The sequence below is a fragment of the Gossypium hirsutum genome, chromosome A01 (genome assembly GCF_007990345.1).
Source record: "Gossypium hirsutum isolate 1008001.06 chromosome A01, Gossypium_hirsutum_v2.1, whole genome shotgun sequence".
In the NCBI taxonomy this organism is placed as follows: domain Eukaryota; kingdom Viridiplantae; phylum Streptophyta; class Magnoliopsida; order Malvales; family Malvaceae; genus Gossypium; species Gossypium hirsutum.
The window spans coordinates 96,003,444-96,075,532 of NC_053424.1; the positions used below are offsets into that span (position 1 = coordinate 96,003,444).

At 34.0% G+C, this 72,089-nt stretch overlaps 4 protein-coding genes across 15 annotated transcripts; 3 read left to right on the forward strand and 1 right to left on the reverse strand.

Moving 5' to 3' along the window:
* Nucleotides 1–21,511: 21,511 nt before the first annotated feature.
* On the reverse strand, nt 21,512–31,498 carry LOC107916604 (serine-rich adhesin for platelets). 7 transcript variants are annotated; one of them, XM_016845902.2, is made up of 21 exons: nt 28,843–31,498; nt 28,684–28,743; nt 28,378–28,593; nt 28,150–28,296; nt 27,885–28,049; nt 27,467–27,565; nt 27,330–27,368; nt 27,104–27,214; nt 26,930–26,968; nt 26,566–26,772; nt 26,424–26,462; nt 26,198–26,308; nt 26,025–26,063; nt 25,806–25,868; nt 25,662–25,721; nt 25,525–25,563; nt 25,299–25,409; nt 25,125–25,163; nt 24,774–24,968; nt 22,336–24,674; nt 21,512–22,233 (listed from the first exon to the last, which is right to left on the reverse strand). In XM_016845902.2, the coding sequence occupies exons 1-21, from the start codon at nt 31,439–31,441 to the stop codon at nt 21,715–21,717; spliced, it is 7,236 nt and encodes a 2,411-aa protein (XP_016701391.2). In that variant the 5' UTR covers nt 31,442–31,498; the 3' UTR covers nt 21,512–21,714. The 7 variants fall into 7 exon arrangements, with proteins under 7 accessions (XP_016701391.2, XP_016701392.2, XP_040966086.1 ...); XM_016845903.2 differs by having other exon boundaries at nt 22,336–24,392; nt 24,525–24,968; nt 28,843–31,497; XM_041110152.1 differs by having other exon boundaries at nt 22,336–24,935.
* Nucleotides 31,499–53,696: 22,198 nt separating this feature from the next.
* Nucleotides 53,697–56,273, forward strand: LOC121203627 (A-kinase anchor protein 9). The gene is made up of 4 exons (XM_041110274.1): nt 53,697–53,959; nt 54,056–54,146; nt 54,254–54,514; nt 54,591–56,273. Exons 2-4 carry the CDS (start codon nt 54,069–54,071, stop codon nt 56,271–56,273), a joined length of 2,022 nt encoding a protein of 673 aa, XP_040966208.1. The 5' UTR covers nt 53,697–53,959; nt 54,056–54,068.
* A 416-nt stretch (nt 56,274–56,689) lies between these two features.
* On the forward strand, nt 56,690–62,088 carry LOC107916603 (golgin subfamily A member 4). Of its 6 annotated transcripts, none has more exons than XM_016845897.2 (7): nt 56,690–57,592; nt 57,716–59,225; nt 59,315–59,689; nt 59,780–60,361; nt 61,232–61,379; nt 61,485–61,565; nt 61,705–62,088. In XM_016845897.2, the coding sequence occupies exons 1-2, from the start codon at nt 56,690–56,692 to the stop codon at nt 58,484–58,486; spliced, it is 1,674 nt and encodes a 557-aa protein (XP_016701386.2). In that variant the 3' UTR covers nt 58,487–59,225; nt 59,315–59,689; nt 59,780–60,361; nt 61,232–61,379; nt 61,485–61,565; nt 61,705–62,088. The 6 variants fall into 6 exon arrangements, with proteins under 6 accessions (XP_016701386.2, XP_016701388.2, XP_016701385.2 ...); XM_016845899.2 differs by having other exon boundaries at nt 61,721–62,088; XM_016845896.2 differs by having other exon boundaries at nt 61,232–61,565.
* Nucleotides 58,538–59,937, forward strand: LOC121216056 (cingulin). Its single transcript, XM_041091288.1, has 3 exons — nt 58,538–59,141; nt 59,315–59,689; nt 59,780–59,937. Exons 1-3 carry the CDS (start codon nt 58,538–58,540, stop codon nt 59,935–59,937), a joined length of 1,137 nt encoding a protein of 378 aa, XP_040947222.1.
* Nucleotides 62,089–72,089: the final 10,001 nt, after the last annotated feature.

The window sequence follows — 72,089 nt, forward strand, 5'->3', positions numbered from 1 at the left end:
ACCTGATCCTACTAACCATATTTTTGGGATGTGGCAACTCTCCCCTCCTTGAAAGAAATTTCGTCCTCAAAATTTTCCTGTTGACACGCCAATCACTTAGCCACAAAATCCTTTATACCTCTTTTCTAACTGACCACCACTTTATCACTGTGCAACTCTGATTCCAATATAGTTCCAGAAAATAATTCTCCTTAAGCCACCAATAGACTTTTCTTAAAGTTCTTATTCACTACCACAGACTGTCCCGAAGGACTAACTACAATAACGTCACTAAAAATTTCCTCTACCCCAAATTCCTTCAACGACATTAGATGCATCTCAGTCCTCTTGATGCCTAGCTGCATAAACCAATACCAATTGTCTAGCCTCAGTTCTGATCGTAGCCCTCGGGGGTAGCTATCCAGTTCTATGATTTTGAGTCTAAGTAAAAGCTCACATAAGACTAGGAGGACGACGTGGACAATCCTTGATACAGTGATCAATGGACCCGCATCTCAAACACGCACCAGATGTTTTCCAAGACTCGCCTGTACTTTTTATAATACCTACAAACCAGAATTCTTGACAATCCAATAGAATTTCCTATACCTACTATTGCAATATTCTACTTAGGTCTACCCTTTTTGATCCGCTTCAAAGATCGCGGATTCCAACCAATAAGACCAGAACCCATCTTATTCTATACTTTATTCTTTTCCTTTTCCTCGCACTTCAAGCACTTAATCTCTTCCATTATCTTGGTCTTCTTGACCATAGTCTCAAAAACCCTTTCTACAACTTTCAACATTGCTTGGGACATTGCATCATCCCTAGTCTTTTAATTTCTGCCTTCAGCGGTAGGCACATTCACAATGTCACTTGTCTCAAGGTTAGGCATATGCCCTTGAGAAGCAAATGACTCAGCCTGAGCAGCTCGGCATTGCGCTCTTCAAGTTCGCATACCTCGGGTACTCATATTGTTATCTTGAGTCTAAAGTTTTATGTATTTATCTACAATTCAAAAATAAAGTTCCCGTTATTTATCCTGAGTATTTTAAGTCTAATAGTTTCAACTATGGTTAAAAATTTATAGTTTGTCTATAGTTTATTAGTAAAAGTACTTATCTAGGATTAGCTTCTGAGTCTCAAATTTTTATTTTTGAAAAACAACTTTATAAAATAGAATCTGTTTGTGGCATGGTTCCCAAAATACCCCTTAAAAATATGCATGTAGATTTTAGTAGAAGCCACAGTCTGAGTTTTGAACTTGAGCTCTGATACCACTAAATGTAACCTCCCGAATTGGGCTTAAACATTATGGGCGAATTCTGAAGGCTACATTGGCCACCAAAATGGCACAAAAAGATTTACAATTTTAAATCATACTTTAAAACCATTTGTCTTTTTATTCAAGACTAATGAACTTAGTTATTTGTCTTTGTTTTAAGAAAACATGTTAATTTCAAAAATCAAGCATCCTTAGAATTTTTTTTGAAAATATTAATTATTTCATAAAACTAAGTTATATTTTTATTAAAAAATCATTTTCAATTTTGTAGCGGAAAATAGTGATAATATCATAATTTCGTTAAAAAACTAATTTTTCATACACAAACATTTAAATCTCAAATAAGCAGTTTAAAACTTAAATTCATGCAAATCAAAATAAAAATCCCCAAAATAAATCCTCATGCCATAGTCCATATAAAAATTAATATAGTCCCAAAGTAATTATTAAAATTAAGTTTAAAGTACTTAAAAAGTGAAAACATCTGAGAATATCCTTCGATAGCTGTGTCCAAATCCTAGCCTCAAAGGTTATCTGTAAAAACATTAAATTAAGGTGGTTAGCTAAAAAGCTCAGTGTGAGTCTTAACTAAAAAATACAGTAATAAACAATAACAATTAACAGTCAAGCCAGTTAACAATAGAGAAATTTTTAAATAGTACAGAATCACAATTTTAATATGCATGAGCATGTCAATGCAATATTTTCAGTAAGGTTCCTACCCAACTCCGCTACACACCATAATAAAAGTTCCTCAGAACTCATCCAGCCAATAACACACTAGTTTGGGGACAAGCCACCAGTATTGTAGATAAATTGCTAATATTGCAGACAAACTGCCAGTAATGTAGACAAGCCACCAAAATTTTAGACAAGATGCTAGTACTTTCTTATTTTATAATCGGCCCAACCCCAATGCAGTATAACATGTTATTAACAATATCAGAACAGTACAATAGGCAAGATTAAAACATACAATCAATAGCAGAAACAATAGGCATGTTTTAATTATGTGACCAATAAAAAATAGTGGCACGAATTATCATGCATTCAATAAAACAGTACAGTGAGTGTGTTTAGTGATGCTTTCAGTATAATCAGTATCAGAAACCACATTTTTAACATGTGACTAAAATTTGAGTAATTGTGTACATGATTTATGATATAATTAGTCTCAATAACAAATCAATAACATGCTTTAATATTGCATAATATTCAAAACATCACTGAGTCAAATAATACTATACATACATATATGGCATCCCGTATTTTTCAAATCAGAGGCATTTAATTGAAATTGATCCTAATAAAGGATTTATCAATCACCAAGAATACATAGTACTCATTTAGCCAATGTTTCGGAGCATATTTAAGCGATAATTATTATTAATCACAATCATATAATATTTATATACAATCATACACAACTTTAGTAGGTTAAAACCTACACTTGGAATAAAGGTCTCGATACACTAGATCTAATCCTCCGCCCTTCAATGTTACAAATCTAATCAGGTCTCACTTGAATTGATCAAAGAATGAATGTACCAACACCAAAATACCAATGTTAGTTTCAATTTTATAGCCCAAAGTAATCATCTTATATATTCAAATGAATAATAACTTATTCTAACACCCTTTCAACAGAAATTCAATACTCCTCTTGTTCTAATGCAAAATAATTCAAGTGATTCAGACTTAGACCTTCAATGAAAACACAACTTTAGTGAGATGAACAAGAAAGATTCAGCCATAACAATTAAAGAGAAGAGTTGAGATTCGATTGGGCGATCATTACTTACACATTGTTATTGAGATTGGAAAACTACGGTTTAATGATAATTTTAGGCAGACAGAGAATTATTATCTATGGAGAAGCATGGGAGTATAAAAAGATAAATATGAAGAATCAATCAATATTACAATCATAGGAAAATAATAGAGGAGAAAAGGGGCGAAAAAGAGGTGGTGACAGCGGCGGTAACAACAACGGTTGCAGTGGTCCGGTGATGGTGCGGCGGTGGAAAGGAAAGGGAGAGGGAGGAAGAATGAAGGTGAATGGCACAAAGGAGGAGATATGGTGGAAAAGTGAAAAAGAAGAAGAGAGGAGAAGTTAGAGAAAAAAGGGGCGATAGAAGTGGTGGTTTTGGAGAGAAAATATGACAAAAGAAAAAAAATGAATTTTGATGGCTTTCTTTTTGTAAAAGGGATGTCATAACTAGTTAAAGGGGAAGATAAGGAATGTGAGGGAAATAAGAGGAAGAAAAGGTGTTGAATAAAGAATATAACACCCTAATTTTGGGCCTAGTCGAAACAGTAGTTTCGGGACCACAAATCCGACGATGAAAATTTTATTTTTTATTATATTTTTATGGTCTACGATTTCACGGAATAATTTCATGAAAATTTCGTTCGAAAATTTTGACGTTCGGGCACTTAATTTAGTCAGAAGGACTAAATCGTAAAAAGTGCAAAAGTTGAGTTCTAAATACTAGAGGTGTCCAATTGTTATGAAATTTTAAATTGAGGGCCCCTAAATGAAAATTAGACCATTGGTTAATTTCTGGACAAAAATAGACTTGAAATGGGAGTAATAAAATATTTCTAAGTTAGGGGTATTTTGGTAAACTAATAATTAAAAGAATTAAAAAGGGAAATAAGCCAAATTAGCTATCATATTCTTCATTCAACCGTTTCTACCAGCAGCAGCCATGTTTAAGGTTTGTTCAAACTCCCAAGCTCGATTGTAAGTGCTCCCTAGCCCCGTTTTTAAAGTTCTTTACATTTTTTAAATCTCGGTAACTTGGTTAAGCTTATTCTAGCAATAATTTAACCTAGGGTTTATATTTGGAAAAATACCCATAGATGAAATGTGTTTATTTTGATGTTTTATGATAGAATATGAAGCTTGAAATTGTGTTAAACAACTTTTACTAAGCAATTTTACGTGAAAACGAGTAAAATGACATAATCGGTAAAAAACCTAATGTTCATAAGCACATGTTAGAGTGTAAATTTGATGTTGCTATAGAAGGGAAAAATGATCAGCATGTCATAAAATATAACGAAATATGATGAAATTTAATTTATGAGCCTAGGGACAAAAATGTAATTTTGACAAAGTTTAGGGGAAAAATTGTAATTTTTCCAAAATATGATTTTGGGTTAATTTGAATAATGTGAGTCCTAATTAGCTATATTTGAAATGATAGAGCAAGGAAAATTTGAAATTCGGGCTAAAATCGGAAAATATCAAGTTGTGAATAAAATGATAAAAATGGCCATTTCCGCATACGAGGTAAGTTCATATGATTTTTAATAATGCAATGTGTAATTTAATGTAATTTCCTTGATATTAAGTGAGATGTAACTTCATGTGTAAATGTAGTAACATAATTGTCATTTTAAGTAATTTAATGTTATTTATATGATATGATTATTATTATGAAATATTATGCTTTGTGGTTATTATTGAGTAATATGCAAATTATGTGAGCTACTTGATAAATATGAAATGCTACCAAGTATCGGTTCCAACATTTCGTAGAAGACGACAAAGATGTGTGATCGAGGAAAATCTCGTTTGAACCTTAGGAATAGATTAAGATACAAGTAACTTGTCACTAGGATATTTGAGTTCCGAACTCGTTGAGTTGAGTCCAAGTTCACTTATGGATGCACACACCCGAGCTCGTTTAGTTGAGTCCGAGTTCACTTATGGGTGGGTTACATGGTAGCTTGGCTACACATATATTCCGCAGGCTATTGAGTTTGTCTAGCTGTAGGCATGGCACTTATGTGCATGCATTTCGTGTATCCAATTATATTTCGAGTGTTCAACGAGTAATTTGGCGAAGTATTCGTTGATGATCCCAATGAGATAAGCCATTGGTGAGTATGTCTTTGATTTATGTTACAAGTTGTACAAGTATGTATACTAAACTTATGTGTGATGCCTTGACATGTGATGATCTATGATGTATATAGTATTTGGTGAATATTATGAAAATGGCATGATTTGGAATAAGTCCTTCATACTTGATGACATTGAGATTATGGATTTATGCTTATGAAGCATAATTATGTGTTCTTACCATTATGAATGAAATGATATTGTATGGATTTGGTGAATAATAGTAATGAATGAGTAAATTTAGCATTGGCAGTTTTGGGTTACTGCAGTGGTGCAACTTTTGAAATTCACCATAAATTGTGGAAATTGAATTAGGGGCTGAATAAAATATAAGTTTAAAGCCCAATGAGTCTAGTTTCACATAGAAGAAATGGTATATGCAATCGAAATTTATATTATGATATATTTAAATTGTTGTGAGACAGAGTCTGAATGACTTCGTGATCCCCTATTTCGATTTGAGAAAATAATTAAAAATTGTATAAAAATAACTATGGGTTGTAATTTATATTATTAAAATCCTTTATGAGTCTATTATCTATTAAGATAGATGAGAGAATTATCCGAATTATGTACTATGAGAAAAATAATTTTTAGTTAAGAGAGGTCAGAACTGTTGGACAGCAAACCAGGGAAACTTTAATGAATAAACTGTACTAATTGGCTAAACCAAAAATTCTGGAAATTTTATGGGAAAAAATTATATTAGTCTAGTTTCAAGGAAAATTAACAAAACTTAATTTGGAGTCTCGTATCTCCAGATATAAATGAATTAGTAACTGTAACTTGGTAAAACAGCTTAACTTGAACAAGAGTAAATTGTACAATTATGATGTTTTACCTTTAAAAAAAATATGGGTAATTGCTTATTAACTTCATATGGACTTACTAAGCGTAAAGCTTACCCCTCCTCTCTACTTTTTCAGTTTTGGCAGGTCAGCTCGGGGTTGGAGATCGTCGGAGGCAAAATCACACTATTAAGCTATCATTTTTGGGAGAATTAATTCAAATATTAGAAATATCAAGTGAGTGACATGTATAGGAAGTTGGTTTGTGATATGTATTATTATTATGACTTTGACCATACGTATGGGTTTGCATTGAGTAATCGTATATGATCATGAGATGTGGTCCTTATCCATTATGGTTTGTAAGTTTAATTAATCATGCCATGTCGTATGTTTTGATGTGATGATATAGTTAGCTTTGTTTGTTATGCATGATTGGTAATACATCAGGTTAGTTAAATGCAGGCTAGTGGATCATGAATTAAATGGAAATGAGTAATGTTGCCTTGAATATGGATGTTTAATGGACAAATTGGTAACTACATTATCATGATATAAAATGAGAATAAGATTTAGCATGTCTAGTTCTAGTTAATGTAAGAATGTATATTATATACAGGATGGTAAGCAAATATGTTTAAAGTGAATGACATGTTATTTCATGATTATGGATGTGTAAGTGCTCATTTATGCCACGTTATATGTCTTTAAATATGAGTCTATGCATGTGTTCGAAAAGTTTTGAATTAAATAAAATTTTATGGCCCGATTTTCGTCTATGTGTATGGTTAAGTCTGGTAATGCCTCGTACCCTATTTCGGCCTTGGATATGGGTAAGGGGTGTTACAAAGAAGGTGCCAAAATTAAAGACAAAATGCAAGGATGGGGACTCGAAATTGGGTCAAAAAGGAAGCTATGCTTATTCTTAACCACTAGGCTAGCACACAATCTTGTTTAAACTTTTACAACATTTATTTTTAAAACAGGACGTGACACTTATTAGAGTTTCAAGAAAAAATAAAAATGAAACGAGGGAAGGGTTCGAACTTGAGTTTTAAGGACAATTTTACTAACACTTAACCATCAGACCAGTAACTCCTTTATTTTACAAACACACAAAGATAATCTTAAAACTGGGGTATGACCACTCTCGAATTAGAAACCTGATTTTTAGGATGTGACAGAGGACAATATAAAAAGGGTATTAATGTAATTCATGAATAATTTTATTAAACTAATATGTTTGAAAACTAGAAGTGTACATAGACAAAAATACTACACTTAAGGCACCAAATCCAACACTATGCCCAAAGGTGTCTTCTGACCTAGTCTTCTAACACACACACTCTTACTAATCCTTATAGCAAGCCAATTGTGCCCTCATTAATCACTAAGTTTACTAAGGCATTCAACATACACATAATGATATATCACATAATTTGAACTGCTTGAGCGTTCAATAGTTCTTATTTTTCAATTTCATTTCAAGTCACATACATATTTATTAGGATTTTCAAGCAACTAGTGTTTACAAAAATATTTTTCACTTGCATATTATCAACATTCTCTTATAATACAAGATTGCCTATATTAACATGTAAACCCTAAATTTTTCATAGCGACATATTTACAATTTCACTACATTATTACCATGTTTCATAAAGTTTATATGCTAAATTGCATTATTAATCATTCCATGGAAGCTATTTTTTCCATAGCACATTAATAGTCAATAAAGTTTTCATAACCAAGTATTTTTAATATTCAATGGAACACTGAAGTATTCCAAAGATTGAACCTAAGAGAGTCGGTGATTTAATATTTCTATTCAACAAGCATCCAAGAAAGGAGTCTATCTAGCTACTCACTAATTTATATATTACAGCAATGCATAACTTGAGGTTAATTAAGCTAATTAATTATCTAGCACTAAAAAGGACTAAATTGCAAAATAGAAAAAAGTAAGCAAATAACAATTAAATAACAAATAGTGGTTCGTTGACTTCCATGTTTCTAATTAGCTCTTCGATTGGGGAACTAAACCACTTAAACTCTTAAATTGGATCAATTTTACCTCTCAGTCTCCACTTTACCAACTTAGACAAATTAGTCTGATTTATCTATTGACCTTACTAACTAATCCAGGACTATAAATTTGGTGTCTAATAAATTTTTTTCTCAGTCTCACTTACCTAAAATTTTTCTTAGGGTCGCCAACCCTAAGTTTTGGAGTCTATTCAATTTAGTCCAACTTTTATGATTTAATTTATTCAATTTAGTCCAACTTTTATGATTTAATTCCTGTACAAAAAACTAACTAAACAACATTTCCATCAATCAACCACCAAAGGTTTAGCTACTCATAATTATTTCTAAACAAACAATACCCAACATACCAGCAAACATGAATCAAAGTAAAAACAATAAAGGTTTTTAAGTAAAGGTTGGAAATTTCTTGACAACTACTTGAAGAAACTAGAAATAGCAACAATAGTGATGAAGAAGAAAGCAAAAGATCAGATTTTTATCACAGAAAATAAAAAAAAGTTGAGCTATATTAAATCTAGGGATTAGACTAAAAATACATAAGAGTTTGAAGCATTAAGTGAGTAAATAAATTTGAAATACAGTAGAAACTAACTTAACTACAACTAAGGAACCAAAAAAAACTAGAAAAGTGATAAACTAAAACCCTAAAAAGATGAAGAACAAACAACTACTCTAAACCTATGCTAAAAAGATGAAAAAAAACCTAAACTAAAAGCTTTCGATTCTACACACTTTTTCTCAACCAAAAGTGGCTTTTTAATATGATTACAACCCAAAAATTGTGCCTAAATGCCTCTTAGCGTGTTTTTTATTGGTGTTGGAGTTCGACAAGGACTACGCCTACAGTCAATATCTGTCTCCTCACAATAGGGATATCGTGGTACCCATGATCTGGTATCGCGATATCCATGATAGTTTTGAAATTGGGGTCCTTTGGAGGTTGGGTATTGCGATACCACTGTAGATGGCTTCAATTCTTATCGTTTCAACACTGCTAGGGGTACCACGACTTCCATGCTTCGATATCGTGATACCCCCTTTTAGGTGATGTTTTTGTTTACGTCCAGGCCATCGTTGATTGCCTACAACACTCAATCAATCGTTAGGTTCCCTATGGCGCATTCGGGCAATTCTGGTCTAAAAAATAGTGTAAAACATACTAGTTCACTTATTAAAGTAAAAACTAACTAAAAACACGATAAAAACATTCAAATTGCTCGAGAATAAGCTTGTCAAGTGTAATGGAGAGCCTCATTTGACGTATCAAATTACTGCAAATCAACCTATCAAAGATATTATCTAGTCAATATTTCCTTTATAAAATTCTTGAGAAAATAACCAAAATACCCTTATTTAGCAAAATTACTATTTTATCTCTTTTTGCCTCAAAGCTCAATTTATTTACAAGTAAGCGCTTAATTACTCAAATTCCATAAATTGTATTTAATAATTAATAAGAGTACTTTAATGTCAAAAATTATACATTTACCCTTGTTTTGAAACAAAGGAAAATTTATGATTTAGTCCATGTACTTTTTAAACTTTTCAATTTGGTCCCAATAGTGATTTTTATTATACAGTTACAATTTCCAACTTATTCTTATGTAAATTAATCAATGCTAACTCAATTTTCCCATTTTGATCAAATTTTCACTTTAATCCTCAAAATTTTTGAAATGCACAATTTAGTCCCTTTTGTCATATTATCACTTTTAAAATTCTTTTCTTTGATTTCTATATCCAAATTTCAATTTCCCTTTCATAATTATTTTATTTACTCATTTTAACTTGCTCACAAGTTCAATATATTCAATCTCGAGATAGTGTCAAGTGTCTTATTAGCAAATTTTAGGTGTTGTATTTTTGAAATGTTAACACTATAGTATTATATATTGCATTTTTTTGTGTTATAAATAATTTAATATATAAAAATAACATATATAATATATTATAAGACTAGAAAATGACCTAGGTTGAATTCAAGCTTTAAAGCTTAAGCCCTAGGTTGAATTCAAGCCTTAAATGCTCAAACCCGTGCCCAACACATAGTGCAAAAGGACCTATTTTTTGCTGTAACTTATTTTTAGAGCTTAATATTTTTGCCTAAACTTTTTCAAATTTTTGACAAACCTTCAAGCTAGGGTGGTAATCCAACCTGTAAACAGGTATTCTCTTCCCCTAACTGAACTCTCAAATCAAGGCTGAGTAGCTGACTAATCACACTAAAGCTAAAAGTGATAAGTGGGGGCTCCATGTTTAGAATAACCCAAAATCTTCTTGTCGATTTTTTTGGGTACGCTATGAGATACCTCATAAAATGGAGTAGCAGCAAAACTATTGGAACTTCCAAAGGGTAATAGATGGTTGCTTTGCAAGTGGACGAATCTAATATGGACTCATTTTATTTGAAGTAAAAGGAATTACATCCTTTAAAGATTGTAATACAGTAGTATTTGAATGCCAAGTTTATTGTGCTAAGTCTGAGAAGAAACAACATCCGTATTAACAGCTATTGAACTCATTCGATCAACATCTAAATACGGATATGAAGTCTGCAAAAAGTACAACCCTTGTCTTGTGTCACCCTTCCCAATCACTTGTTATTGGTCCTGAATAAGATAATATGATTTGGATGTCAAGCTGCTAACTTAAATCAAATTGAATTGAAAACCGAGGCACAAATAGATTAACATACAAGGTAATGCCATCACAATTGCACTGCAAACAGATGTAAGTTTTTGTTTCACTTGAAAAATACGTGGATCATCGCTCTGCTGAATTCAATCTCCAATATCTTCCTAGATATCTGCAGCAAAGGCATGATATAAGTATAAAAAAAACTTGTTGTGATTTCCTTGGAAACAGAATAGATTAGCCAAGAATTCATGTTAGAGTTTGAGAGTACTTTAACCGGGTAAAGTAAGAGTTGCAAACAGAGCACCAGCAGCAACGTAATATACCCGGGTAAAGAATGAAGGAAAAAATGCTTCAAGTTCAAGCTTTAATAGCAGAAATTGGAAGGAAAACAAGAACAGAACTAAAGCAAAGAAAGAAGGAACATGAAGAATAGTTGAGAGTATTGATGAAAAAAGAATTGTATTTTTTCATACCTCCATCATAGGCAGATTGCCATTACATATATCAAAAAAAAACTTACAAGTCAAATTTCTACCTAAACATACACCTACTTCCACTAAGCTTTCCAAATAACAAAAAACTTAACTTGTACATTAACACAAAGCTGGTTAACAGCTCCATCAACATCAAATTACATCAATCAAAAAGCTTATAGCAAACTAGACTTCAAAATGAACAAAATATTAGTTCAAATCTAACAGCAACACAAAACCAAGGTTGCTGCATGCTTGTCACGAGCTTGCATGGCCAGCTTCCAGCTGCACTTGCTTTATACCAACTGCATGGAGATCAGCTTCAACACTCCTCCTTGAGCTCCATACTGCAAACTCCCATGAGCTTTCTTAACTTGTTAAATCTCGACACACCAAGACCCTTGGTCAAGATATATTTGATCCTCAGAATTGCAATGAACCAGCTTTATTTCACAAGCTTGCTCCATCTCCCTTATCACATGCAGCTTTATGTCAAAGTGCTTAGTTCTACCATGGAAGACAGGGTTCTTTGCAATTGCAACAGCAGATTTATTGTCACAAAGTATCTCTGTTGCTTCTACTTGAGATAAATTCAAATCAGCTAAGATTTTCCTCGGCCAAATAGCTTGGTTTACTGCACTAGCAGTAGCTACATATTCGGCCTCAGCAGTCGATTAAGCCACCAGAGACTATTTTTTGGAACTCCAACATACCATTCCTGACCCCAATGTGAAAGCATACCCTGATGTGCTCTTTATATCGTCTTTAGAACCAGCCCAGTCACTATCTGTGTAGCCTTTCAATCTAAGTTCTGCAGCCTTGCTAAACAAGATACCATGATTTAGAGTACCTTTAATGTATCTCAGTACTCGTTTTGCAGCTTGAAAATGTTGTACATTGCAGCAGTGCATGAATCTAGAAAGTAGACTTACAGCAAACATGATGTCTGGTCTCGTTGCAGTCAAGTATAGAAGACAACCAATTAAGCTTCTGTAGGTAGTTTCACAGACTTCTTCATGACCCTCATGGCTTGATAGTTTCAACCCAGTTACAATAGGTGTAGGAGTTGGCTTGCAGTTCAGCATTGAAAACTTTTTCAACACCTTCAAGGCAAATGATTCCTGTTTCAAGAAGATGCCTTCTTGTGTTTGGCTTACTTCCATTCCTAGGAAGTATGTCATCAGCCCCAGGTCAGTCATTTCGAACATTTGCATCATCTTTGTCTTAAATTCTGCCAAATCAACTTTATCTCCTCCTGCCACCAATAGGTCATCAACATAAAATGACACCACAAGCTGAGTTTCAGTTTTATTCTTCTTGAAATACAACGTTGGCTCACTAGCACTTCTCTCAAACTTCAAACTAAGCAGATAAGAGTCAATTCTAGCATACCATGCTCTGGGTGCTTGTTTTAGGCCATATAAGGCCTTTCTTAGTTTGTAAACCAAGTCTTCCTTGCCAGGTACTTCAAATCCCTCTGGTTGCTCGACATAAATTTCCTCTTCAAGGATTCCATTTAGAAAGGTCGATTTCACATCTAGTTGATAGACATTCCACTGCATATGAGTAGCCAATCCAACAATTAGCCTAATCGTATCCAATCTGGAAACAGAAGCATATGTTTCAAAGTAATCCAGTCCATATTTTTGACTGAATCCTTTTACCACAAGTCTAGCCTTTAGTTTATTCAGACTTCTATCAGCATTCTGCTTGGCCTTGTAGACCCATTTTACTCCAATAATCTTCCTGTTAGCAGGCTTCTCAACCAGCTTCCAAGTCTGGTTCTTCTCGATCATGGCAATTTCATATGCCATTGCCTGTTTCCAGCCTTCATGCTTCACAGCCTCTTCAAAACAGGTTGGCTCTACTAAGGCTAAATGTGCCCTTTCATAAATTTCAGCCAAGGATCTGGTACCTCTAATTGGCACATCATCAAAGTCCATATCAGGACTATTTTCTTCTGACTCTGTTTGATCAACCACAAGTTCTTCAGAGACAGCTTCAGGTTCATTCTTGTCCCAATTCCAACAAGCCTTCTCATCAAACACTACATCTTTGCTCACTTGGATTTTGTTGGTTAAAGGATCCAGGATCCTATAACCCTTTTTTACCATACTATACCCGGTTAAAATACCAGGAACAGCCCTTTTGGACAACTTGTCCCTCTTAACAGCTGGTACTTGGCTGTAACATAGGTAACCAAAGACTTTCATATGAGCCAATGATGGCTTGAACCCGAACCAGGCTTCAAAAGGTGTCTTGTGAGCAAGTGCTTTGGTTGGAAGCCTATTCTGAATGTAGATAGCAGTGTTGACAGCTTCAGCCCACATGGTCTTGGGCAAATGCTTCTCAAACAATAAACATCTGGCCATATCCATCAAGCTCCTGTTTTTCCTTTCACTAACTCCATTTTGTTGGGGTGTGTAGACATTTGTTAGCTAGTGTTTGATACCAGCGTCTTTGCACAAAGCTTGGAACTGAGCTAAAGTGTATTCAGTTCCATTATCTGACCTAATGGTCTTTATCTTGCAGCCTGTTTTTGTTTCCACTGCAGCTTTGAACTTTATAAACACTTGAGCAACCTCAGACTTATGCTTCAAAAAATAAACCCAGCAGTATCTGGTATAGTCATCAATAAAGAGAATAAAGTACCTGTTACCACTTAGTGATTCTGTCCTCATGGGGCCACAAACATCACTGTGCACCAGTTCCAACTTGCTTGTAGCTCTCCAGGTTGTGTTTGTAAGAAATGGAAGCCTGGCTTGCTTTCCCATCTGACAGACTTCACAAACATTGTGACACCCCTAATTTGACCCTAGTCGAAAAGTGGTTTCAGGACCACAAAATCGAGTCATAAAAATAATTAGCCGTCATATTTTATGACTATTATATGTGAATACGAATGTGTGAAAGTTTTAAGCTCTGATTTAGTAAATTGCATGTGAATTTAGTCAATAGGACTTATGTGTGACACTTTTGAAATGTGATAGGTCAAAACATAAGGATCTATTAGTGCATGAAATAAAAAGGGTGGACTTGCATGTCAATTTCCCCCCTAATTAGTAGTAGCCGGCCATGAGCATGAGAGTGGACAAAATGTTATGGGGTGAAACATGTTGGAAACATGTTGTGTTAGTGTGTTATGGGAGAAAGAAAATAATAAAAGTTAATGAAATAAATGAAAAAAACATGTTTGAGGTGAAAATAACAAGGCCATTTTCTTCTTCTTCTTGCCGTGAGTTGAGAAAGAAAATAGAAACCTTTGAGCTTAGGGCATTCGGCAAAAGAAGGCTTCAAATAAGGTAAGGTTCATGTTATTTTCTTTGAAAAGTTGTGAATTTTGGTTGGTTTTGAAGCTTGCAACAAGACCCATGTGAAAATTTTTGTATTCATGAAACATGTAGCAATCGGTCATGAGCTTAATGGGGTATATTTTGTATGTTTGATGATTTTGGGAGGATAATTGATTCTAGTTGAGTATGAACAAACTAAATGTGCTTGATGGCTCAAATGAGCTTGGAAAGTTGGCCAATGTTGTTTAAGTTCATGAATTAGGGCATAATTTCATTCGGCCATGGAAATTGAGCATGGAAAAAAAATCTGGTGTGGGATATATGAAGCTGAAAATTTAGTTTGAAGTGTGGTAATTGTGTTAAAGATGAACATTAAACCTTAAAGCATGATTTAGTTTAACCAAGGGAGAACTTGTATATTTGTATGAGGGCATGTTTGAACGTGTATTGATAATTGATTTTGAAGGTTCGGCTTTATGCCTTGATAGTTGGTTTGAAGTATATGATGCCTTGGTATAAATATATGTGCATTCGGTTACCTTCATAACATGCATTTAAAGTGTCCTTTGGATGCAATTGCTTATGCACTTGAGGGGATATGAGTTAATTTTCTTTATGGCAAATTTGGATAAGAAGCTAACTAATAATATGCTAAGGTAGTCATGTGGATAATCGGCTTTGTGAATATTATTAAAGGTGTAATTAGTTATATGCATAGGTCATCGGAAAAATTGACCACATAACTAGTATATGTATATAAGGCGACATGGTGATACCTAGGTAAATGTATTTGGGATGGTTTTTATGAAATACCGAATGTGTGCAGATGTATCGAGGTGTTGCCTTATGTATGAGTTTCATTGAGAAGATTTACCTTGTTGTTTTTAATGATATAACAAGGTGATTAAAATAGTTTAAATTTTGTTAATTAAGCTCAAGAGCATAGAGGGGCAATTTTGGATAAAGAGAAAGTAAACGAATAGCCGTGGATATCTAGTCGTCGACCACTTCCGAGGTAAGTTTTAAGTGATTAAACGTTGAGTAAATTCAATCATAATAGGACATAATGAGTTGATTTAATAAGATATGATGTGGCCATGATATGTCTTAAACTCAAATGGTAAGTTCATATGTGTTCGGACTTGGAAAGTTAAGAGCAAATTGTAATAATTTGCTTTGGACAGCAGCAGTAACGTGATTTTAGAAAATCACTATAAATTGTTGGTGTGGAATTATAGGCTGAATAAAATATGTAATCAAGGCTTAATTAGTCTAGTTTCTTATAAAAGAGACCTTGTGAGCAAACAAATTTCCTATAAAGAGATATTTAAAGTTGTGTGAGACGGTGTCAGAATGACTCCGAAATCTCCTGTTCTGTTTTTAGAAAATCATTATAAATTGTACAAAAATGGTTATAAGATAAAATATATATGCTTAGACTCCTTAATGAGTCTAGTTTCAAATGAAATCAAATACAACACATTTTGAATTCTGTAAAATGAGAAATTTGATTCGTAGTGAAGAGTGGTCAGATTAGTCAAACAGTGAAACAGGGGAAACTTTAAGAAAAATCTGGTATTGATTGGCCAAACCTAAAATTTTGTAAATTTTATGGATGGAAGATATACGAGTCTATATTCAGGAAAAATTAACGCAAGTGATTTGGAGTTTTGTAGCTCCGGTTATAAATAATTTAGTGACCATTGCTCAGGAAAACAGCTCGTAGTGAATATGTGATTTTGTTGTAAACATGGATAAAACTTGTTTTAGTTGCTCATAAGCTATTGATTAAACCCATACTTGAATTCTAAATCTTGATATTGTAAGCTTATGAGTATTCGAACATGAAATGATAGTATGGCGTAAAATTGAATTATTCATTGGAAAGTGATGGATGTAGATTCGGCCAAGACCAAGTCTGTACATGATAGTATATGTGGTATGTGAAGTATATTTGAATAAATGTGAAAGTGTATATATATGTGATAAGGCCTAATGGCCAATGTGATGAATGTGAAAGTGTATATATATGTGATAAGGCCTAATGGCCGATGTGATGAATGTGAAAGTGTATATATATGTGATAAGGCCTAATGGCCGATGTGATGAATGTGAAAGTGTATATATGTGATAAGGCCGAATGGCCAATGTGATGAATGTGAAAGTGTATATATATGTGATAAGGCTGAATGGCCAATGTGATGAATGTGAAAGTGTATATATATGTGATAAGGCCTAATGGCCGATGTGATGAATGTGAAAGTGTATATATATGTGATAAGGCCGAATGGCCGATGTGATGAATGTGAAAGTGTATATATATGTGATAAGGCCTAATGGCCGATGTGATGAATGTGAAAGTGTATATATGTGATAAGGCCTAATGGCCGATGTGATGAATGTGAAAGTGTATATATGTGATAAGGCCTAATGGCCGATGTGATGAATGTGAAAGTGTATATATGTGACAGGGCCGAGTGGCCAACGTGATGGATGTGAAAGTGTATAAATGTGATAAGTCCCGAAGGGAAATTGTGTCAGTACTATATCCGGGTTAAAACCCCGCAGGCTTTATGCGAGAATATTATCCTGATTAATGTCCGTAGGCTTCGTGCTCGTACTATATCTGAGCTTTAAAGACCCGACGGCTAAATGCTAGGATTCAAGTAAGACTTTGATATTGAGTATCTGCATTAAGTTACCATCAAATAAGTATTATGTATTCAAGATGTTCAGGTACGTATTACTTACTCATCGGTGGAGTGATTTCGAGGTGAATTATCAGTATCAAAGAGGTAGGTAAATGTGATTAATATTATAACTCCAAATGTGAGAATGTGCTTTGGAAATATTTGACCATCTAGGTCATTATTATTCGAAAGTATATATGTGGCAGCCAAGTGTTGCGTTTAATGATATTATAGATCGAGATGAAGCTCTAGATTAACTTCATCGAACAGTTGAAATGAATGACCAATAATAGTGATTGAGAACACTTTGTCTTGCTTAAAACTTACTAAGCATTAAATGCTTACTCCGTTCTTTGAATCTCTATTTTATAGATTTTGGTTCGTCAGCTATCGGACTCGGGATTATTGAAGTCGAAGTCGCCCACACTATCAAAGCCCTTTTGGTACACTTTTGGTTGAACTCTGAAAATGGCATGTATAGGACTACCCTTTTTGTAGTGGGTCATGGACCCTTTGGATTTGTATAATTTTGAATAGCCATGCGAAAATGGCTTATATATGTTTGAGCATAATGTTATAATCATTTGGTATGGATATGGTTATTGAGAGGTGTGGATATGCTTAACAAGGATTGGCCATGGGAATGGTTAATCACTATCATAATTTGTGCTATTTATGCTAAAAGGGCTAGTTGAATCATGGAAACTATGAAATAGGTAAAGTCTACCTTAAAGGCAGATGCTGACAGCAGCAGTGATGTAGATTTGGAAAATCACTAAACATAGTAGGAATAGAATTAAATAGTGAATAAATTATTTAAATTAACCTTGATTAATCCACTTTCATATGGAAGAAACGAAACGGTCATATGAGTGGTATGTTAAGAGATAATTAGGTTTTCGTGAGACAGGGCCAGAACGGTTTTTGGATTCCCTGTTCCGACTTTGGAAATTCATTATAAATTAACCAGAGATAATTAGGAGTCATTCCATATATGTATAGATTCCTCTCTGAGTCTAGTTTCTATAGAAACAAACGAAATCAGTATTGAAGCCCTGTACAGGGAGATATCCGAATTGTAATGCATGAAGGTCAGTGTAGTCGCACCCTGTAACAGGGGAGACTTTAACTAATAAACTGTACTAATTGGCCTAACCAAAAATTCTAGAAAAAAATATGTAGATGGACATATGAGTCTAGTTTCAGGGAAAAATCACGAAACTGATTTTCGAGTTGTGAAACTCAAGATATGATTTTTAAGGTGACAGTGACACAGTTAGCCAACTGTCTGGAAATTTTTAAAATGGACTGCGATAGTAAGCGAATTTAGTCTGTGAACCCCTCGTGTCCGACTCCGGAAACGGTCTCGGGTACGGGGTGTTACAAACATCTTCATTCTGAACTGTCTTGGTGAAGTTTTCAACCATTTCCTTACTGACCATCCGAGCCATAGACTTAAAGTTGGCATGACCAAGTCTTTGATGCCAAAGCTTGGATTCTTCTATGAAAGCAACATAGGCACTATCAAGGTCCTTATTCCAGTCCACAATAAAACTCTTGTCGGACATGGCCACTGTCATGAGTATGGACCCTTTTTGGTCACTGATTTGGCACTCCTTTCCTCTAAAGACCACTGTATATCCTTTTTCCAGCAACTGAGCTATGCTCAACAAATTTCTATCAATTTCAGGTACAAACAGTACATTTGGGATGAGTTTGTTACCTGATGGAGTGCATATTATCACATCATCTATGCCTTCTGCCTGAATACAGTGTCCATCTCTAATTTTTACTCTAGTCTTACAGCTTCTATCTAGAGTTTTGAAGATAGTTACATCTGGTGACATGTGGTTGGTGCAGCCACTGTCAAGGAGCCATCCCTTTTTAACCTTGCATTTTGCAGCTAAACATGAGACTGCAAACACTTGTTCTTCACTGTCACTGCCTTGTTCAGCTACTCGAGCCTCAGCAGCCTTATGTTGTGGTTGATTCTGGGCAAGTTTTTCTTTTTCTTTGCAAACCCTTTCAACATGGCCTCTTTTCTTGCAATGTTGACATATGGCATCTGGTCTGAACCAGCATCTGGCCTCTGGATGACCGGGCCTTTTGCAGTGTCTGCATGGTCTGTCCCATTTTTTTGAGGCATCAGCTTTGGATTTATCCCTCCAGTTTTTCTTGCCTTTGTAGGCAGCATTACTCGAGCTAGGCTTGCTCTTGGCCTGAAATGCACCCTCCTGGTGCTCATCGATCCTGCTGGCTCTTCTCTGTTCCTGAGCATAAAGAGCATTGATAAGCTCAGTCAGGGAGATCCTTGTCAAGTCTCTCGAGTCCTCTAAGGAGGATATCTTTGCCTCATATCTCTTTGGTAAAGTAGAGAGAACCTTCTCAATTATCCTTACTTCATCAAACTGCTCACCAAGGAGCCTTATACTGTTTACAACAGCCATTATCCTGTCAGAATATTGTTTGACAGTTTCCTCTTCTTTCATTTTCAGATTCTCGAAATCCCTTCTCAGATTTAGAAGCTGCTGCTGCCTAGTTCTTTCAGTGCCTTGGAACTCCTCCTTAAGCTTGTCCCAAGCCTGCTTCGGGGTCTCACAGGTCATGATCTTGGTGAAGATCACATCAGAAACACAGTTCTGAATACAGGACATGGCCTTGTGCCTTTTAGTCCTCTCATCTGCATGCTGACGAATCTGAGCCACAGTGGGGTTGGGCCTCAGTGGAGCTGGCTCGATGTCTGTGTTAACAACTTCCCACAGATCAAAGGCCTGCAGGTAAGTCCTCATCTTAACCTGCCATATGTGGAACCCTTCACCATTAAAGACTGGTGGTGCAGCAGGAGAAAAGCCTGATGAAGCCATTTAATTTTCAACAACAGGTCCTCTAAGATGAAAGCTCTGATACCAATTGTTGGAGTTTGAGAGTACTTTAACCGGGTAAAGTAAGAGTTGCAAACAGAGCACCAGCAGCAACTTAATATACCCGTGTAAAGAATGAAGGAAAAAATACTTCAAGTTCAAGCTTTAAGAGCAGAAATTAGAAGGAAAACAAGAACAGAACAAAAGCAAAGAAAGAAGGAGCATGAAGAATAGTTGAGAGTATTGATGAAAAAAGAATTGTATTTTTTCATACCTCCATCATAGGCAGACTGCCATTACATATATCAAAAAAAAACTTACAAGTCAAATTTCTACCTAAACATACACCTATTTCCACTAAGCTTTCCAAATAACAAAAAACTTAACTTGTACATTAACACAAAGCTGGTTAACAGCTCCATCAACATCAAATTACATCAATCAAAAAGCTTATAGCAAACTAGACTTCAAAATGAACAAAATATTAGTTCAAATCTAACAGCAACACAAAACCAAGGTTGCTGCATGTTTGTCACGAGCTTGCATGGCCAGCTTCCAGCTGCACTTGCTTCATACCAACTGCATGGAGATCAGCTTCAACAATTCAGTATATTGTTGGCCCTCGTCTATGCACCGGAAAGATTAGAAGAAAAATCTGGCGACCTAATAATTGTGCCATCAACAAACCCCCCAAGCTTGTTTTTGGCAGACAATTCCATAATCATAGATGTTTTCCAATGTCATCGGTAAGTGGTTGAGAAACTAAAACCAAACTTCGGTTATCCGATTGATGAAGATAGAATGCATTGCCATTGAAGAACGCCATATCAGCTTGCAAATCGGTTACAGCTTTAGAGAAAAGGAATCCATTGATGTTTGGTTGGCAGGAAAGTGGTCGAGAAAATGTGAGAATGAAAGAAATGAGAGAAAATTCATGCTCTTATACCATGTTGGAGTAGAAGAAGTCTATTTTTCATTGAAATCAAAAAATATAAAATATACGAAATAATAAGGGCGGTTTATTATAGGGACTTCTGGCAAGAAAATACTTGGGAATATCAACATAGAGATGGATGAAAAGCGTCTGAATGGGGACATATTTAAATAATGTTTTTAGAACACAAGTTACTCAGAGTTAGGGTAAGTGTCGGATACAATTACATATCTGAAAATTCTCTAAGTTTTTTCATATATTTGAATAATCGTACCACTATTAATATATGTGGTATATCGGTGTCGCAGATTTATACTTGATGAGAAATGAAAAGTCCAAAACAATTACAAGCAATTAAAGACAACGATCAGGCTGTGAATTCACTTGCTATGAAAGTTAAAATTGCCTGCAAATACCTGGTGTGGGTTGCAATATTTGACTAATGAAATGAACTATTATCATGTCAATTAGATTTATATATAGATAAAGAAACCAATGTATTGAAAATTGAAAACCAGTGGCATAAGGTTAGCTTGTCTTCTCATATTTTATTGTTGGAACATAATTGTTAAGACAAATCGAGTTCCATGAAAACTGAAACTGAAATAAGAAAGGGCAGCAAAAGCCGCCACCATTGCATTAATACACTAGAGAGTGATACATACAAATAAGATTTAAAGTCAAAGATACATCACTCTTACTTCACTAATGTGAAGAAGGGACGTTTGTAGGGCTAATTTATTGACATAATCTATATATAATAAAGGAAAATCTGGTTGAATATTGTTGGCTTAATCTTTGTAAGGAGCCTACTGAAGAGAGGGTTGAAGTAAGCTTTGATGCCTTTTTATTAGATCAACAAAAGATGGTTGACAGAAGCCTTCAAGGAGGAAGAGACGAGCGATTTGTTTGTTCATTGCTTCTGTAAGATGAAGTCCATCCCAGTGGATGTAAGCATTCGGGTTACTACAAGTGTTGGTGCCATCCATGCCACATAGATTGTTCAAGTTGAAGTTAAGTCCACCTCCAACGCCGCAACATGCATCGGACCCATCTGAAAAGCCAAACTCAGTGAGGTTTCCCATGACTGTCTTGAATGCGTTGAAATAATCAGCATATGCAATTGTAGCATTGGGATAGTTTCTACGAAATTCTTCTAATGTCTTCTGTAAGAGGTCATTGTGAGCCATTATTGCTTTGTTGATAACTGCAGAACAACCCATTTCATCCTTGGCAAAGTGGGGAGTCAATAATTTTGCTAATGGCCAACACCCTAGTGGCGGTAGTCCTTGAACCACGATGAACCTTGCGCCACTATCCAACACCGTCTGCAACATAGTTTCCAAGTTTATATTTAAAGCATTTTTCTTTACAATTGTATAATGTGTCATGTTAAACCTGATAATATCTTACACAGTATAAGTATGTACCGTGAGGATTTTGGAGATTTGACCGAGAGTTATATCTGTAAGCCAACGCAAGGAAATAGAAGACCCTATAACACGAGCAAAGTCATCTGCACCCATTTGCCCAAGCCAAATGAGGTTGTTTCCCATTTGTTCCTTGCATTGTTCGATTGTTTCCCCATTGCAGGCTTTTTTTGTGACGAACTGGTTGAACCATTCTATTTGAGTTTGGAAACCTAATGGAGTGCCTTGCCACAACAAGTTATTGGTGATTTTATGATTAGTAAAAAAATCACCTGAAAGAGATGTCGAACCTCCCACTGCAAAGTTCACTCCACAGTCTTCATTGATACTAGAGTTTTTGGAAGCCACTTCAAATGGTGGCAACAGGGATATGTTGAGAGAATCACAAAGGAAATCAATAACCAAGCGGCCATTACTTGATCTACCCTCAAAATGGAGGTTTGAATCTATTGTTTGAAAAAAGCTTGATAAGAATGCACTCGCGAAGTCTTTCAAAATGCCTAATGATTGAGCATTTCCTGTGTCTGTATATGAGTCCCCAAAAGCAAAAACTTTGGAAAAAGTACCACTAAACTGGTTTTCAAGACTAGAACTCTTAGAAGAGCCAGAACCCATGGAAATATCAGAACTTGAAGAAATGCCCAAGTTTGTAGAACCAGGAGCATCATAAGAATTGGTGCCTCTAAAAGAGCCCGAAGTTTTAGAACCAAAATTATTGCTTGTGGAAGAGTCTGAATCTGTATGACCAGAAGATGTAGTACTACTAGTCATAGGAGAACCGTAATATGTGGAAGGGCTCGAAGTAGAACCTGAAGTCACATGACCATTATTCTTAGAAGAACTAGTGCTTTTGGAGGAACTTGATGTTTTAGAACCAAAATCACTACTTGTGGAAGAGTGACCAGAGGTTGTGAAAGAACCAGTGTGTTTGGAAGAACCTGTGTGTGTAGAAGAGCCAGATTTTGTATGAGTAGAAGTCGTGTGACTATTACTGTTATGAGAAGTAGAACCTAAAGAGTGGCTCGAAATAGAACCAGTAGTTGTATGGCCACCAATCGTAGCAGCACCAGTGTTTGTGGAAGAGCCCGAAATTTTAGAACCAGAGGTTGTGAAAGAACCTGTGTGTTTAGAGGAACTTGTGTGTGTAGAAGAGCCAGATTTTGTATGAGCAGATGTCGTGTGACTATTAGTCTTATGAGAACTAGAACCTGAAGAGTGGCTCGAAATAGAACCAGTAGTTGTATGGCCATCAGTTGTAGCAGAACCAGTGTGATTGGAAGAGTCGGTAGGTGTGCAAGTGCAAGAGCAAGATTTTGCAGGAGCAGAAGTGTCGTGACTATTAGTCTTATGAGAACTAGAACCTGAAGAGTGGCTTGAAATAGAACTAGTAGTTTTATGGGCATCAATCATAGCAGGACCAGTAGTTGCATGGCCATTAGTCGTAGTAGAACCAGGGCTTGTGGAAGAGCTTGAAGTTTTGGAACCAGATGTTGTGAAAGAACCAGTGTGTTTGGAAGAACCTGTGTGTGTAGAAGAGCCTGATTTTGTATGACCAAAACTCATGTGACTATTAGTCTTATGAGAACTAGAACCTGAAGAGTGGCTCAAAATAGAACCAGTAGTTGTATTGCCATCAGTCGTAGCGGAACCAGTGTTAGTAGAAGAGCCTGAAGTTTTGGAACCAGATGTTGTCAAAGAACCAGCGTGATTGGAAGAACCGGTGTGTGTGGAAGAACTAGATTTTGTATGACTAGAAGTCATGTGACTATTAGTCTTACGAGAACTAGAACCTGAAGAGGCACTCAAAGTAGAACCGGTAGTTGTATGGCCATCAGTCGAAGTAGAACCAATGTTTGTGGAAGAGCTTGAAGTTTTGGAACCAAAACTATTGCTAGTGGAAGAGTGGCCAGAAGTTGTAGAAGAACCAGTTTGTTTAGAATAGCCCGAGTTTGAATGATTAGAAGCCATATGACTATTACTCTCAGGAGAACCTATATTTGTAGAAAGGCTTGAAGAAGAACCGAAAGGCGTAGAAGAACTAGTGTTCAAGGAAGAGCCTGAATTTTTAGAACCAACATCATTGCTTGTTGAAGTGTCACTAGAAGTAAAAAAAGAATTGGTGTGTGCGGACAAGCCTAAATGTGTATGATGAGAAGTTATAGGGTTATTAGTATGATAAGAACTAGTACCTGTGGAAGGACTCGAAGTAGAACTAAAATTCATATGACCATTATTTTCAGAAGAATCGGTGTTTGTGGAAGAGCCTGAAGTTTTAAAGCCGGACTCATTGCTTGTGGTAGAGTGACTAGAAGTTGAAGAACCAATGCCAACTGAAGAGCCTAAATTTGCAGAAGAAATAGTACTTTCAGAAGGGCTTGGAGTATGACCAGAAGTGGTAGGTCCATTAGCCATAGATGAACTAGTACTTGTGGAAGAACCTGGAGTTTTAAAACTAGAACTATGACTTGCGGAAGAGTGACCAGAAGCTGTAAACAAACCAGAGTGAGCGACATTGCTTGAACTTGTATGACCAAATCCCTTATGGCTATTAGTTTTGAAATAACTAACGCCTGTGGAAGGGCTCGAAGGAGGAGTAAAAGCTGTAGGACCATTTGTTATTGAAGTACTAGTGCCTGTGAAAGCATCCGTATCTTTAGTACTAGTTGCTTTAGAATTACAAGAATGTGAAAAAGAACAAGTAGACAAGTAAAAACCCACAAATTTATTATAAAATATGTAAAAGCATGTTAAATAAATAAAGTAATACAAAAAAGACAGAAAATTTGAACCTGAAGGGTTACTTGTAGAAGACTTAGATCCGTCAGAACCTAATAAAAAGTCAACATTCATATAATGGTTAAAAACCTTAGAATCTTTATAACATTATTAAGAACTCAACATCATAAAATAACCATAAATAGTTGAACTAGATGACGATCTTGAACTTTTAGCAGGTCCAGCACCTGTGGAAGGGCTCGTAGGAATAAAAGTCGTAGAACCATTAGTCGTTGAAGCATTGGTACCCATGGAAGCACTTTCATTTTTAGTACTTGAAGCCTTGGAATTACCAGAAACTGATAAAGAATAGATAGATATGTCACGACACACAAAATTTCTAGAACATTATTATAAAGTCTATATAAGCATGTTAAATGGATGAAATAAAAGAAAATGATATGGAATCCAAACCTGAAGAGTCATTCGTAGAAGACTTAGATCCTTCAGAACCTAATAAAAAGTCAAAAGTCATATAAATGTTAAAAAATTTAGAATCATTATAACCTTATAAAAAACCCAACACATAAAATAACCAAAAATAGTTGAACCTAATGAGGAGCCTGAAGCTTTAAAACTAGAACCATGACTTGCGGAAGAGCGACCAAAAGCTGTAAACGAACTAAAGTGAGCAAAATTGCTTGAACTTGTATAACCAAATCCCTTATGGCTATTAGTTGTGAAAGAACTAACACCTGTGGAAGGGCTTGAAGAAGGAGTAGAAGCTGTAGGACCATTTGTCACTGAAGTACTAGTGCCTGTGGAAGCATCTATATCTTTAGTACTAGTTTCTTTAGAATTACAAGAATGTGAAAAAGAACAAGTATACAAGTAAAAACTCACAAAATTATTATAAAATATGTAAAAGCATGTTAAATAGATAAAATAATACAAAAAAGATAGAAAATTTAAACCTGAAGGGTTACTTATTGAAGACATAGATCCGTCAGAACCTAATAAAAAGTCAACATTCAATAATGGTTAAAAACCTTAAAATCATTATAACATTATTAAGAACTCAACATCATAAAATAACCATAAATAGTTGAACTAGATGACAATCATGAAGTTTTAGCATGTTCAGCACCTGTGGAAGGGTTCGTAGGAATAAAAGTCGTAGAACCATTAGTCGCTGAAGCATTGGAACCCATGGAAGCACTTTCATTTTTAGTACTTGAAGCCTTTGAATTACCAGAAACTGATAAAGAATAGATAGATATATCAAGACCCACAAAATTTCTAAAACTTGATCATAAAGTATGAATAAGCATGTCAAATGGATGAAATAATAGAAAATGATAGGGAATCCAAACCCGAGGAGTCACTTGTAGCGGTCTTAGACCCTTCAGAACCTAATAAAAATTTAAAAGTCATATATATGTTAAAAACATTAGAATTGCTGTAACCTTAAATAAAAAACCCCCAACATCATAAAATAACCAAAAATAGTTGAACCTGATGAGGAGCCTAAAGCTTTAAAACCAGAACTATGACTTGCGGAAGAGTGACCAGAAGCTGTAAACGAACCAGAGTGAGCAAAATTGCTTGAACTTGTATGACCAGATCCCTTATGGCTATTAGTTATGAAAGAATTAACGCCTGTGGAAGGGCTAGAAGAAGGAGTAGAAGCTGTAGGACCATTTGTCACTGTTGTACTAGCGCCTGTGAAAGCACCCATATCTTTAGTGCTAGTTGCTTTAGAATTATAAGAATGTGAAAAAGAACAACTAGACAAGTCAAAACCCACAAAATTATTATAAAATATGTAAAAGCATGTTAAATAGATAAAACAATACAAAAAAAGATAGAAAATTTAAACCTGAAGGGTTACTTGTAGAAGACTTAGGTCCGTCAGAACCTAATAAAAAGTCAACATTCATATAATGGTTAAAAACCTTAGAATCTTTATAACATTATTAAGAACTCAACATCATAAAATAACCATAAATAGTTGAACTAGTTGACGATCTTGAAGTTTTAGCAGGTCCAGCACCTGGGGAAGGGCTCGTAGGAATAAAAGTCGTAGAACCATTAGTCGCTGAAGCATTGGTACCAGTGGAAGCACTTTCATTTTTAGCACTTGAAGCCTTAGAATTACCAGAAACTAATAAAGAATAGATAGATATGTCAAGACCCACAAAATTTATAAAACTTGATTATAAAGTATGTATAAGCATGTCAAATGAGTGAAATAATAGAAAATGATAGGGAATCCAAACCTGAAAAGTCACTTGTAGAAGACTTAGATCCTTCAGAACCTAATAAAAAGTCAAAGTCATATAAATGTTAAAATATTTAAAATGGTTATAACCTTATAAAAAACCCAACATCATAAAATAACCAAAAATATTTAAACCTAATGATGAGCTTGATGCTTTAGAATATCCATCACCTTTTGAAGGGCTATGAGGAAGAGTAGAAGTAGTAGAACCATGAGTCACAGAAGAACTAGTGCCTGTGCAAGCACTTGTATTTTTAGTACCAAAAGACTTGGAATTACCACAAACTGAGGTATAAATGTAAAAAACCATAAAATTAATAGAATTTGATTATAGAATATATAAAAGCATTTTAACTAGATGAACTAATGGAAAAAGATAAAGAACCCCAACCTGAAGAGTCACTCATTGAAGACTTATATCGGTTAGAACATAATAATAAAAATAAAACATAATAATAAAAATAAAGTAAAAATTCATTTAAAGGTTAAAAGCTTTAGAATCACTAAATCTTATAAGAGCCAAACATGTTAAAATAGTTAGAAATATTAGAACCTGATAAGGAGCCTGAAGTTTTTGAAGATCCAAAACCTTTTGAATTGTTCAAACTTGATACAGAATCAGACCCAGAACCATGAGCATCATAACTAGATGATGAATTTGAAATGTTAGAAGAGTCAGAACTCTTAGAATTGTTTGAACTTGATAATGACCCTGATCCTAGAAAAGAGTCCGAAGCATTAGAATTAGATGAAGAGTTTGAAAATATTAGAAGAACCAAAGACTTTAAAATTGTTAAATCCTGATAAAGATCTTGAACCTGTGGTAGAGTCGGCAGAACCAGATTGTGAAGTTTGAGAAGAATCAGAACTTTGAGAATTATCAGAACCAAATCCTTTGGAAGAGCTAGAAGCATCAAGGTCGGATGAAGAGCCAGAAGTTTCGGAACTCTTAGAATTGTTAGAACCTGTCAAAGAAGCTGACCCACTGTAACAACCAGAAGCATTAAAATTAAACGAAGAGTTTGAATTCTTAGCAGAATCAAAACCTTTAGAATTGTTAGAATTTGATAAAGAATTCGACCCTGTGGAGGAACCCGATGCACTAAGATTTGATGAAGAGTTTGAAGTTTGAAAAGATCCAGACCCCTTAGAATTGTTAAAACCTGATAAAGAATTGGAGTCTGTAGAAGAGCTAGAAGCACCGGATTTTGATGAAGATTTTGAATCCTTGGAATTGTTAGAACCTAAACTTGTGGAAGAGCCTAAAGCACCAGAACCCAATGTACAATTCAAGTTATTGGAATCCTTAGAATGTTTATAACCATGTTAAGTATTTGAACGTAGAGACATACCTGAAGCATCATGACTTAAAGAAGAGTTTGAAGTCTTAGAATTTTTTGAATTATTCAAACCTGATAAAGAATCAAAGTTTCTAGAATAGTTAGAAGCACAACCATTTAACGTAGAGTTAGAAATTTTAGAAAAGCTAGAACTCTTAGAATTGCTTCAACCTGATAAAGAACTGGAACTTGTAGAAGAACCAGAAGCCCCAGAACTTGATGAAGAGTGAGTTGCACCAGAACCAAAATCCTTAGAATTGCTAGAATCCACAGAAGAGCCAGACCCCTTAAAATAACCCGAATGCTCAAAGGAACCAGAATGTGAAGCTGAACTTGAATGTGACAAAGAGAAGGAGTTGTGACCTGTAGCACCACCATGATTTATAGAACTGGAATGTGATGACAAGCCAGAAGCCTTAGAATCACTAGAACCTGACAAAGAACCAGAACTTGTAGAGGAACCAGAAGCCTCATGTTCTAAAGAAGACTTAGAAGCCGTAGTAGGACTAGAATCCTTAGAATTGTTCAAACCAGAATTTGTGGATAAGTTAGCAGTAGTAGAACCAGAATGCTTAAAAGAACCAGAATGTGAAGATGAACTAGAATTTGAGGATGAGCCCGAAGCCTTATAATTTCTAGAACCTGATAAAGAACCAGAACTTGTAGAGGAATTAGAAGCCTTATAGTTTAATGAAGACTGAGAAGCCGTAGTAGAATTAGAACCCTTAGAACTGTTAGAACCTAAGTTTGTGGAGGAGTTACCAGCAATAGGACCAAAGTGATTAAAAGAACCAGAATGTGAAGATGAAATAGAATTTGAGGATGACCCGGAAGCCTTATAATTGCTAGAACCTGATAAAGAACCAGAACTTGAAGAGGAATTAGAAGCCCCATGATTTAATGTAGACTGAGAAGCCACAGTAGGAGCAGAATCATTAGAATTGTTGGAACCTATGTTTGTGGAAGAGTTAGAAGCACCAGAACCAGAATGCTTAAAAGAACTGGAGTCTGAAGATGAGCCAAAAGCCTTAGAACTATTAGAACCTGATAAAGAATCAGAACTTATGGAGGAACTAGAAGCCCCATGATTTAATGAAGACTGAGAAGCTGTTGTAGAATAAGAATCCTTAGAATGGTTAGAACCTGAGTTTTTGGATGAGTTAGCAGCACTAGAACCAGAATGTGAAGATGAACTGGAATTTTTGGATAAGCCTGAAGCCTTATAATTGCTAGTACCTGATAGAGAACTAGAACTTGCAGAGGAACTAGAAGCCTTATGATTTAATGAAGACTGAGAAGTTGTAGTAGAATCAGTATCCTTAGAATTGTCAGAACCCAAGTTTGTGGATGAGTTAGTAGCACTAGAACCGGAATGTGGAGATAAACTAGATTTTGAGGATGATCCAGAAGTTGAACTTGAATGTGATAAAGAGGAAGAACCATGACTTGTAGAACCATCATGATTTAGAGAATTGGAATGTGATGATGAACTAGAAACTTTATTAGAAGCCCCTTGACCCAATGAAGAGTGAGAAGCCGCATCAGAACTAGAATCCTTAGAATTGTTGGAACCCGAGTTTGTAGAAGATCTAGAAGAACCAGAATTTGAATGCTTAAAAGAACTTGAATGTGAAGAAGAACTAGAATGTGAATATGAACTGGAATATGAAGATGAGCCTGAAGCTGAAACTGAATGCGATAAAGAGGAAGAGCCATGACCCGTAGCACCACCATGTTTTTCAAAACTTGAATGTGCTGATAAGCCAGAAGCCTTAGACTTGCTAGAACCTAAACTTGAAGAAGAACCAGAAGCAGTAGCAGAACTAGAATCTTTAGAATTGTTAGATCTTGAGCTTTTGGAAGAGTTAGATGTAGTAGAACCTAATGCAGAGTTAAAAGTCTTAGAAGAGTTAGAACCCATTGAATTGATGGAACCTGATAAAGAACTAGAGTTGCCAGACTTAGTTTTAGATGAGTCAGAACCCTTAGAATTGCTAAAATTATCTCCAGAACCTAATGAAGAGTGACTAGTCATAGCAGAACTAGAATCCTTAGGCTTGTTAGAATCTTCGAATGAGCTAGAACCCTTCCAAGAACCAGAATGTGAAGATGAACTAGAATGTGACAATGAGCTAGAAGATTTGGAATGGCTAGAACCTGATAAAGAACTAGAAGTTGCAGAGGATCTAGAATCCCCATGACCTAAACTAGAATCCTTAGAATTGTTAGAATCTCCGAATGAGCTAGAACCCTTCCAAGAACCAGAATGTGAAGATGAACTAGAATGTGACAATGAGTTAGAAGATTTAGAATGGCTAGAACCCGATAAAGAACTAGAAGTTGTAGAGGAACTAGAATCCCCATGACCTAAACCGGAGTCTTTAGAATTATTAGAATCTATGGGAGAGCTAAAACCTTTAAATGAACCTGAACTCTTAAAAGATCCAGAATGTGAAGATGAACTAGAATGTGAAGATGAGCCAGAAGCTGAACTTGAATGTGAAATAGAGGAAGAGCCATGACCCGAAGCATCACCATGATTTTCAGAGCTCTTTAAAGAGTGCGAACTCTTAAATGAGTGGGAGGCATGGGAAGAACTTGAATGCTTAAAAGAGCCAGAACTTGAAAATGAACTAGAACCCAAGCTTACTGGAAGGGGGTGAAGGTTGGTTGAATCTTGATCAATCTCTGTGAAATGTGCATATGGAAATGAAAATGATAAGAAGAGAACAATAGATAAAACATGAAAAAAATGCTTTGAAATCATCATTTTGTTTTTATATAATTCAACTGGAGATAATTATTTATTCTTTTTTTTTTGGTTTTTGTTTTTTTGTTTAAGTTTGTGTGTTTTCAGAGATTTATACATTTCCGTCCTTCTTAAGATAGTATATGTGGAAGCGGTCTTGTATGGAGTCTCATTGGTTTTAGGAGAACGTAAATTTCTAACTGTTAATAGGAGTTTATGGTTTAGCGATCTTTATTTTTGGTTTTTCCTTTGAATGATCATAAATATTTCTCATTTTTTTAATGTTGGACGCTAAGTGATTAGCCTTTATTTATCAAATAATCATTTTTAGTATAAAAATTTATTTTTCTAAAAGAGTTAATTGCAATCCACATTCCTTATCAACTTCGTTCTAAATTCGTCTTCAAATTTAAAAGTATCTAATTACATCTCTAAACTATCAAAGTTATATCAATTAAGTCTTTCCATTACTAAAACTATTTAATTTAATTGTAAAATGACACATTGAATATTAGGTGGCATAATTTAAAATTAAAATTAAAATATATATATCACCCCTCAATCGTCCCGACGTACAACACAAATAGTAGTTACTACTAGAGCACTTTCAAACATTAAATCAAAGTTTTCTTCTAAACAAAACACCATTTGGTAACCATATAAAATTTATTTAAGGCAATTCTCAACATTTAAGAAAGAATAAAATAACATTTGAAATCATTTTAGGTCATTAAACACATTTTAGGACCCGTTTAACCCATAAATCAAATGTTTGAGGTTTATCGACTTAAATTGGGGTCTTCCTGATGGAGGTCTGTAAGATTTTATTGTAAATTAAAACTTCAAGGAATTTGAATAAAACCATAGGAACAATATGGAACATTTTGTAGGCTTTAAAATTTTAAAACCATTTAGGAACACTTTTTAGGTGTTCAGAGGTCCCCAGAACCATATATGAACCTTGAAAGGCTTATTGTCCACAAAACATTGCAGTAGTACTGTTAAGACCCTAGGTATTTGTACTAAGGCCTTAGGGGTCTAAACCTAGGTTCTTGTGGTATTATAAGAATCATTTTTGTCAAATGGGGTGCAAAACCTTTGATAAGGGTATCGAACCTTGGGCCCTTATAGTTAAAAATTTGACTGAAAAACACTTAAAATCATATCTAAACATAACCATATCATTTTCATATGTCCCAAAACATTAAAGATCAATATTAAAACTCATTTAAACTCAAAATACGAAGACAAAATACATTAACATGAAGTAATGGGATAGAGTTTGAATAATTACATCAAAATAACTTGAATTTCAACTCAATTTTGTAACTTATAACTCATAGTTCAACTTTGTTGTCAGACACATATACATTTATTTTGATAATCTTTCAACATTATTTTCCATTTTAGAACACATTGTCAATTTATAACCACAACTGCATGTTATTATCAAGATTTTTGTTCAATTAGATCACAGTGAAGACTAAAAAAATGACTCTGATACACGGAAACCATCCCATACAACTAAAAGACACATAAGTGTTAAGTACCATATCACATGTTAACGTTTTAATCAGATTCATTTTATATTACTAATCCTTAAGGCTCAACTTTCCCTTTTAACATTTTAGTCATTTACTTTGGTAGTATATCTTCAAAGCTTTTGTCGAAGGTATCATTATGATTATTTAAACCCAATTTCATTACCCTATTTGGTCTTAGCCTACTAATATATTCACATATGAATTCAATTTTGGCCTTAGATGCAAGATACAAAGCTTCTTCAGTGGCATTTTTGGATTTTAAGATTCAGTGGTGGTGAGCAAAAATGATGATAGTTTCTTTTGTTTTATGTTTTTAACATTTATTATATTATTTTAACTTAATTTAATTAAATTTTCAATTATAAAATTTCAAATAGACCATATACTTATAGGGTAATTTGCAACTTAAAACCCTTAACATTAATTAATTTAGCTTTTTTAAATGATAAAAACCAATACCGACTAACTTTTACTATTTTTATAATTTAAATTTTTTTCTTAATTAACCATCCAATCACTAAAATTTTTGGACCAAACTTTAATTCACCTATATAACTGTTTCGTAAATATTTAAAAATATTCACAAGCTTAATTTACAAAACGAGGTCTTGAAACCTTATTTTTCAAAATTACTTGACTTTTAGTACGCACCACTTTTACCTTGGCTAACTAACCAATTAATAAAATCTATTGAATCAAGATTCACTGTATACTATATTTAACTCATAAATATTAATTAAGTATATCTACGACTCACTCATTGAAATTTGTGGTCTCGAAACTATTATTTCCGTCAGCATTGAAAAAAGGGCTATTACAAAAACAATTTTCCTAAAACTTTCAAAATAACGATTTACATCTCTTATTGCTTCAGCCGCAACTCTTGTCGCATCTCTGGTTTGCAACGAAAAGTTCTAAACTCTAAGATCTTTCATTTCCTTGAACCCTTGTAAAGAAAAACAAACATGGTTAGTAGCTACAGAATCAATGACCCAGTGGTCTATTGAATCTTCCACTAACGAAGTTTTGATCATTATTATATATTTATCCTTTGTGGGTAGTAGATTTGCAATTAGCCTTGAAGTGTCTTTTCTTACTACAGAAGAAACAGTTAGACTTTGATAAGTCTTTTGGCTTCCTAGTTTTCTTTTTATCCTCTTTTTGTGGCTTAAAGGACTTAGCTTTATTTCTCTTAGTTTGTTTTTCCCTTCCATTAAGAGAAAGAGGAAACTACTAAGTTAGATTATGCTTTGCGGATAGGTTGATCGCCATTGAGCACTAACTCATAGAATTGGAATTCCTTTATTAGTTGTGTAAACATCAACTGCTTGTCTCTGAGGTTACATACGACCCTAAAGCTAGCAAAATCATTCAACAAGCTTTTGAACAAAATCTCAATTTGTGTGTTCTGGTCCAGCTTGACCCCATTATCCTCAATCTCGTAAAAGTAGCTCATAAAAGAAATCATATGATATTTGACCGAAGTATCAGATTTGTTTTGGGAATTCATCAAATTAGTTATCATAAATTGCCAAGCCAAAATAGCTTGGCCCATGAACATGTCAATTAGGCCCCTCGATTTAATTCACATTCAATTGAGCTTTTGTCATTAACAAAAAAAAATTAATATTATGGCCCTTCATTATCTATTTTCATCTTTGACCACGTTGATTGCTAAAATAAGCTAACGGACCAATCAAAAGGCAACATGTAGCAACCCTTGATTTAATCATTCATTTTGCTTAGAAATAGAATTATAAAAATCTAAATATTAAAAATATTAAAAATTTATAAAATATTATAAAAATTATAAAAATCACAAACGTAAAAATCTTAATATTTTTCTTTCAATTTAGATATTTGTTTTATTTTCTAAAAGGTTATATGTTTAAAAAGGCCTTAATAAAAAAATTTTAAAAAAAATCAAATAGGATCCTCAATTTCATTTACACTTAATTGAGTCTTTGTTAGTAACAAAAAAAAAAATTTAAGTCCTTTTGATAAAGATTTCCATCTTTTACAATGTTGACCGTTAAAATCAACTAACAAACAATCAAAAGACAACACGCGACATCCCTTTATTTAATTATTTATTTTTCTAAGAAAAATAATTAAAATTTTTTAAAAAATCATAAATATTAAAATATTAAAAATTTATAAAAGTATTATAAAAATTATAAAAAATATTTAGACAAAATTATAAAAAAAATACAAAAACTTATAAAAAATCACAAATGTTATAAAAATTATAAAAAATCATAAAAACTTATGATATTATTTAAAAATTTATTAAAAATTTTTAAATTTATATAAACTTATAATTTTTTAAGAAAAACATAGATAAAATTTATAAAAACTTTAAAAAATAATAAAAAATTATGAACATTATAAAAACTTATTAACAATCCTAAAAAATATAATAAAAATATGAAAAATTATAAAACTTAGAAAAAATCATAAAAACTTATAAAAAAATATAATAAGTTATAAAAAGTTATAAATTTTTGAAATTTTTTTATAAAATATTAATATGTATAAAAAAATAGTTGCTTGTTGGTTTCTTATTTTGAAAACTAAACACCTAAATTGAATGAACACATGGCATCTAACTAGCAGTTAAATAAAGGAAATAGTTGTCAAAATATTTTTTGCTAACATATGCTAATATTTGTAACGGTTGGATAATGATTTTTTTTTTGGTTTTATAGTATCTAAACATTCCAAAAATACTTTATAGCATAAAATACTTAACAAAAAATTTCAACTTTTCGAGGTCCAAATTACTGTATTGTACTTAAAAATTGGAAATAAGAACTAAAAATTAAAAATAATTGTTATAAAATAAAGAGAGATGGGGAAAATAAAGAATAAAGAAAATATTAAAGTAATAGAGAATGTACTTTATTGATCAAAAGGGATAATTGCAATGTTTCATCAGAGTCTTTATTTATAAGCATAAGAAGAATAAAAGAAGTAGAGATCTAATTCTAAACTATTAGAATTTAAAGTACATTAAAACTTTATCTTGACGATAATGGACATCCACTTAATAAGATATTCATAACACTCCCCCTTGGATGTCCATTGATAGATAATGTGCCTTGTTAAAACCTTATTAGGAAAAACTCTGTGGGATAAAAGCCTAATAAAGGAAAAAGAGTACACAATCTATAATACGTATAATATGCTACCTCATTAAAAACCTTACCAAGAAAACCCAATTGGACAAAGCCTCAGATAAGGGAAAAAAAGTACAACACGTATTTACTCCCCCTCATGAAAACATCATATACTTTCTCATATTCTACGTATTCAATCTTGAATACTAGTTTTTCAAATGACTATTTGAATGTATTGCTAACCATTTATATCACCATTCTTTTAAAAGTCATGAGTGAGGAAAATTTGGGGAAATATATTTTGATCTCTTCAGGAGATTCAACAATAATCATAACAAACTTTAATCATGATTCTTTTAAAAAAAACACAAATAGGTATTTTGGATCATTTTATTATTCTTCTTCAACAACTCAAAATTTACCACATATGTTCAATTTATTTCTGTAACACCTCAAACGCTGCCTAGACGTTATGACCGAATCTGGCGAAGTCACATGAGAATGTATTTAAAACTGTGTTTACCCAAAAACCATTCCAGTTACCACCTTTTACTAAACATCGATAAACATATATTGGTTAATTTGTTTGAAAACATTTCTTAATACGCGGAAGCTAAAAACAAATAAAGTTATCGCGATATGTTGTAGTTTCGGAATTCATAAACAGTAGCTCAAAATCCCAAATTTAAACCAAAGAGTCTGAGCCCACAAATTTCATTAATACTCCTAATCATAGCAGCTAAAATTATAAAAGCATCAAAACCATAAAAACCAGAGTATATGTAGTAGTGGTCACCGTCGAGCCCTCCGTTGTACTGATCCACTTATTGCTGGGGATTACCTGATAGACAAATAAAATAAAAGGTGAGTTTTTGCAAACTCGATGTGTACATCCCCACAAAAAAACATGCATATAAACGGATAGCAGTCAAACAGTCATAATCGAGCTTGAGCTCTTAACAGAATCTGTGTAGCCTTAGCCCACTCAGAACAGTATTAGATACATTCAGGCCTTAGCCCATACAGACATACATGCATATCAATTAGAACAATAATGCCCACTAACCCTGCACACCATCTCCGTCTAACCCAACACACTATGTGGGGATAAGATCGACCTACCCAGCCCTACACACCAAGTATGGGGATAAAATCAACCCATTCAACCCTACACACCATGAGGTACCGTAAAGCGGCACATATCAATAATTGCAGCGAAACTGCCAGATAAGCGGCTGAAGAGTTTTTCAGTCTTCCTTCTCTTCAATACAAACCCAACCCAATGCAATGCAACATAAATGATATGGCATGCTCACGTGCAGATATCAAATCATAGCATCGTCATCAAATTAGAGTAGATACACATGCTTAAATTATCATGCTTTTACATATATCTTAATATCAGATCAAAGTAAAAGGGGTCTAAGTAACGCTTATCGACCCTACAAATAGGTCACAATCAATTGGGGCGACCCGTGCAACCTTACAGAACATTTCAAACAAATCAGGCCCATACGCCTGTGTGCCTTACCCGTATGGGCCCACACGCTCGTGTGGCTCACACGGCCCAAATTTGCCTTGCCCTTGTTGATCACACGGCCTAGCCCAAGATCTTACATGCCCATATGGTTCACCTGTGTGGTCCCACATGCTCGTATGGCCCACACAGCCCAATTGGTCTAGCCCGTGCCTCGCACATGGCCCAGTCAGCCTCACACGCTCGTGTCCGTCGTGGCCGTGCGGCATGCGCACGGCCTGGCTCATCGATCACACGTCCGTGTATCACCACGTGGCCTCCACTCGGGCAGTCCATATGCCGATGTGGCGTCGACAACAGCATTTTTGACTTTCGCTGAAACGCGATTTTAGATCGATTGGAGTACACACTTGGTTCCGATCGAATCCTAACGCAATCCCGAACACTCCAGAACCTATATTTGATTATCGTAACCCAAATTTTCAATCTCTTGATTCGAACAATTCAGAATAGACAAATCTCGAAACGAGAGATCTACTTACCTGAAACGAGCAACGACGATTGCTCCCAGTTCAGAACCCCGTTTAGCGATCTATAGAACCTCGAGTGTCCTCTAAACAAAAAATTAAATCCCTCTTAACAATCTTTAAAAGAAACCTCACAATTAACAAAATCATACTTACTGAGCCGACGAAACCGCTAGCAGAATGCCAAAAGTAATTGAAAAAAAAAAGAAAATGGAGGAGAGGGGTAAAAAGAATAAAAATTTCGGCAGCAAGAGGTTTGGGAAAAAAAGAGAAAACGACAAAGAGAGCAAAAAGTAAAAGGAAACATGTTAGCCCAACATCTGATAAACCCTACCCCCATTTAGTATTTTAATCCAACTCAAACATCCGCATGACTTATCAGTAAAATTAATGCCACACCCACGACTCAAACTCGGGATCTCAGGCATAATTCCTTGCCACTTAACCACTAGACCAGTTGGCCCATTCTGTTAAGTTCCTACCAATAAATTCTTATAAGCCCATCAACCAAAAGTCAGACTTTATCCAAATAAAACCAAATTTTAGCCCAAATTAAGGCTCAAACTTGGGACCTCCCCAACTCACCCCAAAATACTTAATTACATAAGCAGACATGTATTTGTCAAAAAATACGGCAAAATACAACAAATATCCCAAAAGCTGAAATACGAAATTTAGGGCGCTACAACTCTACCTCCTAAAAGAAAATTTGTCCTCGAATTTTACCTGATTAGAAAAGGCAAGGATATTACTATCGCATCGAATCCTCTGGCTCCCAAGTAGCCTTCTCAATGTTATGATTCCGCCACAGCACCTTCACTAAAGGAATAGATTTCCTACGCAGAATCTTGACGCCACGATCCAAAATCTAAACTGACTCCTCCTCGAACGTCAGATCTGGTCCAACCTCAATCTCCTCCATAGGCACAATGTGCATGGGATCAGAGCGGTAACGTCTCAACATCGAGACATGGAATACACCATGTACACGATCCAACTCTAGAGAAAGCTCCAACTGATACGCGGCTGGCCCTACTCGCTTCAGAATCCGGTATGGCCCAATGAACCTAGGGCTTAACTTGCCCTTGCGACTGAACCTCAGAACCTTTTTCCAAGGCGAGACCTTAAGGAAAACCAAGTCCCCCACATAATACTTGATATCTTTCCTCTTCAAATCAGCATTGGACTTCTGTCTATCAGAAGCCACTTTCAGTCGATCTCGAATCAAGCGGATTTTATCCTCAGTCTCTAAAACCAACTTCGGACCTAAGACACGTCACTCATCCAACTCAGTCCAGCACAAAGGAATGCGACACTTACGACCATAAAGTGCCTCATACGGTGCCATCTGAATACTAGACTGATAGCTATTATTGTAAGCGAACTCTGCCAACGGTAAGTACTCTTCCCATCTACCTCAGAAATCTAAAACACAACCCCTCAACATATCCTCCAGTATCTGAATCACCCTCTCTGACTGACCATCTGTCTGAGGATGAAAAGTAGTTATGAAGTTAAGACGAGAACCCAAAGCCTCATGAAGTTTCTGCCAAAACCGAGACGTAAAACAAGGATCCCTATCGGTGATGATTGAAACAGTAACCCATTACAGTCTTACTATCTCAGAGATGTAAAGTTTAGCCAACTTCTGTAAAGAGAAGTCTATCCTAACAGGAATGAAATGTGCCAACTTGGTCAATCGATCCACAACGACCCATACAGATTCCTTCTTAGTGGGTGTTAAAGGCAACCCACTAACAAAGTCTATCGTTACTTGCTCCCGTTTCCACATCGGTATCTTCACTAGTTGTAGCAAACTCAAAGGTAACTGATGCTCAGCCTTAACCTGCTGACAAGCCAAACAACGAGCAACAAAGTCGGTCACCTCACGTTTCAACCCTGGCCACCAGTACAACTCTCGAAGATCCTTATACATTTTGTTTCCACCAGGATGCATAGCGTAAGGACTACTATGTGCCTCCCTCAGAATCGACAATCTCAAATCCTCATCATTAGGTACACAGATCCTACCTCAGAAGCGCAATACCCCATCACTGTCAATCCCAAAATTAGTAGCAGTTCCAACCTCAACCTAACGGATTCGCAAGTCAAGGGACTTATCTCCTAACTGCTTATCCTTAATCTGATCCAGCCACATCAGTTTAACCTGCAACTCAGCCAGGAGACTCCTATCGTCATAAAGACTTAGTCGAGCGAACATCCCCATCAAATCGGTCATAGCTCTACGGCTTAACATATCGGCCACCACATTAGCCTTACTTGGATGATACTTGATGTTGCAGTCGTAATCCTTAAGCAGCTTAACCCATTGACGCTGCCTAAGATTTAACTCTTGAGTGAAGAGATACTTGAAGCTCTTGTGATCAGTGTAGGTGGTACACTTTTCACCATACAGATAGTGCCTCCAAATCTTTAATGCAAAGACAACTGTAGCCAACTCCAAATCATGCGTCGGATAATTTGCCTTATGAGTCTTAAGCTATCGAAAGGCATAAGAAACTACCTTACCGTCTTGCATCAAGATGCAACCCAAACCCACATGTGACGCATCACTGTAAACCATGAAATCCCTACCAGGCTCAAGCTGTATCAGAACTAGAGCTTGAGTCAAAACTATCTTAAGCTTCTCAAAGCTTTCCTGCTGTGCGTCAGTCTAAACAAAAGGAACTCATTTACGCAGTAACTTAGTCAACGGCACTGTGATCAACGAGAACCCTTCTACAAAATGTCGATAATATCCTGCCAGTCCTAAAAAACTACGAATCTCCGACACATTCTTCGGCTGTTTCTAATCCAACACGGCCTCAATCTTACGAGGATCCACCCTTCAGCAGAAACTACATGTCTAAAAAATGTCACTTCCCAAAGCCAGAACTCACATTTGCTGAACTTCGCATACAACTGTTTTTCTCGAAAAATCTGTAGAACCATTCTTAAATATTCATCGTGTTAATCCTCTGTCTTAGAATACACTAAGATGTCATCGATGAATACCACTATTAACTGATCCAAGTAGGGCTGGAACACACTGTTCATCAAGTCCATGAATGTCATTGGTGCATTGTCAACCCAAAAGGCATAACCAAGAACTCGTAATGTCCATAACGAGTCCTAAATGCCATCTTATGCACATCAGCTTAACCTTTAATTGGTGATAACCTAATCGCAGATTGATTTTGGAGAACACAAAAGCCTCTTAAACTGATTGAATAAATCATCTATCCTCAGAAGTAGGTATTTATTCTTAATCATCAACTTATTCAACTGACGGTAATCGATACACATCCTCATCGTACTGTCCTTCTTCTTTACGAACAAAATAGGTGCTCCCCATGGAGACACACTAGGACGAATAAACCTATGATCCAATAGCTCCTGAATTTGAGCCTTAAGTTCTGCCAGCTCATTCGATGCCATTCGATAAAGGGCGATAGACACCGGAGCCGTACTAGGAATCAACTCGATCCCAAATTCTATCTCATGACTCAGAGGTAATCCCGGTAATTTCTCTGGAAAAATATCTTGAAAGTCCATCATAGTACGGATGTCCTTAAATGAAGAGTCCACAAAATCAGAAACACTGATGTAGGCCATAAACGCCTCATATCCAATCCTCACCAACTACTCTGCCACTAACACAGATATTACATTAGTGAAATAATTCTGTCGTTCTCCAATCACGACTATCTTGTTATCCTCATCAGTCCTTAGAACAACCCTCTTTTCAGCACAATCCAGACTTACACAATGCTTCACCAACCAGTCTATACCCAGAATTAAGTCGAATTCCCTAAACAGAAGTTCCATCAAATCAGCCAAAAATATCGTCCCTTGTACTTCCAACGGAACCTTTCTAAACAATTTACTAACTCTAATAGACTGCTCCAATGGACTTACCACTGAAATCTCACTAAAAGTGCTCTCATTCGGTATTCCCAAGGTCTTAGACATAGAACATGCAACATAGGAATGTGTAGAGCCTATGTCTATCAGTGCAACATAAGGTACATCAAGAATTAAAAACGTACCCGTGATAAAGTCCGGAGCATCTCCATTCTCACGACGACGTGCAGTATAGACAAGTGCAGGCTGCCTCACCTCAGTCGGCTAAGCACCTCTTTCTAGTACTCTTTGACCTCGACCCATACTGTTACTACCCCTAGCCTGTCCTCGGCCCCTAGGTGGCTGCTGTATCCCTCTCGGCTACTGTACAGTCTCAGCAATCGGAGCTTACATCTGATTACGCCTCAGTGGACAATCTTTAACTCGATGCTCAGTCGACCCACACCTAAAACAAGCCCTAGTAGTTCTTTAGCACTCGCTCGGATGGCGTCTATTACAAATTTGACACATCACCACCCCAACAGGAATAGCAACAGTAGGCCCAGCTTTCACGGGCCCATCAATCTTGGCCTTTTTCTTAGGCCTCATCCTCACATTCGTAGGCTCAGTATCCCTTTTAGCCTTCTATTTTTCACGATTTTGGCACTCAGAGCGCTTCACCTCTTCGACTATCTTGGCCTTCTCGACCAAGGCGGAGAAATCTCGCTCCCTTTATGGAGCTATTAGAACCCGCAGACTATCACGAGGACCATCCTCAAATTGGACACAACGCTCGTACTCGGTTGCCACTATGCCCATCGCATAATGGTTCAATCTAAGGAACTCAGCCTCGTACTCAGTCACTGAACGGTCATCCTGAGTGAGATTTAGAAACTCACGTCACCTAGTATCAGTGTAGCTGGCTCTCATGTACTTACTCTGATAAGTGGTCCTAAACAGATTCCAAGTCAATCGTTCGGGTTGAGTGCCCTCCTTAACGGTCAACTACCACTAATATGCCTTATCGCAAAGCAAAGACATAGCCCCCTTGAGCTTTTACTCATCAGTAAAGTCCAAATAATCTATTATGCACTCTGTGGCCTATATCCAGTACTCGGCCACACTTGGAGCAACTCTAGCGATACCCATAAATATCTCAGCCCCACTCGACCGGAGTCGTTCCGTGATTGACCCACGATCATAAGACTCAGCACCAGTCTTAGTAACGGGTGACACCGACGTCTTACTAGTGTCTAGATTAAGGATCGTATCAGATGCAAAGGACTCAGCTCAAATTTCTCTACGGCCTTTACCTCAGCCTCTAGTACCACGTGCGCTCATCGTAACTATCGAATTAATCCATATTTAGAAGTTTTATGCACATCAGTTTATAGTTTTGATAATTATTAGCAGATATTTTATGCAATACAGTAATAAAGTTTTAGAGTCAGTTATCACGAGAAACAGTCTCACTATAATTTCAATCCACACTACCTATAGTGTTTTAGTAAAGCATTGCCTACAATAGTCTCATAACACACAGTATTTTCAAACAAATACAGATAGAATTTCAGTATAAGTATGCTTTCAGACAACACATATCAGAGTTTTAAAGAATTTATAGGATCAGTATTGAAGGCTCGGTGTACCACATATTCGTTATCAAAAAAATATTTCAAATCGCCTTACAAATAATTTCTTAAAACCAAATTTTGAAACCTAAATCCACAGTTGAGTTTTGCAACCTGGTTCTGATACCACTAAACATAACACCCCAAACCCGACCTAGACGTTATGACCGAATCTGGCGAAGTCATATAAAAATGTATTTAAAACCGTGTTTACCCAAAAACCATTCCAGTTACCACCTTTTACTAAACATCAATAAACATATATTGGTTAATTTGTTTGAAAATATTTCTTAATACGCGGAAGCTAAAAACAAATAAAGTTATCGCGATACGTTGTAGTTTTAGAATTCATAAATAGTAGTTCAAAATCCCAAATTTAAACCAAATAGTCTTAGCCCACAAATTTTATTAATACTCCCAATCATAGCAGTTAAAATTATAAAAGCATCAAAGCCATAAAAACCGGAGTATATGTAGTAGTGATCACTGTCGGGCCCTCTGATGCACCAATCCACCAAGTACTGGGCATTACGTGATAGACAAATAAAATAAAGGGTGAGTTTTTGCAAACTCAGTGTGTACATCCCCACAGAAAAGCATGCATGTAAACGGATAGCAGTCAAATAGTCATAATCGAGTCTGAGTTCTTAACAGAATCTGTGTAGCCTTAGCCTACTTAGAACAGTATCAGATACATTCGGGCTTTAGCCCATACAGACATACATGTATATCAATCAGAATAGTAATGCCCACCAACCTTGCACACCATCTCCGTCCAACCCAACACACCATGTGGGGATAAGATCAACCCACTCAGCCCTACATACCAAGTATGGGGATAAAATCAACCCATTCAACCTTACACACCAAGGGGTACCGTAAAATGACACATATCAATAATTACAACGAAATTGCCAAATAAGCGGCTAAAGAGCCTTTCAGTTTTCCTTCTCTTCAATACAAACCCAACCTAATGCAATGCAACATAAATATATGGCATGCTCACGTGCAGATGTCAAATCATAGCATCGTCATCAAATCAGAGCAGATACACATGTTTAAATTATCATGCTTTTACATACATCTTAATATCAGATCAAAGTAAAGGGGTCTAAGTAATGCTTACCGGCCCTACAAACAGGTCACAGTCGACTGGAGTGACCCGTGCAACCTTACAAAACATTTCAAACAAATCGAGTCCACACATCCGTATGCCTTACCCGTGTGGGCCCATACGCCTGTGTGGCTCACACGGCCCAGATTGGCCTTACCCGTGTGGATCACACGGGTTGGCCCAAGATCTCACACGTCCTTGTGGTTCACCCGTGTGGGCCCACACAGCCCAATTGGTCTAGTCCGTGCCTCACACACGGCCTAGCTAGCATTACACGCCCGTGTCTGTAGTGCCCGTGTAGCATGCACACAGCCTAGCTCATCTATCACATGGTCGTGTATCGCCACACAAGCTCCACTCGGCCAGTCCACACGCCCGTGTGGCATCGACAGCAGCATTTTTGGCTTTCATCGAAACGCGATTTCATATCGATTGAAGTACACACCTGGTTCTGTTTGAAGCCTAACGTAATCCCGAACACTCTAAAGCTATATTTGACAATCATAACCCAAATTTTTAGGCTCTTGATTCGAACAATTCAGAATAGACAAATCCCGAAATGAGAGATCTATTTACCTTCAACGAACAATGGCGATTACTCACTGTTCAGAACCTCGTTTAGTGATCCACAGAACCTCGAGTGTCCCTTAAATAGCAAGTTAAATCCCACTTAACAATCTCCAAAAGAAACTCCACAATTACCAAAACCATACTTACCGAGCTGACGGAACCGCTAGCAGAATGCCAAAACTAATCGAAAGAAAGAAAACGGAGGAAAGGGGTAAAAGGAATAAAAATTTCGACAGCAAAGGGTTTGGGAAAAAAAGAAGAGAAAATGACAAAGAGAGCAAAAAGTAAAAGGAAACAGGTTAGCCCAACATCTGATAAACCTTACCCCATTAGTATTTTAATCCAACTCAAAGGTCCGCACGGTTGATCAGTAAAATTAATGCCACACCCACGACTTGAACTCTGGATCTTAGGCATAATTCCTTGCCACTTAACCACTAGACCAGCAGACCCATTCTGTTAAGTTCCTACCAATAAATTCTTATAAGCCCATCAACCAAAAGTCAGGCTTTATCCAAATAAAACCAAATTTTAGCCCAAGTTAAGGCTCGAACTTGGGACCTCCCTAACACACCCCAAAATACATAATCACATAAGCAGACATATATTTGTCAAAAAATATGGCAGAATACAACAAATATCCCAAAAGCCGAAATATGAAATTTGGGGCGCTACAATTTCAATTCATATAAATGAATAATTTCTCAAGAATTTCAATATGTTTCTAGCATTCTAAATCCTTCAAGGATTTTAATATAAACTTTACTATATAGTGATTTATAAAGGTTGTAACAACAACCATTAGACGCAAGTTAAATCTTTTATGAATTGTCAATGTAATAATATATCTAAAGATTATTGCATCCACCAAAAAAGAATATTATATCTTTTCATAATCAATACCAGTACTGTGACAGCCCTAATGTGACCCTAGTCGGAAAGTGGTTTCGGGACCACAAAACCAAATCACAAAAATAATTAACCATTATAATCTACGCTTATAATATGTGTAAATGCATGTGTGAAATTTTCATATCTTAATTTTGTCAATTGCATGTGAAATTATTAAATAGGGACTTATGTGAGACATTGTGAAATGTGATAGGTTAATTTTAAATGGTTTATTAATGCATGTTAACATAAAGGTGGACTTGCATGTCAAATTGTCCATTTCTTTGATAGTGGCCGGCCATGATGAGGATTTATGCATATTATAGATATTTTATAATAATTTTAAATTTCAATTAAAGGAATTATAGAATTAAAGGAAATAAAAAATGAGAAGTGGGAGGAGAAACCAAAGTGTTTCATCTTTACTTCTCCATTGCCGAAACTAGAAGAAAGAAAGAAGAAAAACTCTTGTTGAATTTCGGCTAAGGTGTTTTGATACAAGAAGGTATGTTTTATGCCACTCTTGAAAATGTATGCATAATTTGGAGGATTGGTTTAAATTTTACTTGAATCTTGGATTGAAATTAGGTTATTTAGGAGGGTTGAATTTCGGCCTAGGAACTTAAAATTTTTAGTAGAAGTTTTGATGACATTAGATGGATAGTTAGGTTGGATGTGTTAAATTGTTAATTGTTTTAGCTTGAAAGTTAAGGTTAATATGGTTTATGGGATTGCCGAATCTAATTTAGGGAGAAAGAAAATATATGTATTCGGTTATGCTATTGATTCTTGGGGAAATAATGTTTAATGTATTTTTGTTTATGTTTTATAAAAGCACTAGTAATTGAATTTGAGAAATTTTAACTTGTTGATGGGAGGTGTTGAACGTGATATTCGGATGTGTTTCAAGGAATGACATTAGGGTAGCTAGAGTCTAAGAACTTTCGGTCAAGGACTATTGTGTGAGCAAATTCGGTATAAAGGTTTAGATGTTAATTGCATTGTATTTAATGTTTAAAGAATAGGTAGTAGCTAATTAAAGTTAAGAAGGCTAGAATTTCTTTTAAGGGAGGTGTGACCTTAATTTGAACAAAATAGAATCGGCCTTAAGCTTGACTAAATGGTTCGGTTATTATTAGCTTAGAAGAAACCTATATGAAATTGTTGTATTAGGTCATAATATATAATTACATATGAAGGCTAAGTTTAAGTAGTAAGGCCAAATAGGTTATAAATTAATTATAGACGGTTTATATACATAGGAGTATGTATGTATTTGTGTGTGCGGCATTGATGATAAATGGTGAATTGGTAATAATCTACTTGGGACAGCAGCAGTAAGGTGATTTTCGAAAATCACCATAAATTGTAGGAATTGAATTAGAAGTTGAATAAATTATGTAATTAAATCTTGATGAGTCTAGTTTCTATAATAGAAACCGTAAAAGTAAACGAATTACCGATCATGAAATATTTGAAGTAATGTGGGACAGAGTCAAAATGACTTCTAGATCCCCTATTCTATTTTTATAAAATCATTATAAAATGTATAAAAATGGTCATAGAATAAATTTTATATGCTTAGACTCCTTAGTGAGTCTAGTTTCAAATGAAATAAACGACAACATATTTTGATTTCTGTACAATGAGAAATTTATTTCGTAGTGAAGAATGGTCAGATTTGTCAAACAGTGAAACAAGGGAAACTTTAGGAAAAATCTGGTATTGATTGGCAAACTAAAAATTATGAAAATTTTATGGATAAAATATAAATGAGTTTATTTTCAAGGAAAATTTACGGCAATTGATTTAGAGTTTCGTAGCTCCATTTATAAGTAATTTAATGACTGTTGCTCAGGAATTCAGCTTATAGTGAAATTGTGATTATATGGTAAACATTGATAAAAGAAAAATTTTACTAATAAATTGCTTATTGATTTCTTATAAGCTTACTATAATCTGTATGTGTGAAAGTCGAATATATATGTATTATATTCTGAAAGTAATACTTGAATAATTGATTAATGATTAGTTTAAAATTTATTGAATTAAAGCTCAAGAGCATAGAGGGGCAACCTCGGATAAGGGAAAAGCTAAAGTCGCGGAATAGCCAACTCGAAATTTGTTCAGAAAGATACAAGGTAAGTTTTGAGTAATCGTCTTTAGCATAAAATTTATAATGCCTTGACATATATATACTACATGAATTTGATCTTTTTGGTTCTATTTGAATTAAGTTGAATGGTAAATTAGGGTTAAGCTTGATTGATGAAAGGTACGTGTGATATTCATGCATGATTTTAAGCTGAAATGAAATAATGGTGTTCATAAGAAGCTCATGTCCGAATGTAGCCAATGGCTACTAATAATGTGAAAAATTCTATAAAATACGTTAGAATACGATAAAAAAAAACATGTTATTTGATGTGGAATGGTATTTGGGCTTAAAGACTCGCAGGCTTCGTGCTGGAATCGTATCCGGGCTTAAAGACCCGCAAGCTTCGTGCTGGAATCGTATCCGGGCTTAAAGACCCGCAGGCTTCGTGCTAGAATTGTATCCGGGCTTAAAGACCCGCAGGCTTCGTGCTGGAATGACATCCGGGTTAAAAACCTGCAGGCTGTGCTAGATATGTGTTTCGAGTCCTAAGACTTGATAGGACCGGTGTCAATAAGTTTAGTATAATTACGACATTGAATATCCGTGCGAGTAAGTATTATATAAGTTATACCTGCTAAGGTACGTATTACATACTCATAAGTGAATTGACTTCAAAACGAATTATTAGTATCAAAGAATGGTATATATATATGTGAGTGTGTGTATATGTATGTGAATGGATACTATATTTATGAATAAGAGAATGACTTATTTGGTCAATGTATGTCATTGTAAAAGCATTTGTCTTAAAGAAATTTTATGAACCATATAGTATAGTGAAATATGTACTGAGAATTTTATTGTGTATTCATGTATATATATATATTCGGCCAATAGGTTATAATTAATGTACTTGTGAGTTTTTGGCCAAGTAATTTACAAATTAAATTTGGGTTCTTGTGATACTTAATGTTAGAATTTAAATGATACGTTTTAATTGTTTGAAACACTTAAAACTGATTAAGCCTCGAAAGCTTACTCCGTTTTATTTTATTTCTTTGTTTTATAGATTGTCAATTTTGGCCACCGACTCGGGGATCATCAACAGTTCATCATACTATCGATCTTTTTGGTACAGTTATATTTTGGCCTTGGTATGGCATGTATAGGTTAGGCCGGTGACGGTTATGTTTTGTATTGTAAATATTTTAGCCATACGAAAATGGCGTATAACTTGAATATCAATATCTAATTCAGTTCGATCTCTGTTTATGTTTATTTACTATGCGAATGAGATATTAAAATGTTGATTGATTATATGGACAAAAAAAAAAGAAAAAAAATTTATTTTTTGGCTCGGTAATATCTCATAGCCTAAACCGGCGATCGGACTCGGGCTAGGGGTGTTACAAGTACTTAGCGAAAAACTTTATATTTTTATTTCGCTTTTGCAAAACTACTTCATTTGCACCCTCATTGGCTTTATACCTTTAGATACTTGGACTATTGGTCCAAAAACTCCTCAAATTTAATTGTACTTAAGTTGCGTTTTTCTATTTTGATCAATTTATTCTATATCTATATTTCTCAATAGATTTATTCAAGATTCTCCTTTTATTTCATTATTTCAATGCATACAAAATTATTATCGACTACTTTTATTATTCAATTCCACATTTTCTCAAATTGACATAACTTATCAAGATCTTTTATTTTCATTATTTTAAAATTCAATTTTAGGTACCTAAATCTCTTCTGAAGTTTTACTTATTAGTTATGTCTTGGGTCCTTTTTGGAGCACCCGTCTCCATTATATGACCATATAGAAGAATTTTTCATCTTTGGAACCAATCAATCTATATAAAACTTGGTTGTTTTTATTAAGTTTGTAAATACATCTAATAGTTAACTTGTAATGAGTTATCCTTATTGAACTTCTGGTTCAAATTACTCTCCCCCTAACTCATTATAAGTTATTATTTCTCTCCCCCTAATGTTGGGAAAACTGACAACTCATGTCATAATTAAATCTCGAATTAATAACTCAAAAATATTATAAGGAGACTCATATAAATATACATTCCAATCTCTTATTATGAACCATCTTTGTGTGTTATGGTGGAGCAGTTGGAACATATACCGCACATCCAAAAATTTTAAGATGGAAAATATTTGGCTCTTGACCAAAAATAAATTGTAATGGGGAGTATTTATAATTTATTGGCTTGATGCGTACAACATGTAAATCAATACAATCTCATGTTGAAATAGAAAGTTTTGTTCTCATAAGTAACGATTTAGCTATTAGTTGGAGGTATTTGATAAACAATTCAGCTAAATCATTTTGTGTGTGAACATGAGCTACAAGATGTTCAACTTTTATCCCCATTGAAATGCAATAATCATTGAAAACTTGGGATGTAAACTCACCAACATTAGCAAGATGAATTGTTTTAATTGCGTAATCTGAAATTAATCATTTAAATAAGGAATCTAGCAAACGACAGGTTGCGAATTGATAACGCATGTGATTATTTTGTAGACGCATCTACCAAAATCATATAATATCAAAACCATCCACATGGTGGATGAATGGACCCATATTTATTTCAGAAATGCAAGACATTAAATCTCAACTTTAGCTAGTGAGTTTCTAAGAGCCAATTTTTATTGAGAACAAACAACAAATGAGAATTCTTTAAATTAAAGAATCTTTTGGTTCTTTAATGGATGTCCATATAAATTCTCAATTAATTTTCACACCATATACATCTGGGATAGTCTAACTGGTCACGCCAAGTAGTAAACGCATTTGTATTAGTAAACTTCTGGTTTACTTTAACATGTGTTTCAGTTTTACTAAATTGTAACAAATTAATAATTTTATTATCATTCCTTTTAATTTGTATCCACATATAAGTACTATTGTGACATTTACTACTGAAAATGTCTAAATCAATGTGAAGTCTATAATTCCACCAAGTCAATAAATATAATTTCCAAATAATTATATGCAGTATTTGTTTCAGGGAATATGCCAAAATCTTCAAATGTCCAAAAAATTATTAATAGCAAACTTTGAAAGTGGATCTTATTTTCCATGTGTATAATAAGTACATAACCAATGACTTTTTATACATAAGTTTTCTCTCTTGCAAGTTCTCATTACTAATATTTTACCACATAATTTTAATTGAGAACTTATTATGAATATTGTAGAGTTATACTCACAGTTTTTAAAAAATACTTGCAACTTTAGGTGCATCCAACCATAATAAGCATTAAATAGAATTATCATATTCTATTGCTCATGGTTAGATCTTTCACAGTCAAATATTTTACTTTCAACCCTTTAATAGGGATGATGATAAAAGAATATCATAAATATTATAAATTAATAACTCAATCCCCTTTTTTTTATTCAGATGAAATATAATATTTTCCTCATTCACAATCTCAATATAAGATTCATTACAAATAACTTTTAAAAGTGATGCATTAACCATCACAAATTTTGTGCTTTTTAGATAGTGATATATTAGCTGTTCTGGAGCTTTCAACTAATTTTGTATTATCAAATATTGGAATAATATTTTTTTGTTTCAGTACCAAATAAAATAAATATTTTCTATATATAATAATAAAATTTATTACTACATTCTCATATCCTTCCTCAAAAAATATTAACAGCAACAAAATATTTGGGCATATGCCACATATGTGACCAATAATCTTTATTATCACATTGATAGCATAAGTTATCTTTACCTTTTGAAGAGTTATCTTGAGAACTCCCATTGTTCTCTTATTTATTACTATGTTCTCAGTTTTAGTGATCCATAATTATATATTTTATTTTCTTTATGTTTACATTCACTTCAGGGAATGCAACAAATCTATTAGGACGGACTTATAAACATCCCAATAGATTCTTTATTTCATAGTCACCATTGCAAACATGCGTGAGATTTCAAATCATAATATATCTATTAATGTTGTCATGATTAGTCTAAAATTATAATAAACAATAAATAAAACATAGTAAAATATACATGAAGACCTTTAACATCATCGTCATCACTAGAATGTATGAGATAGTTCAAAAATATTCTTGATTTCATATAGATAACGATATCAAATCTTTCACCATCCTTAAGAACAAAAAGCAAAATAAGTTAATCAAAACAATGATAACATAAAATGAAAGAAGAATGGAAAATAATAATCAGATATGAAACATTAAATAAAAGAAACTTCCTGTAAAAATTTTGCATCTTGCCGTTAAAGAAATTGAAAATCATGGAGGATAAATTTGATCGTCAATAAAAGGAACTATCACTTTGAACAAGATCGTGCTGATAATGTGTTATAAAATAAAGAAAGATGGGAAGAATAAAGAACAAAGAAATTATGAAAGCAATAGAGAATGTACTTTATTGATAAAAAGGGATGATTATAATGCTTCATCAGAGTCTCTATTTAAAGGCATAAGAAGTATAAAAGAAGTAGAGATCTAATTCTAATAACTATTAGAATTTAAAATACATTAAAACTTTATTTTGATCATGGTGGACATTCACTTAATAAGATATTCATAACAACAATCAATTATTAATAAAAAGGAGAGGGATCTGCATTTGTCATTTTATTTGTGGAAGATTGAGAACATCTGATTTTGTATAAAAATGATCCCAATGATCTAATGACTATTCACATTATCTAATGGTTGGTCTTATGCAACATGTTTACTATGGTTTCAGGGGTTTATTTTCTAAAATCAGGAGGAAATAAATAACTTTTTTTTTATAAATTGTTTATAATTTACTTGAATTTGTTATAAGTTTTTAAAATATTTATAGGTTTTTATAAATTTTTAAAATATTTATAATATGTTTGGTTTTTTAATTTTTTAATTTTTATAATTTATTAAAATTTTTATAAGTTTTGTATTTTTATAAGCTTATATAATTTTTAAAGCAAAATTTATATAAATTTTTAATATTTTATAATATTAATAAATTTTTTATGATTTTTTATTAGAAAAATAGAATATTAAATTGGTAGATGTCATATGTCTCCACTTGGATCAATTGGAGCGAATTAAGTTGGAGGAATTAATTTATTTTTTAAAAACTTTTCAGGGTTTTTTTACCTATAATTTCCTTAAAAATATATTAATTGGGGTTAGGCTCAACCTTGAAGTTGTTTGGAGGTGCAGTCACCTAGAGCCAAAAATTGAAAGAGTCTAAAATATTATTTTTCAATTGTTAAGGGGTTCAAAAAAATTTACTTTTAAAGGTTTAAAATTTTTTTACCAATTTTTAAGAGATCTAAAATTTTAAAAATATTTTTGCTAAGAACCAAAAATGACAAAAAGCGCCTAATTGGAGTAGGATGAGTTATAAAGTTTTGGCAGTTGAAATTACTGTTACATGTATTTTTATTTAAAAATATGACCGAATTTAGGTCGGATATTTTTTGGAATTTAATCTTTTGACAATGGCGAGACTAGCCGTTTGCATCTAATTGAAGCGAACCTCGTCGTCACACGTTTTCGCCAATGAAAATAGACAGAGAAAGGTCAAGAATCAAAACAATATCATAAACAAAAGAGATATATGATAAAGTTCTCCTTGGAATCGAAGCTCAATCCGAATCTCATCAGTGCATCAATCTACCTCATGATTTAAATCCTGGTCTAATCCATTAACACCTTGATTTCTAGGTATTTATTTATTCAATCCTTGGCGTTGGATTTTTCTTTCATATTTGATTCTTGACGAAGGAACACTCATTTATTATTATAAATTTATATGATCAGGAGAAAATAGAAAATGTCTGAATTTCACGATTTGGAAAATTCTGGAACTGTTGATAATCGACCTATTTATCCTCAATCTTCGACTAATCAGGTTCAACTGAAATCTTAGGTTTTTATTTTTATTTTTTTTGTCATTGTATAGGAAAAATCTTTAATGTAATATTTATTTTTTAATTACGAATTTTTTAATCAATTTAGGTAGAGCTGTCTCATGTTGATAGCAGAGAAGATCTGTTTGTGGATGCTCCAGATGAGTTGAATAATGATAATAAGGAAGGTGGAATGCCCGCTGTAAGTCCAAACGTTGCCGTTTTGGAGGGAAAACGGAATGCAGTAGCTAGGCAGTTTGATGAAACGGATAATAATGATAGTAATCACTTCGTCAATGAAATGGAGCACCTGCGAGCTTTGCTGGAGCAGGCAGTTGACGAAAAAGAGAGACTTGAAGTCAAATACAAGGTTTCGTAGATTTGTCTAGATATTGATCGATGATTTTTATGTTTTCAAAATGTTATTTAGGGTTTTGTGTGTGCAGGAAGAAATGGAGGTGCTTTCAAGGGAGATTCATATGAAGGATCAAGAGATTGAAAGGTTGAATGCAAGGGATATAAGTTCTGTAGCTGAAGCTGGGAAGGAGGTTTTTGCAGAGAAGAACCCGCAGTATGAGGTTACGATGGAGAGGATTTTGGCTGCTCTTGCGTCAGTTGTTAATCAAGGAGATGTTATGGGTTATTCCAGTGGGGAACAGGTTGACCTTGTTGAGAAAAGCATGTTGGCATTAATAGAGAAGTATAACCAATTTCTTTTTGAAGTCAATCAACTTAGGCAGTGTTTGACAAAGGCTGAGTATGATTTTGGTGTGCAGGAGTTTGGGACTCTATTTGTTGCGGCCTGTGATGAGTTATTTGAGTTGAGGAGGAGGGAAGCACAGCTGGTTGAAAAAATAGGCCTTTTTGAAGATGAAAATAGGAAATTGCTTGAACAAGTTGAAAATGAGAAAGTGGCAGTGAATACACTGAATTCGGAGCTTGGAAAAACGAAGGCTGAGTGTGAAGAGGAAAAGATGAAGTGTGCTAATACTAAAGAAAAGCTGAATTTGGCCGTGACAAAAGGGAAGTCATTGGTTCAGCAGCGGGATGCTCTGAAGCAGTCTCTGGCTGATAAAGCAAGTGAGCTTGATAAATGTCTGGCTGAATTGCAAGAGAAGACTAGTGCTCTAGAGGCTGCTGAATCACACAACGATGAATTGGTGAAAAGTGAAAACTTGGTTGCATCATTGCAAGAATCACTCTCGCAAAAGACCTTGATTGTTGAGACATTTGAGCACATCCTATCGCATCTTGATGTACCTGAGGAACTCCAATCAGTGGATATTGTTGGAAGAGCTAGATGGCTTGCTAATGAAAGAAATGAATTGAAGGGTGCTTCCTTGGACTTCTGTAGATTGAAAGATTCCATTTGGGCAATTGATTTACCAGAAAATGTCTCATTTTCTGATTTAGGTTCTCGCTTGGCTTGGCTTAAGGAATCTTTTTACCGGGCTAAAGATGATATAAATATGTTGCAAAATGAAATGTCCAGAACAAAGGAAGCTGCAAGTGATGAGATAGATAAATTGAGTGCTTTACGTTCGGCTGTACAACAAGAGGAGGACTACATTAAGGAAGAATTAGATCACCTCAGAATTAAAAAAGATGAAATTGTTGCAAAGGCAGAACAGATATCATTGGACAAGGATCATTTAAGTGATTCACTTGCAGCAGAACTAACTGAGATGGATAAAATCCAAAAGGAGTTGGATGATCTCACAAATAAATATGAAAATATAGTTGGGAAGGTCCGTCAACTTTCATCAGAGAAAGATCAGATGTTTCGGTTGTTGGTAGAGGGTTCTGGAAAAGTGATGGGGGATCAACAAGTGATCGAAGAGACTTCTTCTAATCTACCCGTGTTAATAGATAGGTGCTTAGAGAAGCTAAAGGAGCAAACAGGTCCATCTCTGGAGACTCCTTTTGTGGATGCAGAACTGTTTGAAAAATACCGAAGTCTTTTGTATGCTAGGGATCTGGAGTTGATGCTTTGTAAGGAAATCCTAGAAGAAGATATGCTGGTGTGGTCACAACTAAATGATCTGTCAAATCAGTTCAGAGTAACTTCTCAGGAACTTTTTTCATTGAAGGAGGAGAAAGATGTTCTGCAAAAAGATCTTGAACGATAAGAGGAGAAAGCTGGTCTGGTGAGGGAGAAGTTAACAATGGCAGTTAAGAAAGGAAAGGGACTGGTTCAAGACCGGGGCAACTTAAAAATTCTTCTGGAGGAAAAGAAGTCAGAAATTGAGAAGCTGAGGCTTGAGATACAACAGGAAGAATCTAGAGTTGCTGAGTGCAGGGATCAGATCAGTACTTTGTCTGCTGATTTAGAGCGTGTACCGAAGTTGGAGAGCAACCTTGTAGCTATGAAAGAAGAAAGGGATCAACTTGAGAAGTTCCTAACTGAGAGCAATAACATATTGCAAAGGGTAGTTGAATCTATTGATCGCATTATTATTCCAGTTGACTCAGAATTTCTAGAGCCTATAGAGAAGCTGGACTTGCTTGCTGGGTATATTGATGATTGTCAGACTGCCAATAGTTGATGGAAGTGAAGGAAGAGTCTAGTAACCTGGCTGGCAAGTTAGCCCAGGCCCAAGAAACTATGAAATTACTTGAAGATGCATTGGCTGTTGTGAAAAATGATTTGTCTCAACTTGCTGAAGAGAGGAAGGAGATGGAATTTGATAAAAGAAATATAGAAATAGAGTTGCAGAAAACAATTGAAGAAGCTTGTTTACTTGAAGAGGCTTGCGACTCTAGAAAGTCACTTGAAGAGGCATTGTCACAGGCAGAAAATAAAACTTCAGTGCTTATCAGTGAGAAAGAGGATGTCCAAGGTAACAAAGCTGCTTCAGAGATGGAAGTGGAGAAAATGAGAGAGGAAATTGCTATTCAGACCAGCAGACTCGCAGAGGCATATAACACTATAACAACACTTGAAAATGCACTTTCTCTGGCAGAGAAGACGGTTGCTTCACTAACTGAACAAAATAACAATGCACAAGTGGAAATAACCAACTTGGACAATGAGCTGAAGAAACTAAAAAATGAAACTGATACACACACTAGCCAGCTGAAAGATGCTGGCATAACCATAAAATCGCTGGACAATGTGTTGTCTAAGGCAGAAAATGACTTTTCTGCACTTCTAGATGAAAAGAGAACTGCTGATCAGGAGGTGTCAACTCTTAATTCCAAACTGAACGTATGCATGGAAGAGTTGGCTGGAAGCAGTGGCAACTTAGCAAGCAGATCAAAGGAGTTGATTGGTCATCTCAACAATCTTCAAATGCTTGCCAAAGACCAAAGTTTGTTGTTTACAATGAGACAATGCTTTGACAGGAATTCGGAGCGCCTTAAAGATATGGATCTTACCATTAAAAATGTAAGGGAGTATTTGTTTGACAAGGATTTGAAGCTGCTGCAAGGTTACCCATTCATTGAGGTGATGTCAAACTTTACATTTTCATTTAGCTTGTTGCCTTCTGGACATTGAATCACCATTTTTCCACAATTTCCTGAATGAGTGAAGACTTTGTTACTAAATTGTCTCTTCCAATTTTCACAGGATATTGCTAGCCCGCTGAGACAATTTTCTGATGATAGTGATAATACTTTAAACATTGAAATGGAGAATGATGAAGCAAATGCAATAAATGCTGATGATGTTTCTTTATGTTTTAGAAGGGTTACTGAAGGGTTTCAGATGCGAAACAAAATCCTTGCAGATAGGTTTGAGGGCTTTTCAAGCTTCCTAGATGAGTCAATAGCAACCGTGTTAAAAAAATTACATGCCATAGAGGATGAGGTAAAAAGTATGATCAAGCATAAGGAATCCTTGAAACAAGAAAATGTTCAAAAGGTGTTGGACGATCTCACAAGTAAATATGAAAAAGTAGTTGAGAAGGTCCATCAACTTTCATTAGAAAAAGACCAGATGGTCCAGTTGTTGGTAGAGGGTTCAGGAATAGTGATAGGCGAACAAGAAGGGACTGAAGAGGCTTCTTCTAATCTACCTGGGCTAATCTATAGGTGCTTAGAGAAGATAAAGGAACGAAGTGCATCTTTGGAGACTCCTTTTGTGGATGAAGATCATTTTGAAAATTTTCAAAGTCTTTTGAATGTTAGGGATCTGGAGTTGATGCTTTGTGAGGAAATTCTGGAAGAAGATATGATGGAGAGGTCACAACTGAATGATCTGTCAAATCAGTTCAAAGTAACTTCTCAGGAACTTTTTGCATTGAAGGAGGAGAAAGATGTTCTGCAAAAAGGTCTTGAACAGTCGGAGGAGAAATCTGGTCTGTTGAAGGAGAAGTTATCAATGGCAGTCAAGAAATGAAAGGGATTGGTTCAAGATCGGGAAAAATTGAAAGTTCTTATGGAGGAAAAAATGTCAGAAATTGAGAAGTTGAGGCTTGAGTTACAACAGGAGGAATCTAGAGTTGCTGAGTGCGGGGAGCAGATCAGTTCTTTGTCTGCTGATTTAGACAGCATCCCAAAGTTGGAAAGCAACCTTGCATCTATAAAAGAGGAGAAGGATCAACTTGAAAAGTTATTGTTTGAGAGCAATAGAAGATTACATATGGTAGTTGAATCTATTAATTGCATTGTTATTCCAGTGGACTCAGCATTTCTAGAGCCTGTACAGAAGCTGAACTTGCTTTCTGAGTATATTTATGATTGTCAGACTGCCAAGAAACAGACTGAACAAGAGTTGAGGGAAGTGAAGGAAGAGGCTAGCGTCCTGGCTGGCAAGTTAGCAGAGGCCCGAGCAACTATGAAATTACTTGAAGACGCATTGACTACAGTGAAAAATGATTTGGCTCAACTTGCTGGAGAGAAAAACGAGATGGGAACTGGTAAAAAGAATATAGAAATAGAGTTGCAGAAAACAATTGAACAAAGAGATGAATCTCAAAGCAGGGTTTTCAAGTTGGAGAGTGATGTAGAAGGATTGGAAGGTTCATGCAGAGAAATGAGGCTTAAGATAGCGGGTTATCAAGCCAAAGAGGACAGATGGGGGTAAAAAAAGGCAGAACTTTTGTCATCATACAATAGTTTGTTAATGAAAGATAAAGGTAAATGTTTTCCTCCCACCTCATTAGTCTTGTGTACTTGATGTTCAATTGTCAATACTCTTTATTAAGTTGAATTTTTATTGTTGCAGAATCTGACGAGTTGAGGGAAGTGAAGGAAGAGGTGAGCATCCTGGCTGGCAAGTTAGCAGTGGCCCAAGCAACTATGAAATTACTTGAAGACACATTAACTACTGCAAAAAATGCTTTGTCTCTACTTGCTGAAGAGAAAAACGAGATGGAAACTGGTAAAAAGAATATAGAAATAGAGTTGCAGAAAACAATTGAACAAAGAGATGAATCTCAAAGCAGGGTTTTCAAGTTGGAGAGTGATGTAGAAGGATTGGAAGGTTCATGCAGAGAAATGAGGCTTAAGATAGAGGATTATCAAGCCAAAGAAGACAGATGGAAGGAAAAAGAGGCAGAACTTTTGTCATCGTACAATAGTTTGTTAATGAAAGTAAAAGGTAAAGGTTTCCCCTCGCACTTCGTTACTCTTGTGCACTTGATGTTTAATTGTCAATAATCTTTATTAAGTTGAATTTTTATTGTTGCAGAAGCTGAGGAGCCTCTGTTGTCAGCATCTCAATTAAGAACTTTGATGGAAAAGTTATGTGGGACTGAAATTCCTCTTGTGGAGTCTGAAGACCTGGAGTCCCATATCTCTGCTGATGTTAAGAAACTGTTTTCTGTTATTGGTAGTTTCACTGATTAGCAGAATCGAATAAATTTGCTCTCTAATGAAAAGGAAGAACTGCAGTCTACACTTTCAAGACAGAATTTTGAAATTGAGCATCTTAAAGGAGAAATTGAAATACATTTTAGAAACAAGCCAGACTTGGAACATATGAAAATGGAGCTGTCTGAGGTTAAATTTGGTTTGGAAAAGATTATTGTTGTGTTGGGAGGAAAGGAGTTCATTGGAGGCCAAAATTCTGTTGGTATGAAAGTGCTTTTGCCTGTTCTAGAAAAGCAGGTTAATTCATTCCTGTTGGAGGCCAAAACTTCAAAATCCAAAGCAGAGGAACTTGGTACCAAGCTGGCTGGAAGCCAAAAGGTCGTGAATGAATTGTCAACTAAGGTTAAGTGAAGCACCTTCTGCATCCACTGGGTCTGAAATATCTGAAATTGAAGATCTGGTAAATAATTTTCTTTTACGCCTTCTGCATCTATAGTTAATTCAGTTTTATTAACTTACCTTGTCAACGTGAACTTTATGGTTTGATACATATTGTTAAATTAGAATTTGAGTTTTTATTCCGACTTAAATTTTGTGCGGATCTAACTGTCTAAGAAGCTTTTAAATCATGCGTATAATATAAAGAGTTACGCTTGATTTCAGTAAATTGTATAGGATAATTTGTTTAGAAGATTTACTATATGCCTGGCAGTTTAAATAGACCTCTGGTTTTTCTCTTAGTGACAGGTTCAAATTTAAACGGATTGATGGTTCTTTAGTTCTAGATTAATGCAATAGATCAACTTTTTTGTTAATGAATGTGCTTCATTATTGCAGTACCATTGCTTTGACAGATATAGTTCTCTGACCTAAAACTTCTATGGCTGTATGGTGACCGTAATATTGAATTTTTCGTGAGCCTAATCATTGATCCTTCATATTATATATATTCAAATTATTAGAACATTTTCAAGTGATGCTTGGATATTCTATCTTTTTTTGTTGAGATTATTATATCATAACTGTAGATGAGGATTTGAGAATTCCCATTGAAATTGCGTGTGAATATGGAGGCAGGTGAATTAAGGAAATCATTGCACAGACATGTTTGATGAAATAGTGTGGAAAATGATTGAATTATTTTGTGGTTGTGATGACAAATATAGAAGTGATGAATAGAAAAAAATGTTGGGTGTTAGTTATAGACTTTTCAATGCATATAATCATGTAACATATTGTACTTTCAGTGGGCTGCTTAACTTTACAATGACATTGAAAAGAAAAACTCTGCTCTTACTAATTCTAATTTACTTTATTGATGCTTCTGCAGGGATCATTTGGAAAGAACCCAATATCTTCTGCGCCCTTAGCTGCCCATGTCAGAACTATGTGAAAAGGATCAACTGACCATCTTGCACTTAATATTGACTCAGAAGCTGACCGCTTGATCAACAGCAAGGAAACTGATAAGCAGAAATGTTGGCATTCTACAATTTTTTTCTTTCTTAGAAAAGTAACTTCTTATTTGTACAAGCCTCTAACTTGCAAAACTTAAGCATACGGTCGTTTCTCTTTTTGACAAGTCGTTCGTTCAACTCCCTCAACACATCGGGTCTCATCCCAAAACAAGGGAAGTTGATTGCAGATCGAGTCGATGGAATCTGGTAAAATCCTCTACCCAAATTATCATATTGAAAAGGGAAATTTTCTTTTCTTAAGAGCGAATTATCAAGTGCTTTCTTAATGCTGACTATGTATTTGAATAATTTGTAATGATCATACATATGTTTTTAATTGGTGGAGGGTATCCGGTGGTCAGGTTCTAAGCAGTCGTCCCAGAGCAAGGCTAGGCCTCATTGCCTATTGTCTTCTCCTGCATATATGGCTACTCGGAACCGTTTTATAACGAAGCGTGTGATCTTCAATCCTCTGGACATCTTATCTGATGCCACAATTGCATCATGGATATATATGGTAGTCATTCTTTTATTTATTTATTTATTCGACACAATCATGGATGTACATTTCTAGCGATTGCACTTTTAGAAGTCGCAGAGGATGTAGGGTCCATACTTTTGAAGGCAAAATTCGCCAGTTTCAAGTAAAACATTGAGCATGTTGCAATTTGTGGGTAGTTAATAGACAAAATTAAGATAACATATATATATATATATTCCAATTTCTTTTTCCTCTGAAATTTGTCTTTTGCTTTTATCAGTTTAGGTACGCTACATCTGTCCTTTTTTTTTTTTTGTTTGTTAATTTAAATTTTTTTAGGTCTCCTTTTATTTTTTAAGTTGATCTGCATTCCGTCTTTCTACACTTTACTCATTTCAAATTTAGTTTCTAAAATTCCTAAATTGATCCTAGATCTCTCTACTCTTTTGATAGCATTATTAAAGCACTGTTGTTTTATTATATTATGTAGCATTTTTTATTTAAAAAAAGAACAAGGAAATTCTAGATTTAACTTTTTTATTTGTTTTATTTAACTTTCTAATTTTTTAAAATTTAAAAATGTCACATAATCTAATTATTAATTTTTTTTATTGTGTTATTAGTTGGACTTCAATTATTAAATAAAACAGGTAGAGAAATTAATTTTTTTAGATTAAAAGTAGATGGGGCTAAATAATAATAATAATAATAATAATAATAATAATAATAATAATAATAATAATAATAGGCTATGTTTGGCGGATAAATTTGGAGATTTTAAAATGCTAATCATTAATTTAAAATATTAGTACTTGTAATTGATCTTCATGAGTTATTGGATAAATAATCATTTAAAACTAATTTAGGTTATTGGAATTTCATTGATTTAGAAAAATATTGAAAATAAATAATATGAAAATATACAATGCAATAATATTTATATGTTTAATATAACAAGTTACACGCATCTACGATTTTTTTTATTTAATTTTTATTATTCATCAGATTAAAATTTTCAAAATTAATACAAAAGTTTATTTACGCTTAAATATATGCAATTAGTGTTTCAAGGTTGTCCCTTTTTTTTTTTTTGAATTAAAAGATTGTTTTTCTTCTCTTAACATTTAAGGCGTATCCCAACTAAAATAATTATTCGTAGAATTAAATTTATTTATTTGTTATGCTATAATAATATGCTTTTGTAATTCAATTTAATATAATTTGAATGAAACGTTAATTCTTTCTTTTATTATTTTTTTAATGTTATTTACTTTGTTTTTAAATCTATTAGATTTTAAAAACAATTAATTAAATATATTTTAGTTTAAACCCCTAAATTTTCTTAAATAAAATCTAAATTATTATCTAAATTTTGAAAAAAAAATTATGCTTGTTTTGACATTTTGGAATATTTTATTCCTATAGATATAATCATAATTAATTTAAAATATACCAATCGTTTAAAGTTAAAAAAAAGTAAATTAAATATAATCCCAATTATTTTAAAATATAACTATTGATGACAATTACTTAAGTTTATTCAGATGTCCAGTACTATAAATATTATATTTAATGTATTTATATATTTATATAAAATTTATGATCTCAATCAATTTTTTATTTATACATGCAACTAACCTATGCATCACACAAATAAATGAAACAAGTATGTAAAATATAAATAATGTATACACTAAATTTGGAACAGGTGTCGCATCTATTTCTTTTTTTTAGATAAATATTAATTAAATAAAAATTCTAATTTATCCATTTGATTTTATTTAAATATTGATTTATTATTTATTATTATTTAATTTTAATTTAAACATACAAATCCTAAAATCAATTATCATATTTTTAAAAGAAAATGACATGATTTATCTATTCATTAGATTTTTAAAATTTATATAAATTAAATAAAAAATAAAAAATAAAAAAATAATTTATCCATTTAATTTAACTTAAATATTTATTTTAATATAAAATTTTTTAAAAATAATTGTCGCATTAAAAAAAGGATAATCTGAATAAAATTATTTACCTGTTGTTATAAAATAAAAAGACATAAGAATTTAAATGAAACAAAACTCTGCTTCTAATGACTATTAAAATAAAAATATATCAAAACTTATCTAGATACACCCTTCACCCATATCCGTCCCCATAATAGGGTTACAGAGCATTACCGAACTTATTTCATAATCAATCATACATTTCACATACATTTTCCAATTCCAAATAAAAGTCATTCACAATCAATCATATAGTCCCTAATACGAGCCTATGAGGCCCAAAACATGTATTAGAAGTGGTTCGGGACTAAATCGATAACTCAAAAAAATTTTGGAACACTTAGAAAATTTTACAAAATACAGGGGACACACGCCCATGTGGCCGAGCCATGTGTCTTGCACGGCCGAAGACACGCCCGTGTCACAAGCCGTGTGGACATTCGAAATGAGATCACATGGCCGTGTCCCAACCTGTGCTCGACCCTGTGTAACTCTTTGAATTAGGTCATATGGCCAACACACACGCTCGTATGACTAGCCCGTGTGCCTTTCAAAATGGCCACACACGCCCATGTGCCAGGCCGTGCTAGACTTATAGGGTATACTGACTTATGCCACATGGCCAAGTCACACGCCCGTGTACTGGGCCATGTGGAGCATACTGACTTGGTTGCTAATTAAACACAAGGGGACACACGACCGTGTCACCTGATCATGTGTCACACACGGCTGAGACACACGCCAATGTCTCTGCCCGTGTGGACAAAAATAGACTATTTACCAAGCTATATTGCTCACCCAAACTTTCATTCACCTACACAACCCAAAATAGCATATAACATAGCATAAATAGGCATTCCAATCATTCACCTACACAACCCAAAATAGCATATAACATAGCATAAATAGGCATTCCAATCAATCTCAATCAAGTCTAACTCATGCTAATTCCATACCAAGAACTATACTGCTCATAACATCATAATTTACCTACTCAAAACATACAAATTTCTCATTCACAAATAATCTAAATGGTTACTTTCATTTATGCACTATTTTGCCTAAAGCCACAAGCATACCAATCTTAAATTTCAACCATTTGATACTCAAGCTATTAATTCACAACAAGCATTCATATAATAAATTATCAAACACATAACAAAAGGCTACTTGCACATATATATACATCACCAAGTATACCAAGATAATCCAAGTCACATGGCTATACACATAACTAACCACTCATCATTTACAAGCCAAATCAAATGGCTAAATCCATTACTAATATATATACCAAAATGACCATAACTTCTATACATGCCATATAACCAAATACATAAATTCAAAAGTATTAAAGTGATAGCTTGATAGTGTGATGGGATCTTCGACAACTCCTAAATCCGAGCAAGCTTCGATAATCATTATAAAAAATGAAAAAGTAAACAGAGTAAGCTATAAAGCTTAGTAAGTTCGTATAGTAATAAACTTAACTTACCATATATACACAATTTAAGCAATTAAATACATCATATATAACTCATATTGATCCACAAACCTATCATATATTCATTCACAAGGTTAAATATGAAATTCACAAGTTTCTTCAATTCAATGCTTGTATGGTTCATGTACATACCTGTACCAACTAGTATCAATCTCATACTCATCCATATCCTTGATATACCTGTTGAACCATTTGGAATAATATCGGATACTCGGGAATCTCGCACCCTAAGTGCCAAATACATAGCTGAAGCTATCTCAATCTCATATCTCATATAATGCTAATTCTCGAGCTATCAACGGGTCTGCTCACACAAGCTGACAATCATGACGTAGCTACATGGTGCTGCTCATACAAGCTGACGAGAATCCGCAACACATGCCGGATAACTTAGCCACCGGTAGGGCGTACAGACCAGCACCCAAACACATAATCCCTAATGACATGTCATTCAAATCCTAATCTATTCCTAAGGTTCAACCAAGATTTCACATTGCCGAATCTTCATCGAACGTATCTGTAAGATCGTATTCAAAATAATTCAATAATAAAGCATTTAAAATACAATTATATCAATGATTATTAACATACAAACTTACCTTGATCGTAAAAACGACGAAATGGATCGACTAGTCCAATACTTTGTTCTTTCCCCGATCTAAATCCTAACTTCGCTTTTCTTGATCTATATAATATCAAATTTAACTTATTCAATTATCATTCTATTCAATTTAGCCCAAAAATCACATTATAGAAAAGTTACACTTTTTCCCCTAGTAGTTTAACATCTTTACAATTTAGTCCTTAGCTCATAAAAATACAAATTCATGCAATTAAGTCCCTACCCATGCTGGCTGAATTTTTCTTATTACCATAGTAGCCCACATTTTTCATTTATTTCACGTTTTTACCACAAAATTTCCACATTTCACAAATAAATCCCTAATTAAAAATTTTATCAAAAATCTCTTAACAAATGTTTATCTAACAACAACCATTTGTTTTCTATAATCAAACATCAAAATACATATACATTCATCAATAAAAAAACCCTAAACCTTTAAAAAAAATTCAAATTAGTCCCTGGGCTAGCTAGATTAAGCTACAACGACTCCGAAAACATAAAAATCATTGAAAACGAGAAAAAAAGCATACCAATTTGACAAGGATGAAGATGGTCAAAACTTCAAGCTAAAAAATGGCTAGGTTTTCTTCTACATTTGGTGGAGATAGGAAAATAAAGATGAAAACTTTTTTTTGTTTTATTTAATTAACCTTTATTTGTTAATTTCCTAATTTAACCTTTAAAACACTTATTAATTACACCAAATACCAAGCCACTATCATCCACCAACTCATAAATGGGCTAATTACCACATAAAGACCTCCACTTTAAAGTTCTATAGCTATTAGACACCTTTAACTAGTAGAACTCATAATTTTCACTTTACGCGATTTAGTCCTTTTTATCAAATTGAACATTCAAACGATAAAATTTCTTAACGAAATTTTCACACAATCATACTATCATGTTGTAGACATTAAAATAATAATAAAGTAAATATTTTCACCTTGAAGTTGTGGTCCCAAAACTACTGTTTCGATTTGACTAAAAATGGGCTGTTACAAGATCTCGATGGACATCCACTTAATAAAATAATTATAACACCCCCTTGAATGTCCATTTGTAGATAATATGTCTCATTAAAACCTTATTAAGATAAAAACACTATGGGAAAAAAATACTAGTGAAGAAAAAAGAGTACACATATCTATAATACGCATATATGTTGCCTCATTAAAAATATTACCAAGAAAACCCATTGGGACAAAACCTCGGGTAAGGGAAAAAGAGTACAACGCGTATTTACTCCTCCTCATTAAAACATCACATGCTTTCTCATATTCTACATGTTCAATCTTGAATACTAGCTTTTCAAATGAGCATTTATATCACAATTCTTTTGAAAGTCATGAGTGAGAGAAAATTTGAGGAAATATATTTTGACATCTTCAGGAGTTTCAACAATAATCATAGCAAAACTTTAATCATGATTCTTTTATGAAAACACAAATAGGTATTGTGGATCATTTTATGATCCTCCTTTAACTACTATTCACTAAGTCAAATTTACCACATGTTCAAATTATTTCAATTTATATAAATGAACAATTTCCCAAGAATTTCAATATGCTTCTAGCATTTTCAATCCTTCAAGGATCTTAATATAAACTTTACTATATAGTGATTCATAAAAAGTTGTAACAACAACCATTAGACGCAAGTTTAATCTTTTATGAATTACCAGTTTAATAATATGTCTAAAGGTTATTGCATCCACCAAAAACGAATATTATATCTTTTCATAATCAATCTGAGGCTTAGCAGAAACCTTCATATTTTATTGAGTTTTTGCAAAACTACTTCATTTGTATCCTCACTGGCTTTATACCTTTAGATATTTGGACTTCTGGTCCAAAAAATCTACGAATTTCAGTTGTGTCTTTCTATTTTGACCAATCTATTCCATATTTATATTTCTCAATAGATTTATCCAAGATTCTCCTTTTATTTCATTATTTTAACAATAATATTGCATGCAAAATCATTGTCGACCAGTTTTATTATTGATTCCACATTTTCGTGAATTGACATAACTTATTGAGATATCTTACTTTCACTATTTTAGTATTCTATTTTAGGTACTTGAATCACATCTGAAGTTTTACTTATTAGTTTTGTCTTTGTTCTCTTTTGGAGCACCCGCCTTCACTATATGACCATCTAGATTTATTGTTTTCTTTTATTAGAATTTTCATATTTGGAACTTGTAATGAGTTATCCTTATTGAACTTTTGGATCAAATTACTCCCCCCTAACTCATTACAAGTTATTATTTCTCTCCCCCTAATGGGGGAAAAGTATCGAATCAAGATAGTAATCACAAATCATGTCATAATTGAATCTTCAATACGTTCAAAACATCTAACAATACTAGGATACTTGTAATTAATATATATTTCCAACTTTCTTTGAGGATTCACTCATCTTTGTGCATTGTGGTGGAGCAATTAGAACATATACGAACATACAAAAATTCAAAGATGAGAAATATTTAATTCTTGACTAAAAACCAATTGTACTGGGGAGTATTTATAACTTATTGACTTGATGCAGACAACATGTAAATCAACATAATCTCATGTTGAAATAGAAAGTTTAGTTATCATAAGTAATAGTTTAGATATTAATCAGATGCGTTCAATCAATAATTTCTCTAAACCATTATGCGTATAAACAACAAGCTTTTACTAATTCTTTTCAAACTCATATACAATAATCAATAAAAGATTGAGATATAAACTCATCAGCATTAGCAAGATGAATTGTCTTAATTACATAATTTGAAATTAATTATTTAAACAAGTAATCTAGCAAACAATAGGTTGCAAGTTGATAACACATATGCGATTATTTTGTAGATGTATCTACCAAAATCATATAATATCAAAACTATTACATGGTGGATGAATGAGCCCATATTCATTTTAGAAATACAAGACATTAAATCTCAACCTTGGCTAGTGAGTTTCTAATAAGAAATTTTCATTAAGAACAAACAACAAATTTAAATTCTTTAAATTAAAGAATCTTCTGGTTCTTTAATGAATGCCCATATGAATTCTCAATTAATTTCCTATCATATATGATCCAGGAATGTCTAACTGGTCATGTCAAATAGTAAATGCTTTTGTATCAGTAAACTTCTCGTTTACTTTAACATGCATTTCAATTGTACTAATAATGTCAATATAAATTGTGACAAATTGATAATTTTACTGTCATTCCTTTTACTTTGTATCCACATATAAGTATTATTGTGACATTTACTACTGCAAATGTATAAATCAATGTGAAGTTTGTAATGCCACTAAGTCAACAAAATAAATATAATTTTCAAACAATTATATGCACTATTCGCTTCAGGGAATATGCCAAAATCTTCAAATCAAATCAATAACTTAATCCTCCTTTTTTTTTCATCTTTTCAAAATAGATATTTATAGTATTCATATGAAATATAATCTTTTCTTCATTCACAATCTCAATATGATATCCATTATTATGGATATCTCTTAAAACCAATGCATTAACTACCACAAATTTTGTGCTTATTAGATATTGATATATTGGCTCTTCTAGAGCTTTCAACTAATTTTGTACTATCAAATATTGGAATAATATTTGTTTGTTTCAGTACCAAATAAGATAAATATTTTCTATCTATAATGATATAAATATTTTCTATCTGTAATGATAGAATTCGTTACTACATTCTTATATCCTTCCTCAAAGAATATTAACATAAACAAAATACTTGAGCTTACGCTACATATGTAGCAAATAATCTTTCATATCACATTGATAACGTAAGTTATCTTTAACCCTTGAACAATTATCTTGAGAACTCTCATTGTTCTCTTATTTATTACTATGTTCCCACTTTTAGTGGTCCATGATTATATCTTTTGTTTTCTTTATGTTTGCATTCACTTCGGGGAATGCAACAAATCTAGTAGGACAGACGTCTAAACGCCTCCACTGATTCTTTATTTCATAATCATCATTGCAAAAATATGTGGATTTCAAATCGGAATTTATCTATTTATGTTGTCATGATTAGTCTCCAATTATAACAAACATGATATACTAAATAAATCGTAGTAAAAAATTCCTGAAGATCTTTAACATCATCGTCACCACCCACACAAGGATTATATAAATTACTTTGGAAAATGTTTACCCATAGTGCGCAAGCCTTAATTGAAGACTGAAATTGCAATAGCGCTAGAAGGCAATGGACAACAACTTGAGCAACAGATTTGGGGTGACCATATTATAAAATAAAAGAGAATCGTCTTGATAACGTGTTGTAAAATAAAAAGACAGAAAGTAAAGAATAAAGAAAATAGGAGAGCAAAAGAGAGAGCATATTTTATTGATCAATCAGAATATTTACAATACTTCTCCAAAGTCTCTATTTATAGGCATAAAATCATAAATGAAATAAAACTCTACTTCTAATGACTATTAGAATTTAAAGTACATCAAAACTTATCTAGATTTTGATGAGCATTCACTTAATAAAATATTCATAACACTTGTAAAATTATCTCCTTTACATTTTTTCAAGATGAAATTGTTAACATTAATTATCTTTTTACTTTTAATAATTAAAAAGCTATTATAAATTAGAATTTAAATCATAATTAAATTTAAATTTTAATTAACTAAAAATAGCACCATAAATATTTTAATTAACTTTTATTTTAAAAGTTGTACTTCTTTTTCTTATAGCTTTCATTAAGAAGAAAAGAAAATTTTGCCTTAAGTTCTAAATGTTCAATGAGATCAGAGAATTTAGGAATCAAGATTGATTGCAGAGGCTGAAGAGCAGTTATTAGTTCTATAGATTTTCTTTTGTACATAAGAAACAAATGATATTCATCATGCAAACTTTTCAACACTTCACTTTTTTAATGAACTCCATATTTAATTTGACAACCAATGTTAATTTAAGGTTTTCTAATAAAATTCATATATTTTTTTTTCAACTTATGTGTGTAATCTCACAAAAATTTTAGTGTAACATCCCAACATTTTTGATATGACAAGTGACACTATTGCGATTGCATATATAGTAAATAAACAAGAAATTTTGGAAAATAAGTTGGATAAAAGAATCTTATGAAATAAAAATCGATAATTGAGAAGGAAAAAATCCATTAAAAGAATTTTAGAAGTGAAAATATGAAAAAGGACCAAATTGTAATTTTTGAAAAGTTTAAGGACTAAAGTGTCAATTTAATCAAACTGGGAATAACCAATTATTAATGATGGGAACAACCAATTATTAATGATGATTTAGCATAAGTATATACTGAAATATGCATTGGCATGATGAAAATCACTTTTGAGGTTAAATTGGAAAGATTGAAAAGTGCATGGATTAAATTATAAAATTTTTAATTTTATCGAGAAAAGGGAAACGATGTAATTTTCATCCTCCATATATTTAAATTAAAGATCGTTAAAAGATTCAAAAAGAGGATAAATGATAATTTTGCTATACAAGAGTATTTTGTTGATTTCTTAAGAATTTTATAATGTAAATATTATTTGGATAATAAATTTGATATTTGGGATTAATATGGGCCTTTGAATGAGGTTACTTTAGTATGATGAATTGTGGGCAACAAATTTATATGTTGACTTGGACCAATTTTGACTAGAGACATTTTTAGTTTTAATTGGATAAAAAAAAGGATGATAAACACCCCCAACTAACCTTGTAGTCGGCCATCTCCATGGTAGCTCTTTTATCACTTTTTTTTCATTTCCTTTTGCTTTTCTCTACAAATTTCCTAAAGTCCCAATAATTAAACTTTGAGATTTAATTAAATAACTTGGAAATAAACCTTCTTGCATGGTTTCCACCATCATTTTCAACTTAAGGTTTGAAAAGTTTTAGTGTGAGAAAATGAAGCTTGAAAGAAAAAGCTTCAACTAGGTAAGAGTTGTGTTTTTCCAACTCTTCAAGCATGAAATTTGTGTTTGATTATTATGAGAAACCTTAGAAAGTTTAGCTATTAATTTTTGATGTATTTTTATGTGTATGGAGTGTAAAACCCCTCACTCGAATAGAATCAATATCTCAAATAAAGAATATCAC

Bases quoted from the DNA above. Each gene is read 5' to 3' on its own strand.
- LOC107916604 (XM_016845900.2), bottom strand. From the start codon at position 31,441: ATGATGATTTCAAAGCATTTTTTTCATGTTTTATCTATTGTTCTCTTC. The intron at 25,564-25,661 runs GTTCAACTATTT...ACTTTTTATTAG, and splicing joins AGCTTCAGGCTCCTCATTAG to GTTCTGAAGGATCTAAGTCT. The intron at 25,410-25,524 runs GTTTGGATTCCA...ATTCTTTATCAG, and splicing joins TTCTACGAATGACTCTTCAG to TTTCTGGTAATTCCAAGGCT.
- LOC121203627 (XM_041110274.1), top strand. From the start codon at position 54,069: ATGTCTGAATTTCACGATTTGGAAAATTCTGGAACTGTTGATAATCGA. The intron at 54,147-54,253 runs GTTCAACTGAAA...TAATCAATTTAG, and splicing joins CTCAATCTTCGACTAATCAG to GTAGAGCTGTCTCATGTTGA. The intron at 54,515-54,590 runs GTTTCGTAGATT...TTGTGTGTGCAG, and splicing joins GACTTGAAGTCAAATACAAG to GAAGAAATGGAGGTGCTTTC.
- LOC107916603 (XM_041110275.1), top strand. From the start codon at position 56,690: ATGGAAGTGAAGGAAGAGTCTAGTAACCTGGCTGGCAAGTTAGCCCAG. The intron at 57,593-57,715 runs GTGATGTCAAAC...CAATTTTCACAG, and splicing joins AAGGTTACCCATTCATTGAG to GATATTGCTAGCCCGCTGAG.
- LOC121216056 (XM_041091288.1), top strand. From the start codon at position 58,538: ATGTCAGAAATTGAGAAGTTGAGGCTTGAGTTACAACAGGAGGAATCT. The intron at 59,142-59,314 runs GTTATCAAGCCA...TTATTGTTGCAG, and splicing joins AATGAGGCTTAAGATAGCGG to AATCTGACGAGTTGAGGGAA. The intron at 59,690-59,779 runs GTAAAGGTTTCC...TTATTGTTGCAG, and splicing joins TTTGTTAATGAAAGTAAAAG to AAGCTGAGGAGCCTCTGTTG.